Raw genomic sequence first — 60,255 nt, forward strand, 5'->3', positions numbered from 1 at the left:
AGGCGCTCTTCTGCTTCTGGCTCTTTGCTGGTTCCTGGGAGATCAGGGCCTCACGACCTTTCCTGCCCAGGCTGGCCTCGAACCCTGATCCTCAGGTCTAGGCCTCCTGGGTGGCTGGGACGCAGGCAGGGCCGCGGGTGCTGTCTGAGATGGCGGCCCTCGCCCTGCCCGCCCGCCCGGCCGGCTGGGTCGTGCTGAGGCGGTGACTTGTCTCCGCAGGACGCGGCCCGAGTCCCCCGGCCGAGGCGGCCTCCTCGCCGACTGCAACTCCAGATGCCAGTGCTCAGAGGCCCACTGGGAGCCCGTGTGTGGGGCCGACGGAGTCACCTACGCGTCCGCCTGCCTCGCCGGCTGCCAGGCCTCCCGCGCGGCCGGGAGAAGCCTCGTAAGCGAGACCCCGGCTGCCCCGGCCGCCAGGCCTTCCCAGCAGTTGTTGTGCAGTGTTCCAGTTGTGTCATTCTGTGGCTAAGTAATATTAGCCTGGAATCTGCAGGCTTTGGAATGAGGACAGACAGACAGACATGCAGACATGCAGACAGACAGACAGACAGGACAGACAGACAGACAGACATATACAGACAAGCACACAGACAGACAGACAGACAGGACGTACAGACAGACAGACAGACAGCAGACAGACAGGACAGACAGACCAGACAGGCAGACAGACAGATAGACAGGACAGACACACAGTCAGACAGGACAGACACACAGACAGAAAAGACATAGACAGACAGGCACACAGACAGACAGACAGACAGCAGTCAGATAGACAGACAGAAAGACAGATAGACAGGACAGACAGACAGACAGACAAAAAGACAGATAGACAGACAGGTACATAGTTAAGTAGGTAGGTAGACAGATACATATATAGATAGATACATACATACATACATATACGTACATACGTACATACATGCATACATAGACAGACAGACATATAAACATATACATACATACATACATATATAGATTTGCCAGTCCTGGGGCTTGAACTCAGGGCCTGGGCGCTGTCCCTGAGCTCTTTCACTCAAGGCAAATGCTCTACCACTTGATCCGCAGCACCACTTCCAGTTTTTCACTGGTTCATTGGAGATCAGAGTCCCATAGACTTTCCTGCCCTGGCTGGCTTTGAACCGTGATCCTCAGGTCTCAGCCTCCTGAGTCGCTGGGATGACAGGCCAGAGCCACCAACAATCATCTTCAGCTCCACAGATTTCACCGTAATATATCTAATACAGTAAAAACAATATCTCCTCCTTCCTTAGTTAATATATGTGCAATTACACTAGTAAGTCTTGTAAAAAATAAATAGTTGAACTAGGCACCAGTGGCTCCCGCCTGTCATCCCAGCTGCTCAGGAGGCTGAGATCTGAGGATCACAGTTCAAAGCCAGCCCAGGCAGGAAAGTCTGTGAGACTTTTATCTCCAATGAACCACCAGAAAACCAGAAGTGGCGCTGTGGCTCAAGTGGTAGAGCACCAGCCTTGAGTGAAAGAGCTCAGGCTCAGCACCCGGGCCCTGAGTTCAAGCCCCACCACTGACAAACATAAATGAATAAGTATTTGACTCTTGAATTCATGAAGCCATGCGCATCCCTCATCGGCCTTGTCTTTGCTGCGCTCCAGATCCTGTACAACTGTAGCTGCGTGGCTGCGTCCAGCTCTGGGCCAGGGAACTCCTCGGGCATGTTGGGAAGGTGCCAGAAAGATAACAGCTGCTCCCAGATGTTTCTCTATTTCCTGGTGATTTCCGTCGTCAGCTCGTACACTTTGTCTCTGGGCGGAATTCCTGGGTACATCATTCTCCTCAGGTGAGGGGCAGGGCTGTCTCTTCCCACTCGGATCTTAATCCACGAAGCCATATGGATTATTTTAGTGTAATTATCCCAATCCCTCGGCTTTCTGTTTCTTGTCGGTAGTAGGGCTTGAACTCAGGGCCTGGGCGCTGTCCCTGAGCTCTTCAGCTCAAGGCTGGTGCTCTACCACTTGAGCCACAGCACCACTTCTGGTTTTCTAGTGGTTTTATTGGAGATCAGAGTCTCACAGACTTTCCTGCCCGGGCTGGCTTTGAACCTCGATCCTCAGATCTCAGCCTCCTGAGCAGCTGGGATTATAGGCGTGAGCCACCGGCGTCTGGCTCTTTGCATCATGTTTAACCAGGTTATGTAGCTCAATGCCTGGTGTGTAAGTTCCACGAATTCCATTTCGAAATCATGACCAATGGTGTTTAATGCAGTGCCTTTGTTGGTTTTCTAGAAGCATCAAGCCTCAACTGAAATCTTTTGCCCTGGGTATCTACACCCTAGCAGTGAGGGTGCTGGGTAAGTGTATTCAGAAAGACACAAGTGTCTCGTGTGTTTGTGTGGGGTGGGAGGGGGGGTCTGTGTGCATTCTTGCTGACACAAGGAAAATGCTATCGACCATCCTGATTCTTTATTCCGGAAGACCTCAGCTTCAGTTTGGCCTCTGTACCGGTCATCTAGTTGCCCAGGAGGCTGAGATCTGAGGATCGTGGTTCAAAGCCAGCCTGAGCAGGAAAGTCCATGAGACTCTTATCTCCAAAGAACCACCAGAAAACTGGAAGTGGCGCTGTGGCTCATGTGCTAGAGCACCAGCCTTGAGTGCAAAATACTCAGAGACAGAGCCCAGGCCCTGTGTTCAAGCCCCAGTAATGGTGCATGGAAAGAAGGAAGGAAAGAAGGAGGGAGGGAGGGAAGAAAGGAAGGCAGGAAAGAAGGAAGGGAGAGAGGGAGGGAAGAAGGAAGGGAGGGGAAAGGAGGGAGGAAGGAAGGAAGGAGGGAAGGAAGGAAGGAAGGAAGGAGAGGAGGGAAAGAAGGAGAAGCAAGGAAGGAAGGAAGAAGGGAAGGAAGGAAGGAAGGAAGGAAGGAAGGAAGGAAGGAAGGAAGGAAGGAAGGAAGGAAGGAAGGAAGGAAGCAGAGAAGGAAGGAAAGAAGGAGAAGCAAGGAAGGAAGGAAGGAAGGAAGGAGAGAAGGAGGGAAAGAAGGAGAAGCAAGGAAGGAAGGAAGGAAGGAGGGAAGGAAGGAAGGAGGGAGAGAAGGAGGGAAAGAAGGAGAAGGAAGGAAGGAAGGGAGGAAGGAAGGAAGGAAGGAAGGAAGGAAGGAAGGAAGGAAGGAAGGGAGGAAGGAAGGAAGGAAGGGAGGAAGGAAGGAAGGAAGGAAGGAAGAAAGGAAGGAAGGAAGGAAGGAGGGAAGGAAGCAAGGAAGCAAGGAAGGAGAGAAGGAGGGAAAGAAGGAGAAGGAAGGAAGGAAGGGAGGGAGGAAGGAAGGAAGGAAGGAAGGAAGGAAGGAAGAAGGAGGGAAGGAGGGAAGGGAGGGGGTGGGGGTGTCACTTGCCCCAGGACAGTTGTGATTTAACCAACGACCCCCTCCACGGAGGGGCGGATGGGAGAAAGGAGGTGGGAAACATGGCCAGGCGGCTGTGGCATTATTAAAATAGGCAGTGGCAGTGCCAAGACACCACAGAGGGAAGGCAGAGGCCTGGACGGGGCTGCCAGGCAGGTCTGCGTGTTTCCCGATGAATGAGACACGTGGGAGCCAACAGAGAGAGGAGGTGGGCGAGGGGGGAGGAAGGGAGGGGGGAGGGAGGGGGAGGGAAGGGCGAGGGAGGGGGAGGGAGGGGGAGAGAGGGGGAGGGAGGGGGAGGGAGGGGGGCTCCAAAAGCTCAATGAATGGCACTGACCAGAGGAATCTGGATCCTGTGGGAAAAACTGCCAGAAAAAGACAGACAGACAGACAGGACACCTGATTTGTAAAGATAGATAGATAGATAGATACATAGATAGATGATAGATAGATAGATAGATAGATAAAACTCTCTATATATAATTTTATTGTTAAAGGTCATAGAGTTCCTAAACCATTGTAGATTAAGAAAATGAGGACTAGCACTGTGAAGACAAAAAGGTGTTGGTGACTTCACACATAAATAAATAGGGCTGGGCAGGTGGCTCAGTGGTCGAGCGCTTGCCTTGCACGCATGAGGCCCTGGGTTCGATTCCTCAGCACCACCTAAGCAGAAAAGGCCAGAAGTGGCGCTGTGGCTCAAGTGGGTAGAGCGTTAGCCTTGAGCTGAAGAGCTGAGGGACAGCGCCCAGGCCCAGTGTTCAAGTCCCAGGACTGACAAAAAAGAAAAAACAAAGAAAGAAAGAGAGGGAGGGAGGGAACATCATCCTGTAATTGATGGCTTTTCAGACAGTAATGATCAGGCCACAAGCAAAGTTGTTCCAGATCATTCTTTTTTTTTTTTTTTTTGGGGTCCGGTTGTGGGGCCTGAACTCTGGGCCTGGGCGCTGTCCCTCAGCTCTTCAGCTCAAGGCTGGTGCTCTACCACTTGAGCCACAGCGCCACTTCCAGCTTTTTTCTTTTTGCTTATGTGTTGCTGGGGAATCGAACCCAGGGCCTCATGCATGCAAGGCAAGCGCTCGACCACTGAGCCACCTTCCCAGCCCCTCCAGATCATTCTTGTGAACAAAACCCAAAACGAAGCACCTGCCTCTGTTCCAGAACTAATGGTGTGTTTGATTCTCACAGCTGGAATCCCGGCCCCGGTGTATTTTGGCGTTTTGATCGACAGCGCATGTCTGCAATGGGGAGTTAGAAGTTGCGGGAGCAGAGGATCCTGCAGGTTCTACGATTCTGGGCTCTTCAGGTACTAAGTCAAGCACCCCAAAGCTCGCTGCAGTACTGCTCCTATTTTTTTTTTTTTTTTTTGCTAGACCTGGGGCTTGAACTCAGGGCCTGGGCGCTGTCCCTCAGCTCTTCAGCTCAAGGCTGGCGCTCTACCACTGAGCCACCTTCCCAGCCCCATTTTGAGTAAACTTTAAATACATACGCATATATATTTAAATATTTAAAATATATATTAAAATATATATTAAAATATATATTAAAAATTAAAAATATATATACACACATGCATATATATGTATGAAAGAAGATTCTAGAAGGAAGTGGTAGCATGCTGCAAGCAGAGACATACAAGCGAGGAAGTAATTCTCCGAAACTCAGAAACATTTAAAATTAGGTCACATTTTGGGGTTTCATTCTATTTTCTCTCTGTCTCTGTCTGTCTCTGTCTCTCTGTTTCTGTCTCTCTGTCTCTGTCTCTGTCTCTCTGTCTCTGTCTCTGTCTGTCTCTCTCTGTCTGTCTGTCTCCTCTCTCTCTTTCAAGTGAGCTAAACTATCCCATTGACGTCAGTTGTAATTCCCCCCTGGACAGGAAGAGAAGCATTTGGCTGGAAATCTGTCTGCCTCTGATTGCCCAAAATGGTTCTTTTCATTCTTGCAGGACTTGGAACTCACACACACACACACACACACACACACACACACACACACAAAAGCATTTCCTCTCGTGTGAACACCAGGGCTTCTGGGCCACTGCGTTCAGTTCATTAAACATTTAAGGCCTCTTGTTACTTAAAGCAACTGCTTCAATCACTTAAAAGCATGAAAGGCGGAAGGACGAGAAAGCAGACACACTCCACACAAAGACGTACAAGCTGAGCTCGTTTCTGTCCAAGAAAGAAACATGGTTTGTTGGGTCATGGAAGTTGGACGTGAGCAGTGTGACTGGCAAGGCTTTGAGGGGCTGTGTGAAATTGATTTGGGGCCCAGGGCTCTCCTCTGAGAGTATAATTTGGGGTCCCCATTGCCAAGGCTTTGTCGAGTTGAGGGGGGTGGGAAATCAGTAGCCAATGGTGGCTCAACCCCAAGCATCTTCCGACCGTTGGAAGAATGATGGATTCCTCCCTGTGGTTTGTTCTCGAACCCTTCTTTCCTCCTGGCAGCTCCAGCTCGCGTTAGCAACTGCTTCCCAGAGATCTGGGTGGTTCCTTTTTTTCCTCCCCAAACAAAGGACTGATTGGGTGCTGGTGGCTCCCGCCTGTCATCCCAGCGACTCAGGAGGCTGAGATCTGAGGATCGCAGTTCAAGGCCAGCCTCAGAAGGAACGTTCTTGACACTCTTGCTGCCAATAAATTACTCAGAAAAAGCCAGAAGTGGAGCTGTGGGCTCAAGTGGTAGAGCACCAGCTTTGAGTACAAGAACTGAGGGACAGCGCCCAGGCCCTGAGTTTAAGCCCCACGACCAACACACACACACACACACACACACACACACACCTCTACCAGCATTTGTCCAAAAGACTTCATAGCTATCATTCTCCTCTGCATCTGCAGTCTTCAAGAAAATCATCTAAGTAGCATTGTGACCTTCCTTTCTTTGTTCTTTTTGGTCCCGGACCTAGGGCTTAAACTCAGGGCCTGAGCACTGTCCCTGAGTTTTTATCAATCAAGGCTGGCACTCTACCACTTGAGCCACAGCTCCACTTCTGGCTTTTTGGTGGTTCATCAGAGATCAGAGTCTCATAGACTTTCCTGCCCGGACTGGCTTTAAATCACGATCCTCAGATCTCAGCCTCCTGAGTAGCTTGGATTACAGGCGTGAGCAAGCACCCGGCTTCACATTATATTTTATTGCAAGTTGACTAGCCACAAGAATTATGACTGTAAGTTCCTTCTTCTTCTAGACACATCTATCTTGGGCTGACTGTAACTTTGGGGTCAGTGGCCATATTCCTGAGCACTGCGGTACTCTTCGTGTTAAAGAAGAATTATATCTCAAAACCCAGTCTCTTCACAGCCAAGAGCGAGCGAGCCACGGCGTCTACAAGATTCAGGAAAGAAAGATGCACTCCGAAGGACCACCTCTTCCAGTCTCAGTACTGGCCGGGCAAAGAGACAGAACTTTAGACCACGATGCCTAGCTGCCGTGTTTTCTAATGTCTAAAATCATGCCAAGAAATAAAGTTGTCATCTGAGGGGTCTTTGCTGTGGAATTCCTCCTTCTGAATATTTTCTACTTTGTTTTTGACCCTTGGTAGTAGATACTATCTACTTGCAATAAAGACCCATTAATTGCCAGGCACCCGTGGCTCACACCTATAATCCCAGCGACTCAGGAGGCTGAGATCTGAGGATCGCGGTTCAAAGCCAGCCCAGGCAGGAAAGTCCATGAGACTCTGATCTCCAATGAACCACCAGAAAACTGGAAGTGGCGCTGTGGCTCAAGTGGTAGAGCACCAGCCTCGAGCTGAAGAGCTCAGGGACAGCGCCCAGGCCCTGAGTTCAAGACTCACCCCCCTCCCACCCTCCCCCACTAACATGTCATAGCTCTCAGCAATGTAAACACGTAGGTGTCTTAGAAACAGCCAGAAGGAAGGAGTTTTTCAGAGAGGCGGGAGAGGAAGGTGAGGATTTCACTCAGCTGTGTGTTACCATGAGTGCACACCTCAGATCTGGGCGTGTGTGAGTGATGTTGTATTCACACAGACGTTCCTTAGATACTCAAATGGTCAGGAAAGATCTTTTGGCATCTTTGAGAGGCTTTGACACCCCAAAATGTTTCAGAGGCTTTCTAATGGAACCAGGGACCTGGGTCATTGCATCCAGTATGAGGCATGTGTGGTGTGTGTGTGTGTGTGTGTGTTTGTGCATGCACACCAGTACTGCAACTTGAACTCAGGGCCTGGTTATTCTTATCCTTTTATTCAAGGCTGGTGCTCTACCATGTGAGCCACAGCTCCACTTTCGGTTTTCTGGTGGTTCATTGGAGATCAGAGTCTCATGGACTTTCCTACCCTGGGCTGGCTTTGAACCTCAATCCTCAGATCTCAGCCTCCTGAGTAGCTGGGATGGCAGGCGGGAGCCACCAGCAGGACTTATTATTATTTTTTAACCATTTTTTTACCCACAGTCTCTTACTGTACCTAAGAGGTTCACTTTAGAAATTACTCATGAGACTAGAAAGCCCGTGGTGTTCCTAGGGCTAACTCAATGGAAATTAGACAAAATAAGCAGAACTACCCAATAAAGCGATGAGTCTCAATGCAAAGGAGACGTTTTATTGTCATCAGCCTCTTTAGTTGTACAATTAGCGAGTCTTTGGATTTTTTTTTGGTCAGTCCTGGGGCTTGAACTCAGGGCCTGGGCGCCGTCCCTGAGCTCTTTCACTCCAGGCTGGTGCTCCACCTCCTGAGTAGCTGGGATGGCAGGCGGGAGCCACCGGGGCCGGCTTACATTTATTTTTCCTAATAGCAGAGGTCACTCTTGCTATGCACAGATCTCTTCCTGCCAGTTGGTGTAATTCCTGCAAGCTCCACCAGAGGGAGTGGAGGGCCGTCTAGACCTGTGGTAAAGCACCTGGGATACAGTACAGCTCAATAATGGAATAAATAAAGCATCTCACCCTGGAGAGCCACAGACAACTGGATCAAAATTCAAAGCTGCACAGCGTCTTCTTCATTAGAAAAAACACGTCTATAGTATCTGTGATCATGTACGTATAAAATATGTGTTATATATGTGTATAGCATACATATATAATATCTACTATACACATATAACATATAATACATATTAGATATGTTATATATTATATTGTTATGATTATATACTATATAATATTTAATGTAACCTAATATATATTTTAAGAATACATAATATATAACCATATATATTATAACATACTGGATATAATCATATATAACATCCAACATTATATAATATATATGGCATATGCAATATAATTATATACAATATTTAATATTGTAGTATATAATATATTATACATTATTATTTGTTATATTATTTATGCTATATTATATTATATGTAATATTATATAATATATACCATATACAATTATATACAATATTTAATTTTATAGTATATAATATATAATATAGCATAGTATATAATATTACATGTTATATTATTATAGTATTTATTATAGTATTTATTATGTATACTATATAATATAATATTGTATATTATATATCATATAATATGTAATATATAATGTAGCATGTATAATTATATGATATATTATATATTGTTAATTATATATAATTGCATATAATAGATGATTAATTACATATAATTATATATAATAGTATATTATATAAAATAGTAATTATATAAAATAGTATATACATGATATATACCATTTTATAAACATAACATATAACACATATATATAATACATAGATTATATATAATACATAACACAATACATAGATTATGAATATATACTACATAGTATATGTTTTGTATATGGTCTACAAATGTCATATATATTGTACAAATGTTATATATAATATAGATCTAAAAATGCTTAAATAAATGCTACATTTGGAAATCCAATCTTTTCCTCCCCAAAATGCTCAACATGAGCACCTCTCCGTAGAAAGACCTTCTGAAGGCATTATTGAAAATTAATTCTATTTTCTACCGCGGTTACTCCCTGCACCTGAGATCCTTTAAGACCTTCATTGTTTTTAATTCTGTGATTCCCTTTATACAGGGATTTTTGGTTTGGGGAAGACGTTTGGCAGCGTGATATCTGAAGGATGGGGGCAGGGGGCGAGAGCGCATGCGTGTGTGCTCTCAGGGATGGGGTTTGAACTCACGACCTTACATTAATTGACTTGCTCGCTAGGGCAGGCCACAGCTGAGCCACACCTCTAGCCTTGCTTTTGGTAAGAAGAACCTTCATTTTCTAACATTCTGCCCGGCTTCATTGCAACTCACTCTTAGGCGGATAGAGAGTCTTAGACCAGGTCAGGCTTGGATTACATCCGTTTTGGTTTCCTATAAATCCCCGAGGCAAACATGATTAGAACCGACTCTTATTTCATAAGGAAAATGCAACATAGTCTGAGATCTCAAATTCCAGGGCAGACCCGGGTTCAGGGAGAATTGCAAATGTATTTGTTCTTACTCATCAATGCACATATTAAAAAGAAAGCCTGCCAGAATTCTGACCATTTTGAACAAAACAGACAGCTTACTGTCAGTTTTGCTTGTGATGAGTCTTTAGTGTTGAACGCTTTTATTTTATGTTTTTGTCGTGGTGGGGCTTGAACTCTGGGCCTGGGCGCTGTCCCTCAGCTCTTCAGCTCAAGGCTGGCGCTCTACCACGTGAGCCACAGCTCCACTTCTGGCTTTTTGCTACTGGTTCAATGGACGTTCCTGCCCCAAGTTGGCTTTGAACTACTATTTTCAGATCTCAGTTGTCTGAGTAGCTGGGATTACAGGCATGAGCCATGGGTGCCTTGCTGTCTTTAATGTTTTAATGCTAGGCTTGGATTGCTGGGGGGCAGAGCTGAGTGCTTTGTCTGTATTTGGAGACTCCCCATCTGCCACTTTAGCCTCTCTAGGAAACATCTTGTAAACCAGGACCTGGGTTTACTGAGGCTGTGCCTTGAGTGAGACACCCCTATGTCCCCAGGAATTTCCCAGATGCCCCTGGGGCTCCAGACCCCCTAATCCACCTTGATAATTTACTATGTCCTTCCATCTACCAGCTAATTTCTCTCCTCCCCTTGGGATCCCCCAAGCCAGGCTCTTCTCTGTACCGAGGAAATTTAAGTTCTGAGCCTGAAAGCAGATTCTCTAAATTTCAGCCTTTCTGTTTTGTAGCATTCCCATTAAGTTATTAGACATGAAAATAGACTCCCCCCAAAAAACACAAAACAAAACAAAAACAAGAGAGCTGAGTATCCATGGCTCACACCTGTCAACTTAGCTACTCAGGAAGCTGAGAGATGAGGATCATGGTTCGAAGCCAGCCTGAGAGAGAAATGTCTCTGAGACTCTTATCTCCAATGGACCAGCAAAAAGCTGCAAGTGGAGCTGTGGCTCAAGTGGTAGAGCACAAAAGCCCAAGAAGAGCACCCAGAATCTGAGTTCAAGCTGTCCCCACCCCCCAAAAATGGATCCAGGCTCCAGTTTTAATCTAGCCACCAAATAATTGGTGGTCCAGATATTCAACTATGTCGGGTGCTATAGTTCCTTTTCGTAGTTGTCTTAGTGACTATTTTTAAAAAGTTAAAAACAGTTCATCCATTCTTTGTTCTAAATGTCTTCATTGTTATAATGAAAGCAATGGACAGAAGGTGACATCAGTCAGGTCATGAGTGCATTTCTTTTTGGACTATGTCCTCCCTTCCTTCTCTCTCCCCCTCCCCCAGTTTTTCCTTCCCGTCCTCACCCACGAGTGGTAGAGTTCATTCTCCACATGGTGTCCAGTGAGGACCATGGCTGCCTTGGTTCCTCCTCTGTCCCCCCATTTCTGTGCCCCCCTCACTCTCCCAGAGACCGAGAAACCAACACACAGACAAAAAGAAAAGAAAACAAAGGGGAAAAAAACCCTTTAGTTTCCATTTCCTGGAGTTCATTTCAATAAATACGATTTTAAGCATTGAGCCGTTGTGATCCTCTCCTAAGAAGATCCTCCTTTGGTCTCACTGTGTGAATGTCTACAACCCTGTTTCATTGATCATGTCCTGGTGTATTTTTTTTTTCCTTTTAGCATTCAGGGTGTTTACCTGTAGATTTATAGGCCCATTGCTGGTCTCACAAATGAGGGAAAACCATGCAACCTTATGTTTCTTCAGATCTGGCTTACTCTGCTTAATATCACGTCTCCATTCTTCATGTGAAGCTCATTCTATAAACCCGAATACCAACAAGAAAGGGAGGAACATCTTTCTTGGGTTCTGTTACCAACCTTTGTCTAAAAAGAATCCAACAAAATCCATTTGCTTTTTCCTTAAAAAAAAACAATACAAAACAGAATGCTGTTACAAGCATTTGATCAGCTGAGTTGTCGCTGAGAGTTAAAGATATTTGAACTTGTAACTTAATGCACTGAATGCTCCTCTCTCTACTCAGAGGAAATCACAGCTTTTCTTTGGGTTGAGATCTTTCCTTTGCCAACAAAACAACAACAAAAAGTCAGGAGAGTAGAGGAAAAGCTATGTCCTCAGCTGGTTGAGAAGCTGAGGAAGAGCTTCATCAGTGTCGAGTCGAATTTGTGAGACTCTCAAATGTGCTATTCCTTGGGACTTTACTCTTGTGTCTTTGTTGTTGTTGGGTTTTTTTGGTCAGTCCTGGGACTTGAACTCAGGGCCTGGGCACTGTTCCTGAGCTCATTCACTCAAGGCTGGTGCTCTGCCACTTGAGCCACAGCGCCACTTCTGGTTTTCTTGCGGTTCATTGGAGATAAGAGTCTTATAGATTCCCTGCCTGGGCTGGCCTCGAACTGCAATCCTCAGATCTCAGCCTCCTGAATAGCTACCATGACAGGTGTGAACCACCAGCACCCGGCCAAAAACGTGTGTATTTCCACTCACAAAGCACTTGGCACCCACAAGCCTTCATCTGCCCCTAGGATCTGAGGACACAAGATTCACAACACACAAATATTACAAACAAAAGCTCTACTCTGATCGGCCATTTTCCCCCCCTGAATTAGCCATGTTTTGGGCATCTTATACTGGGTATGGAGGATTTTTGGTGATGGGATGTTTGTCTGGGTTATTTATTTTCCTGGGTTATTTATTTATTTATTAGCATGAATAAATTTAGCTTATTCATAAAATATTAACAATGTCCACACAAACTGAGCTAAAAACATGCAGAGGAATGGTTCGGGTAACTTTTAAAGTGGGAATGCAAAATAAACTTGCAGAAGATAATTTCCTTCCATTTGCCATGCGCTGAAAATTCCTGAACAATACAACAAAAAGTCAGTCAGTTATTTACAGGACACTTCCTGAAGAATTTGAAGTTCCCATAACAACCGCTCAGGTTGTCTACTTTCTACTATTATTCCATGGAGAATCTTTCTGGCAATGTTCTGGGGATCATGATGTCACTTTTTTTTAATGTATCCTGTCTTTGATACATTTATTGTCCCTGTTCTAGATAAACATGAACTCACTTTCGGGGGATTGCACGACTCCAATTTAGAGAGTTTGAAATGTTGAAACATCATAGTTATAAAGACAAAGCGCGACTGTCACTTTTCAGATAAGTGGGTCTTAGATCTGGAAGGATAGATTTCTAGTTACCTTCTTAATTTATGCCCCACACAATTATTTTCACCAACTTCTTAGAATCATTGCATGACACCTGCTATTTCTTTGATTTCCTTGAAGCTGGAAGATAATGTGGAGTCTGTGGGTACACATGAAGAAATAAAATTAATTTATCTAAGTCATCTAGCTTTTTATTTATTTAATTTGTTAATTTATAACATATCTGTAATTTATAATAAGTGACATTATAATTAAGTGTATTAATCAAGCCATTAAACATGATCAAATTATTAATATTAAATATTAAAATTATCGAACAGTATTAAATCCAATATATTAAGAGTATAAATGTATTTATAATTATTATACTTTACAATTAGATAATTTAATCTATTAAATGATACATTTTATAATAATTGTTAGCACGATTATAAATTTGATCGTTTAAGCCATCTTCATTTTCCTGATTCCATCAGGATGGAAAAGCAAGAGATTTTTTTTTTTTTTAAAACTCAGTGAGAAACCAAGGTGGTTATTTTCATGTCTAGTCCAAGCTGAGGACTCGTGATTTTCCTTCTCCAGTTCAGGAAAACTAACTCCTCCCTCCCTTTGGTAGATTGGACAATGTTGTTAGGGTCAGAAGTTTATAAACTCAATCAGCAACTTTTTCCCTTTCGCCCTCCCAGGTGAAGGCTGCCTGCGTGTACCTGGCCGCTTGGGTGACTTCGTAGTTAGGAGTTATAATTGATGCCTCCCTCCCAGAGCTGCAGGGCCAGTTCTGCCGTGAAGAGTTGATACTTTGCACTTGGGAGCAGCCATGCCGGGTGTGTCGAGAAGAGTCCACGCTTTGCGTTTAGGAGTTAGCAGTTGCAATCTGTGCTATGCAAGCAGTATGGGAAATATTCTTACCCTCCCGGCTGCTCTGGTTGTTGTTTGTTTCAAGACCTGGGAAGAAAGGTATGCGCTTGCAAGCTCTGGGATAAAGGAGGTAAATAGAACTGAGGCCCACCCAGGCCTGTGCAGCCACGACTCACGCGTAGGTTCTATCCAGATGTGAAAATCTCTGCATGAGCCGGTGGCTCCCGCCTGTCACCCCAGCCACCCAGGAGGCTGAGATCTGAGGATCAGGGTTCAAGGCCAGCCCGGGCAGGAAAGTCCGTGAGACTCTGATCTCCCAGGAACCACCAGAAAACCGGACGTGGCGCCGTGGCTCAGGTGGTGGAGCGCCAGCCTTGAGCTGAAGAGCTGAGGGACAGCGCCCAGGCCCCGAGTTCAAGGCCAGGACCCGCACAAAGCCAAGGCAGAAGCAAAACCAGCAGCAACGACGAGAGGCTGAGAGGCGGGACGGTCCTGGGAGCAGGAGGAGCGCGCACAGCGCGGGGAATGGCGCGGCCCCGCCCCGCGCGACGCCGGCTGAGCCCATCGGCCGCAGCTCGAGGCCGTGGTGACGTCACCCGCGGCCGAGCGCTGATTGGACGAGGGCTGGCGCGGGCGTGGCTCGAGCAACTTTCATTGGTTGAGCACGAACACAGGGCATTGTGGGAAGAAGCCCTTGAGCAGGAGCCCAGGGCATTATGGGAAGAAACACTTTGAGCGGGAACCCAGGGGATTATGGGAAGCAGCAGCACTTGAATGGGAGCCCGGGGCATTGTGGGAAGAAATAAGCACTTGAATGGGAGCCCGGGGCATTGTGGGAAGAAATAAGCACTTGAATGGGAGCCCGGGGCATTGTGGGAAGGCGCAGCGTCTGTCTGTCCGGCAGCCCCTCCCCTGCGTGCTTTCCACGCCTCACCTCTGCCTCCAGCGCCTCCGCGCGGCCTGCAGGGCCAGCTGCAGCATGGGAGGCGCGGCCCTGCCGGCGGGGACGCCCTCTGCACACCATGGCCGGCGGGGACGCCCTCTGCACACCATGGCCGGCGGGGACGCCCTCTGCACACCATGGCCGGCGGGGACTCCCTCTGCACAGCATGGCCGGCGGGGACTCCCTCTGCACAGCATGGCCGGCGGGGACTCCCTCTGCACAGCATGGCCGGCGGGGACTCCCTCTGCACAGCATGCCCGGCCTCTCCTGGACAGCATGGCCGGCCTCTCCTGGACACCATGGCCGGCCTCTCCTGGACACCATGGCCGGCCTCTCCTGGACACCATGGCCGGCGGGGACTCCCACTGGACACCATGGCCGGCCTCTCCTGGACACCATGGCCGGCCTCTCCTGGACACCATGGCCGGCCTCTCCTGGACACCATGGCCGGCCTCTCCTGGACACCATGGCCGGCGGGGACTCCCACTGGACACCATGGCCGGCCTCTCCTGGACACCATGGCCGGCCTCTCCTGGACACCATGGCCGGCCTCTCCTGGACACCATGGCCGGCGGGGACTCCCTCTGCACACCATGCCCGGCCTCTCCTGGACAGCATGGCCGGCCTCTCCTGGACACCATGGCCGGCCTCTCCTGGACACCATGGCCGGCCTCTCCTGGACACCATGGCCGGCGGGGACTCCCACTGGACACCATGGCCGGCCTCTCCTGGACACCATGGCCGGCCTCTCCTGGACACCATGGCCGGCCTCTCCTGGACACCATGGCCGGCCTCTCCTGGACACCATGGCCGGCGGGGACTCCCACTGGACACCATGGCCGGCCTCTCCTGGACACCATGGCCGGCCTCTCCTGGACACCATGGCCGGCCTCTCCTGGACACCATGGCCGGCGGGGACTCCCTCTGCACACCATGCCCGGCCTCTCCTGGACAGCATGGCCGGCCTCTCCTGGACACCATGGCCGGCCTCTCCTGGACACCATGGCCGGCCTCTCCTGGACACCATGGCCGGCGGGGACTCCCACTGGACACCATGGCCGGCCTCTCCTGGACACCATGGCCGGCCTCTCCTGGACACCATGGCCGGCCTCTCCTGGACACCATGGCCGGCCTCTCCTGGACACCATGGCCGGCGGGGACTCCCACTGGACACCATGGCCGGCCTCTCCTGGACACCATGGCCGGCCTCTCCTGGACACCATGGCCGGCCTCTCCTGGACACCATGGCCGGCGGGGACTCCCTCTGCACACCATGCCCGGCCTCTCCTGGACAGCATGGCCGGCCTCTCCTGGACACCATGGCCGGCCTCTCCTGGACACCATGGCCGGCCTCTCCTGGACACCATGGCCGGCGGGGACTCCCACTGGACACCATGGCCGGCCTCTCCTGGACACCATGGCCGGCCTCTCCTGGACACCATGGCCGGCCTCTCCTGGACACCATGGCCGGCCTCTCCTGGACACCATGGCCGGCCTCTCCTGGACACCATGGCCGGCGGGGACTCCCTCTGCACAGCATGCCCGGCCTCTCCTGGACAGCATGGCCGGCCTCTCCTGGACACCATGGCCGGCCTCTCCTGGACACCATGGCCGGCCTCTCCTGGACACCATGGCCGGCGGGGACTCCCACTGGACACCATGGCCGGCCTCTCCTGGACACCATGGCCGGCCTCTCCTGGACACCATGGCCGGCCTCTCCTGGACACCATGGCCGGCCTCTCCTGGACACCATGGCCGGCGGGGACTCCCACTGGACACCATGGCCGGCCTCTCCGCACACCGCGCTGCTGTGAGGCGGCGCAGCCCTGGGCCGGGCCAGGCGTGGGTTAAACAGCACAGGGCCGTAAGCTCTTTAAGTGGGGATTAGTAGCTGCACAAACATTGTCCTCCAGAGGAACTGAGTCCAGATTCTTCCAGAATGAGAAAGCTTTGGGCTTGTGCTTAGTGTTTGCCCCAGAACTCTACGTCTCAGCAGACGCACCCAGGTGGCTGGCTCCTGGCATTCGTCTCTGCTGGCTAGAGAATCTCGCCATCTTCAGAACCCTCCAGGTGATTTCTACTTGAACCTTCCTAGACCTGTTTCTGACACAGCTGTTCCAGAAGGAATTCTCCCACCTGACTTTCTAGAGTAGCCACTGTCTGTCATCTGGCCATTCAACTAGGCGGGATGCTGGGGTTTGTTTGCTTTCTGTTGGTTGTGTTTGTGTTTGGGCCAGTCCTGGGGTTTGAACTCAGGGCCTGGGTGCTGTCTTTGAGCTTTTCAATGCTCAAAGCTAGTGCTCTACCCCTTTGAGCCACAGCTCCACTTCAGGCTTTTTTTTTTGGTGGTCCGTTGGAGATCAGAGTGTCGGGAACTTTCCTGCCCAAAGCTGGCTGTGAACCTTGATTCTCAGATCTCAGCCTCCTTGATAGCTAGGATTACAGGTGTGAACCACCAGGTAGACATGAAGACATCCAAAGGCCTAGAGAAATCCATAGAACTTTCCCGAGAGAGGAGCTGAGTGGGGGAAAATGTAACATGACAAAGGATGCATGATCACTATCAGAGTTGAAAAAGAGAATTAATTAGTAGTGTGGAGGACATAACGATTCTTATTCTCCAAAGATAAGTGGAGAGATTATAGCTGGTCAGTTAGGAGTAAATGACTTGGGAGTTTTCTAGAACAGTGGGAAAGTATTTCTTTGGTGGTCAATAGTATGGAGAATATATTTGTAACTGGAAGGCTAAGTAGAATTTCTCCTTTTTTTTCTGGTCAGTTATAGGGCTTGAACTCAGGGTCTGGGAGCTGTCCTTGAACTCATTTGCTCAAGGCTAGTGCTCTACCACTTCTTGAGCCACAGCTCCACTTCTGGTTTTCTGGTGCTTCATTAGAGATAAGACTCCCATGGACTTTCCTGCCTGGACTGGCTTCAAACTGTGATCCTCAGATCTCAGCCTCCCGAGTAGCTGGGATGCAAGCATAAGCCACCTGCATCTGGTTTAGGATTTTATAACAGAAACCCAATGCTACATTGATGCTACTCAGGATGGTACATATTTTTCCCATTTGACTATGAAAATGTTACTACTCTAGATTGCAATGTAAAAGAACCGAAAACAGTAAAAGGGAAGAAAATCCACATTATATGAAATATCTTAGAGAATTCTATTAGAAGCTTCTATGACTTCACATGAACACAGTCTATAGTCATACAGAAGGAAAATTGGACACAAATCATGGTGTAATTGATTGACTGCATTTGAAGACACTAGTTTTTGTTTCTTTGTACTGATATGAGGGCTTGAACTCAGGGCCTGGACACTGTCCCTGAGCTCTTTCATTCAAAGTGAGTGCTCTACCACATGAGCCACAGCTCCACTTCTGGCTTTTCTTTTTCCTGGTTGATTAAAAAGTCTCACAGGTGGAAAAACAAAGGAGGAGGTTAACAATGCTTGATAGGAAATGTACTCATTACCTTACTCATGTAACTGTAACCCCTCTGTACAGTATTTTTACAATAAAAATATATTTTTTAAAAAGTTTCACAGGTTTGTCTGCCTGGGCTGGCTTTAAATCATGAGCCTCCGGTCTCAGCCTCCCGAGTCGCTAGGATTACAGATGTGAGCAACTGGAACCTAACAAGGTGAGATTTTTGTTGTGGTGGTGGTTGCTGGTTTTTGTTTTCGCATAAGTCATTTTGGTTCCATGCACGTGTGCTATGGAAATAATTGGAGAAATATCCAGCTAGTTCCATAGGAGGTGTTCACTATAGTATTAATGAGAATGTGAAAGAGCCTGTTATAATTACCTTACATTGGATGGTTTTAACGCTTCTGACCTTTGGCTTGGCCATTGACTTTGAGGATAACCAGCGGAGCTATCAACAAGAAGAGATCAAAGATGGAAATCGTGATACAACAGCGCTGTCATCCTTTTTTCTCTAACAGCCTTGTGCTTTATGATTTCAGGAGCTGGAATCAGTTTGAAAAGTAGGCACCTTTTGAATGACTGAAAATAGATCGGGTGCCCCTCAGGAAAAAGTTTCCACCGCCACCATAAAGAAGACTGAGTATACTGAAGTTTTGAGATCCAAAATGGCGGCCTTTAGCTCCATGTGGCTACTGATCTCTAAACTCACCCTGTGAGACAAAGGTAAAAGTTCACCTCCTCAGACACATATTAAGTGTTCACTGGTGCTGACAGACTGTTGCTGTATTTGAGAGAGGGGTTTCAGGATATATATATATATATTACGTGCATACATATGGCTATATATACACATGCATATATATACATATACACATATGTGTTTATATATGTGTATATATACATATATGTATATATGTATATAGTATATATGTATATACATACGTATATATGTGTGTGTATATATGTATATGCATAATTGTATATACATATATGCATATACATATATACATGTATACATATCATCATAGAGAGTCATATTGAATAGCAGTACCTCAAAATTTCAATACACAACGATTGGAAGCTCCGCATCTTCTTGAGAAATGGAAAGCATTTATTCTCCTGTATCCTCTAGCCACTTCCCAGTATTCATCAACTGTCTAGAACTGCTTCCAAATGATACATTTAGGGCTAGTCACCGGCTCACACCTATAATCCTTGCTACTATTCAGGAGGCTGGGATCTGAGGATCATGGTGTAAAGCCAACCCTGGGCAGGAAAGTCCATGGGACTCTTATTGCCAATGAACCACCAAAAAGCTAGAAATGGAGCTGTGGCTCCAGTGGTTAATTGTCAGCCTTCAGCTAAATAAATAAATAAATAAAACTAAAGGACAGCAGCCAGGCCCTGAGTTCAAGTCCCAATCCTGGCACAAAAAACATGAGTGCTATTACTACTACTACTACTAACAATAATAACTCTACTGGATATATTGTTTCTACTCATTTAATAGAATGAACTGGCTTTAAGTTAATAACTCATGAATCTAAACGTGAATCAAATTAGGTATTAAAGATGGAATGGGCGAGGCATTGGGTACGTTAGACAGGAGAGAAAACAAGGCTCTGTGCCCACACCAAAAAAAAAAGGCTTTGAGTTGATCGGGTTTCTTCTATTAGCAAATAGCAGAGGAATGGGCATCTCAGGTCCGCAGACTTCAAAGATCACACGCATTTCGTCAGAGCCACGCTGATAATCTCTGAAGCAAATCCTACTGGAGAGGCAAAAATGTTGCAACGCTATTGATCCAGGGCTGTAAGCAGAAAAATCGATCTTAAGCGTCCAGGGGCTGTGTCTCTAACCCTGAGCTACACATCCCACCCTTACCTCAGAGGGCTGGGAAGACGTAGCTGAAGGCATTCGCTCTGGTCTTGAAATGCATGCTGGGATGCAGCTGCTGACCACTTAAGAGATCAGAAAGCCTCTCTCCCTTCCTCCAGGTTGCTCTCTCTCTCTCTGCCTTCTTTGAATAGATATTGTCCAGCACACGCTGAGATGCCTTGATTTGGACACACGTGTGACGATCAGACCCTGAGCAAGAGACCGTGCAAATCACGTTGTTGGTAGAGGGGTTGTTCGTAGCACACCATGTTCTGTACAGTTGTTATGGTGGATCTTGAGACTTACTAGACTAGTGTTGTAATAGTTTATTATAGTATTAATGATATACCATATTACTATATAATAGATTGTTATATAGATGGAGCTTCTTTCTATGTTTATATTGATTTTTTTAGTGTCACCAGTCCTGGGATTTGAACTCAGGGCCTGGGCGATGTCCATGAGCTGCTTTTGCTCAAGGCTAGGGCTCTAGCACCACTTCTGGCTTTTTCTGTGTATGTGGTACTGAGGAATCGAACCCAGAGCTTCATGTATGTTGGGTAAGCACTCTACCACTGAGCCACCTTCCCAGCCCACCCCTCTTTGTCCAAGTTCCCTAGCTTGCCCAAGGCTAGTGCTCTACCACTTGACCCATGGTGTCACTTCCTGTTTTTCTCTGTGATCCATTGGAGATCAGAGTCTCATAGACTTTTCTGCCTGGGCTGGCTTTGAACTGTAATCCTCAGATCTCAGCCTACTAAGTAACTAGGATGACAGGCATGAGCCACTAGTGCCCAGCTTTATTATTATTATTATTTTAAAGTCTATCTTAATTCTACTAAAGTTTCCAGGGTATAGACTTGGATCATTATTTTGATTTTTTTTTTTTTTTAAATAAAGGACCCTGAAGGAGATTTGGGTTTAGGAGAAAGAGTATCAAGGGACAATTTTCCTGGCTTTTGGTCTACTTTGCCTACTTCTTCTTCTCCTCTATCCTGTCTGGCCTCCTCTTCAGATTCATTAATTACTAGTAAGAAGGGCTGGGAAGGTGGCTCAGTGGTAGAGCGCTCCCTAATCATGTGTGAAGCCCTGGGTTCGATTCCTCAGTACCACATACACAGAAAAATCCAAAAGTGGCACTGTGGCCCAAGTGGTAAACAGCTAGCCTTGAACAAAAGAAGCTTAGGGACAGTGCCCAGGCCCTGAGTTCAAGCCTCAGGACTGGCTTAAATAAATAAATCTAGTAAGAAATAGAAATGCCTTATTAAATAATGGTGAAATAGAGATTAAGCACCTAATGTTATGTCGGTGCCAGTAATTGTCAAGCAAGACTGGTCACAAGGAATAGTTCACACACACACACACACACACACACACACACAGAGCTACAGGACAAGGGTCTATATTTTATTTATATGCAGGCAGTGATGAACATTTGAGATACTGAAGACATTAATTAGACTTTATCCTTATTCCCCTTATTTCCTCCTGCCCATAGAAAGGTATGATGATTGGAGACCCACCTTTTTCTACCACCAATTGTACTTCTATTTGATGGGAATAATGAAGCCTTTCTTGCTTCCGGTTTGTTGTAAAGGAATCTATATTCATGGTCGTGTTTCATTTGCCTTGCTGTAATTGCGTCTTAGTGTAATTAATGGGTACTGAGCTATTTTGAGTTATCTATTCCCTACTATTTTTGTTTTCCTTTTTTTGTGCCAGTCCTGGCTCTTGAACTCAGGACCTACGCACTGTCCCTGAGCCTCTTTGTGTTTAAGGCTTGCGTTCTACCATGTGAGCCACAGCGCCACTTCTAGCTTATCAGAGTAGTTTATTGGAGATAAGAGTCTCATAGGCTTTTCTGGTCTGGACGGGCTTTGAACTGCAACCCTCAGATCTCACCCTCCTGAATAGCTGGGATTACAGGCGTGAATACTGGCACCTCATTTATTCCCTGTTCTTCTCACAGCACAATTCTACCCAGGTACTAAGCCCAGTGAAGGCGTTTTACATCTTTTCAATGTGAATGAAACCTATAGATGCATTTCTTTCTCTTTTTCTTTGTTGGTCATGGGTTTGAACTCTGGGCCTGGGTGCTGTCCCTCAGCTCTTCAGCTCAAGGCTAGCGCTCTACCACTTGAGCCACAGCACCACTTCCATCTTTTTGTCTGCTTATGTGGTGCTGAGGAATCGAACCCGGGGCCTCATGCATGCAAGGCAAGCGCTCTACCACTGAGCCACCTTCCCAGCCCCAGCATTAAAAAAATTTTTTTCCCCTGAGTTATTTTCTATCTAGAAGACTAAAATACCTTGGACGATATATTTGACTTCTATTTCTAAGGAAGAAAAAAAAAGGCTGTTTCAACCACTTCCAAGTGTAAGTCATTCCTAGAAATGAAGTTTATTCTTCTCACAAGGACACAAAACAGTATGTCAAGTTCTGAGAAATTGTGAATATAGTCTTGAAAATATGGGTCTAGGAAATCTCTGTAGACTAGCTAGACACTTTTGCTCTATTTAACTAGGACAATGACCTGAAAAGATAGTTAATCATCATTAGACTGATAGGAAAAAGAAAAAAACAAACAACACCACCAAGCTATTTAAAGAGGGATTTTGTTTAACAAACAAATGGTGAATGTGTTACAGTCATAGAAGGATTCTGAGACCAGGTAAGAACTCGTCCCGATTTTCTTCATTCTTCTGTGTAAGGTGTTTCAAAGAAATTACAATGAAAATGCATTTTGGGGGGTGCTGGGTGTATAGAACAAATTTTGTGCCTTCGGCCTCCAGCTTATATAGCCCTAAATGGGAAGAAAAAGTTGGGCTGGGAGGTAGGGGTTCAATTCCTAGGACCAAGAAAGAGAGAGAGGGAGAGAGAGAGAGAGAGAGAGAGAGAGGAAGGAAGGAAGGAAGGAAGGAGAACAGGAGGAGGAGGAGGAGGAGGAGGAGAAAAGAAGAAAGTCATGGAGTAGTCATTTAAGGATAAAATCTTAAATTCATTCCCTTTAACTTCTAGACAAGGAAGGCTTCAAAGTCAGGTAGAATGATTCTCTCATTCGTCAGCTGTGTCTAGTGCAATTATTTTTCACCAACTCTGTTTCTTTGAGTTGTATCCTAACTGGACCATGAAGAATGGGGCATTTGATGGCATGCACATGGAGAAATATAACGTATCTGAGTTACCTGAGCATCTCCATGTTTCCTGATTTATTTCACCTCCTGTGTGAGGAAAATGCAACAAAGAAATAAACTCAATCCCTTCCCGTGAGGGAAAAACCAAGAGATTTTCCCCCCCCTAGATCCTTTCTCCTCTCCAATTAATTAAGAAAAGAATGCCCAGATTGCTCAGCCCAGCGGAGGGCTCTGTTGTGAATTTTTTCTTCTCCAGTTCAAGGAAAATGACTTGTCTTTTATCAGATAGCTGAGGAGACTTATTCTTTTTGTTATCATCCAACTGAGATGTGGGTTGTAAGTAGGGGTTTAAGAAGTCAATCTTCTTTTCTTTTCTTCTCCTCATTTCTGAAAGTTGCACGTGTGTGACAGGTCATCTGGCTGACACTGCTTTCCTGACAGGTAAACTGAGGCTGGGAAGACTCTACTATGCCTTCTCCCCTCCCCATCCCAAACCAACAGGAAAGACCAGCCGCCATCTTGAAGAAAGAGTTGCTAGTCTGCATCTGAACCCCTTTGATTCTGTCTTACCCAATAGTGTCCCAAATATCCACCTCATTTCAAAACCACAGAGCATATATTCAGAGAAAAGATGACATTTATCCATCTCCAAATCCTGCTTTAGAAAAGACAGGGTAGAAAGGTCTAGGCCTATCCCCATAGAAGCATGGCGGCCTGCTTAGTGAGATGTTGTCATTTGTACTTTGGCATCAGTAGTTGCAGTTTAACACTTGATGGAAACGCTCCCACCTTTCCAGCTATTTTTATTGTTTGCAGAATATGTTCTCCCAGGATCTAGGAGAGAGGTGTTGTATCTTTGTCATCTCTGTCTTCAAAAAGGAGGGAAATACCGGGCCAAGTCCAGGCCTTAGCGAGATGTGGAAGCAGCTATGGAAGAAGAGCTGGTGGTGGGCGGAGGTGATTGGGAGCCATGCAGGAGATATGGTCACCAAGACAGGCGGGGATAGTTGGGATGGACTTGTGAGAGAAACTTCTAGAGCGTGGCCAGCTTCCTTCTTGAGAATGGCATTGTAGGTATTTGGTGGATGGATTGGGAGAGAAAACTAAAAACAAAACCAAACCAAAGCAAGCAGTGTGAAGAGGTCCCACTGGGAAGCGTGGATTTTGTTTTGCACGGGTGGAGTTGCTCTTTCCAGACCTCTCGGATGAGCTCAATGAACCCGCTGAAATCTGAACAAGGCCAGGATTCACCAGACAATTTCCTTTCATGCCTTCAGGAATATTTGCTTGGTCAAACCAACCAACCAAAAAAGCAAAACTCTGGAGGATGAGCCACTGGGTAAATCAGACACATCTGTAAATATTAAGATGAAGTTTCCTAACGCTTTCACCTGTAGCCATGGACAGATGTCATGGAATTTGTCAAAGGGTTGTTTGCAACCTAGAGCAAACCAAACTCTCAAATCTCCCAAGCTGGTTATTCACTCTACTCCTGAACACAGATTTCACCAATACTATTACAAATGAAACCCAGGTTCAATGGGATATATGTAGCTCATTTTTAGAAGTACCTATGTAAGGGATGTGTGTGTGTGTGTGTGTGTGTGTGTGTGTGTGTGCTGTTCTTAGGGCTTGAACCCAGGGCCTGGGCACTGTCCCTGAGCCTCTTTCTGCTCAAGGCTAGCGCTCTACCACTTGAGCCACAGCACCATTACCAGCTTTTTTCTGATAATTAATTGGAGAGAAAGAGTCTCAGGGGTTTTCCTGCCCAAGGCTGACTTTGAACTGTGATCCTCAGATCTCAGCCTCCTGAGTAGCGAATAGAAGGGGTTTGGGTGTCATACATACATTTACACACACACACACACACAAGAGTATAGCCTCTGATGTTTTCATTTATTTATGCACTATTCATTAACTAAGGTTAATGAGATAAACAATAATAATAAGAGAGGTAAAAATGAATAAGATTTCTCATCTCTCCACAGCCAGTCCAAAACACCTTTGTTGAATAATGGACCAATTAATACATACATGTTGATTCACTTATGGGAAATTTCCTGCTCATTAAGAATTACTTGTAACCCTCAAATCAAGAAGTCTAGTCATGCCTTGTCATTGGCGTGTTTACTAGAGTCACGAGAATAGGGGAAAAGGTCAGAGGTGCCGCAGGCTGGGCCGGGGTTGTACAAGGTCCCGATCGCTAATCAACCAATCACCTCGCAGGACACAGAGATCGCCCTGGGGGTTCTACTCATGGGATCTTCATTGCATTTCTTGAGTTTTTGCACTTACGCATTTTTCCCTCCTTGGCCTGGGGCTTGAACTCAGGGACTGGGCGCTGTCCTTGAGCTTCTTTTGCTCAAGGCTGGAACTCTACCATTTAAGCCACAGCACCACTTCTGGCTTTTTCTGTGTATGTGGTACTGAGGAATCGAACCCAGGGCCTCATGCATGCAAGGCGAGCGCTCTACCACTGAGCCACCTGCCCAGCCTCTCTTTCAGCTTTTTTTTTTTGGTGCTGTATGTTGCAGAGTTAGCAGCCAAATGCTGTCTGCCTCTCTAATGTGCATCAGTTGAATAACTTCTTCTTAATCCTATTATCAGGACAAAGAAACATGAGGAGACACTAAACAAAGTGTCTTTCCATAGAAATGTGCATACAAGAAGGGTAAGCATTTGTGACCAGATGTACACAAACCTCTGTCAATGTATTTGCCCCTAAAAATAGTATTCCAGCATTTGTTAATTTGGTGTTTCCAGTCATCTCACAGAAGAGAATAACCACAAATAGTGACCATTTTCCTACTCAGATCAAGTATCTGCTATACATAGGGCATTTTATGGCACTTTGTAAAATTATCAAAAAAGTAAATAAAGAAACCAAATATGTACACTTGCTTTCGTAACTGTTGTAATCTAGGCCTATACGAAGCATACATTCTTGACGTCTATAATTTATTATGATTACAGGTATAATTCTGTTTATTTAATTTACTTGTTTCCATTTATTGTGATCTATGGCTGTTCTTATTTCTAAATTGTGCAGTGTTCAAAGAATACTTTTTTTTTTCCCCTCCCTGGATAGGTGATCATTTAAACCAAGTAAGTGGTTGGAAGTAACTGAACACATTCACACACCCACAGTTCAACGATGGACCAAAATAAAAATAAAACAATGAAAATGAACTCTCCAGAGAAAAGAAAAACCATACGCATTGATCAATTCAAGGTAAAATGAATATTATTTTTAAAATAAATAAATGGGGACAGCTTATACATATACATAAAGAACTATATATATATATATTTATTTATTTAAGTAATTAAATTTATGTAAGGTAATATTTAATTAAAACATATTTATAAATAAATTTAAGTATATCTATTTAAATGAATGAATATATTTCAGGAAACACAGTTATTTATATTCACTTATTTAGGAAAAAAAAAATCAACCAGAACTAGATGCTGGTTGCTTACACCTGTCATCCCAGCTACTCAGGAGGTACTGAGATCTGAGGATCGAGGTTCAAGGCCAGCCCAGGCAGGAAAGTGCATGAGACTCTCATCTCCCATGAACCACCAGAAAACTGGAGGTGGAGCTGTGGCTCAAGTGGTAGAGCGCCAGCCTTGAGTTCAGAAAAAAAAAGGAAAAGTAAAGTAAAAAGCTCAGGGGCAGTATGTAGGCCTAAAACCCCCAAAACAGGAACTAAAAATAAAAAAAAATAACGAGGCCCAGACAAAGCCTTTAAACCCTAGAAAGCCTGGAAGGAATCAAGAAATCCATCACAGCAATTCTTCTTCATCAATATTTTAAGTGGTCCCCTCAGTTAACTTGTAGTTTGATCCAGCAGGATGAAAATCATAGAGCTTATTTTCCACTGGGGCAGAAAAAAAAAAATAAATAAAAGTTCTACAAAGAAACTTTGATCAAGGATCAAATGGAAATCTATTTGCATTCTGGTAAAATCTATTTGCATTCTGGTAAAATCGATTCTGATGAAATATTTGAATAGTGTTGTAAAGCATTGGTTCATGTGGCTGGTTGCGTTTCTTCTGTGTGCAGGTATTTATTGTGCGGTGTTGGTGGAGATTTCAGTGGCTGGTGTATTTCATTGAGATATTTACAGAAAAGCTAGAATGAGGTATAAGCAGTGAGCATGTGGATTCCACGTTACCTCCTACCTCCTCCAGGAAACAGAAGGACAAACAACCACAAGCAAGCAGCTAACATTTATTGAGCACGTACTGTAGGCTAGGTTCTTGGCCAGTCCTTGGTTGCTGTTCATGGTTTTAGTCCCTGCCAAAATTCTATCAGTCAGATAGGAGTATTTCCTTTGTTTGTTTGGATGTTGGGTCAGTTGTGGGGCTTGAAATCAGGGCCTGAGCATTTTTGCTTCAGGCTAGTGCTCTACCACTTTGAGCCACAGTGCCACTCCTGGTTTTCTGGTGGTTTGTTGGAGCTAAGAGTCTCATGCACTTTCCTGCCTGGGCTGGCTTTGAACCACGATCCTCAGATCTCAACCTCCTGAGTAGCTGGGATGACAGGCGTGAGCCACCAGACACTTTGTAACTGAAAGTCCAGCTGTGTTTTCCTAACTTCCTTTCTCCTGTTTCTAATCTCGTGTGTTATATTTAGACTGTCATATTGCATAGGTTGTAGTTTCCACTTGTTCGGTGATGTGTTTTCATTTGTCAATAATTTTCCTTAGCTAAATACACATAAGGAAGGAAACGTATTTATTTAAGGAAGTAAATGTCTTCATTTATTTAAGGTAAGATTTAACTTAAACATATTTATAAATAAATTTAAGTATCTATATTTAAAGGAATAAATATTTAAAGAAACACATTTATATTTACTTATTCGGGAAATGTAAGGAGACACACATAGATATATGTGTTTATTTAAGGAAACACATATACTTATTGAAGGAAATAAATTTAATTCAAGTATATTTATTTAAATAAATATACTTAAAGAAATAAGTCTGTTTATATTTATTTAAGGAAAAATAAGCATGTATGTATTGAACAAAATAAATTTAATTCAAATGCATTTATAAAGCAATTTAATTGAAATATATTTAAGTAAATACAATACAAAATATGTACTTATGTATAAAATATAAATTTATTTAAGCCAACAAATATATTTAAGGAAATGGATATATTTGTTTATATATCATTATCTATTTAAAGGACAGTAAAGGCAAGCGAGAATAAAAGCAAAAGCAAATAACAAAACAAGTGGAAAATACGGTCTATGCACAATGGTATATACGGTATATATGATATATATTATGTATGATCTAAATACACTGTAGATGGTCTATATGGATGATTTATAGATTATATATATTCCATTCAGACCACACTGAGTGAGGATCTATAAATATCCTACATGATCTATGCTATGAGCTATCATATCTATCATATATAATAGATGTAAAATACCACATGTGTGATATAGATCGTGTAGATTATGTATTATATATGTCATTTATACATATGATATAGGATTTCTTATACTTTGAACACCTGGTGACAACGCTGGCCCTGTCATTTTTTTTTTTTTGGTCCAGTCATGGGGCCTGAACTCTGGACCTGGGCGCTGTCCCTCAGCTCTTCAGCTCAAGGCTAGCTCTCTACCACTTGAGCCACAGCGCCACTTCCGGCTTTTTTCTTTTTGCTTATGTGGTGCTGAGGAATCGAACCCAGGGCCTCAGGCCTGCAAGGCGAGCGCTCTACCACTGAGCCACCTTCCCAGCCCGCCTGTCTCCTTTGTTGAGCTGTTCTAATTGGGCATCAGTTCAGGGCCTTGCTCTAATGGTTTTATTCCAGAAGGCCCTGGTAAATGGCATGCATTTTGCAGCTCAGCCTGGGCAGAGGCTACCGGCCCATGCACCTAGATTATAAGTGACCACAGACATCCTAGCCATGGCTTTCAGCGAAGAGCGCCGTTCACCTCCCAGGCCGAGGGAGCTGTGCCAGGCGGAGGTGGAAGTTTAGCCTGACCTGGGCTACCCTCAGCCTTTGCCTGCCCTCTGGAGGCCCCGGGGCCCCTAAATGATTGAAAAACATAGGGGTGCCCAGGCCCCTCCAGAAATGCTAGTAAGATGTGGGAATCTGGTGCTAGGGATGGGATCGGGGGCAGGGGTTCGGGCAGCCGGGCAGTTTCCCAGGGAGCTTGTGGCCATGAGAGCTCTGTGGTCATCCAAGGAGGAACTGAGATGAGCATCAAGCCACAGAATGGGGAAACCGAGGCAAAGCCGAGAGCTCAGTCAGGAAGGGGGATGCACAGGGCAACGGAAGAGAAGCTTCGCCTGGTCACCCTTAAACCTGCCTCCCGGAAAATCCCTCTTGAAAATCCCTCCCGTCCTGCTGACCTGTGTGGTCTCAGACTGGATGTCAGCAACTCAAAGTTAACCTTCCCTCCTCCTCCTTTCCTCCTCCTCCTCCTCCTCCCCCTCCCCCTCCCCCTCCCCCTCCCCCTCCCCCTCCTCTTCCTCCCCCTCTTCCTCCTGCTCCTTCTCCTCTTCCCTTCCTCCTCTTCCTCCTCCTTCTTGCCTTCTTCTTCCTCCTTCTCTTCCTCATCCTCCTTGATCTCCTCCTCCTCCTTCCTCTCCTTCTCCTTCTCCTCCTTCTCCTGCTCCTTTCTGCTTTTCCTTCTTTTTTCTATTTTTACATCTGAGATCAGGACTCAAACTCCGGATGCTTTCACTCACTGGCTAGTGCACTGCCCACTGAGTCATGCCTCCAACCCCTCATTTTCTTATAAACCACCCCTTCAACATCAGTTTTCAATCTACAGCTGTCCACCCTGCCCTAGAGACTTGTAAAGCAGACTCATTCTTGGTGTTCATCATGTCCACATCTTTTCTAGTATTGTTGTTAGTGGAGGTGGTGGGGCTTGAACTCAGGGCCTGGGCGCTGTCCAGGGCTCTTCTGCTCAAGGCTGGTGCTCTACCACTTGAGCCACAGCACTTCTGGTTTTCTGGTGGCTCATTGGAGATCAGAGTCTCAGGGACTTTCCTGCTCAGGCTGGCTTTGAACCGTGATCCTCAGATCTCAGCCTGCTGAGCAGCTAGGATAACAGACTTGAGCCACCAGCACCTGACCTCTGGCATATTTTTATCTTCATGCTCACCCCTGGAGCTCATTCTATATTTCACATAGTCTTGTTTGCTCAAGAACCTTTCACCCTAGTCTCTTTGATGTCCCTCAGGTACTTGTTTAGAGCTGGGCAGGTGGCTCAGTGGTAGAGCGCTCGCCTAGCACGCATGAAGCCCTGGGTTCAATTCCTCAGTACCACAGACACAGAGAAAGCCAGAAGTGGCGCTGTGGCTCAAGTCGTAGAGCGCTAGCCTTGAGCAAAAGAAGCTCAGGGACAGTGCCCAGGCCCAGAGTTCAAGTCCCACGACTGGCAAAAAAAAAAAAATTACTTTTTAAATTTATGATCTCCAAAAGACAGCTCAAATATTACTGCATCTATTTTAAAAAAACCCTCAAAGCTGTACTAACAAAACTATTTATATCACGTGTTAAAGTTATGGGTAATAGAGCATTCAGTGGCCTGCCATTGTTTGCCCATGATTCATTGCTCTGAGGAGAGCCTTTTGTTTCCGTGTCTTCCTTGGGTTTTGGTTTGGTTTTTTCCCTGTCTTTCGACCTCTCGGCTGGTCTTTGATTGGCTCTGTGGCTTTGTGATGCAGCTGCCCTATTTCAGTTGCACAATTCGTGCCGGTTGTACCCATCAAGTGAGATTCAAATACATTTACGGAATTACTCAAACCCTTCCGTGTGACCTGGAAGGGTCACCTGACCTTGATGTCCAAAACCCTGGTCACAATAAATAAATAACCTCGACACATTTAAAGGTGAAACGCGGCCTTTACTTCACGTTTGCATGCCAGTCACCAGCTTCTGCCAAAAGCATTTAAAAATCCATCACACGATTGGAAACGTGTGCACATTTTGAAATCACGTAATTAAAATATCTCCATGCTCACCCGGGCACCGGTGGCTCCCGCCTGTCATCCCAGCCACTCAGGAGGCTGAGATCTGAGGATCGAGGTTCAAAGCCAGCCCCTGGGCAGGAAAGTCCATGAGACTCTGATCTCCAATGAACCCACTACCAAAGGTCAGAGACTGTGAGCACCCAGGCCCTGAGTTCAAGCCCAGGACCGGCACAAAAACAAGTAAGCCAAAACAAACAAATAGATAAATTGTCTCTATTCTCATAATATCGACCTTCTAATATTTTTTATTGGACAGCGGCCTTTCTTTTTTCCTTCCTTCCTTTCTTTGTTTCTCTCTTCATATTTCTACCTTTTGTATGGGGTGTGTGTGTGTGTGTGTGTGTGTGTGTGTGTGTGTGTGTGTGTGTTGTGAGTCCTGGTACTTGAACTCAGGGCCTAGACACTATCCCTGAACTTTTGTGCTCAAGGCTAATGCTCTGTCAGTTGAACCAGGGCAACCAATTACAGCCTTTCCCCTCCCCAGCCTTTTTTGGTGGTTATTTGGTGTCTCGTGGACTTTCCTTCCTGGGCTGGCTTTGAACCTTCCATCTCTCAGCTCAGTCTCCAGAATGAGTGGCTGGGATTACAGTCAGGAGCCACCAGTGCCTGGCTCTATATTATTCTCTCCCTGGATTTAAGTTCTGGATTAGGGGCTCACGCTGGCGGCTTGTACCTCTAATTTTAGCTACTTAGGAGGCTGGATACTGAGAGTCACGGTTTGAAGCCAGGTGAGACCGAAAAAAGTCTGTGAGACTCTTGTTTCCGTTGGAAACAGCAAGATAGCAGAAGTGGAGGTGTGGCTCACGTGGTAGAGCACCAGCCTGGAGTGAAAGAGCTCAGGGATCAGCGCCCAGGCCCTGAGTTCAAGCCCCAGGACCGACAGAAAAAAAACAAAACCAAACCAGCCAAGGGGTGGGTAATAATCTTCCAAGAATTCCGAGAAGAGTTCTTTTGTCTTTGACTTAGAGCAGTCACGGGGTGAGCCGCTTTCTCTTTATCCTAGTGTTGGAGAGTCACAAAGTTTTATGTCCATGTCTCTCCTCAAATGTGGGGCTGCTATCGCTTCTGGTAAATTCTGGGCCCGGTCCTGTTTTTCCTTTCCTCTGCTCCTCAGATCATGTGCATTTGGGCTCTGACTCCTTTCCCTTCTTCACGCTTTTTTGGGGTATTTTTTTTCCTCCTTTTTCTCCAGTCTTGAGACTTGAACTCAGGGCCTGGGCGCTGTCCCTGAGCTTCTTTTGCTCAAGGCTGGCGCTCTACCACTTGAGCCACAGCACCACTTTCCGGCTTTTCCTGTAGATGTGGTGCTGAGGACTCGAACCCAGGGCTTCGTGCATGCCAGGCGAGCGCTCTACCACGGAGCCACCTGCCCAGCCTGGACCTGTGTGTTTTCTTCTGTCCTTTGAACCAGTTCCTGGGGATTCAAACCTGTTCCCTCCAACACTTCCCTGTTCTCTGTTGTGTTATTTCGGTTGTATGTTTTACATCATTTGGGGGTTGAAGCACTTGGCAGAATCAGCGGACTTTGCAATCAAATTTCCCACAGGAAGAACTTCCTCTGCTCAGTGTCCTTGGAGATTCTGGAGCCTTCTCTAGCCTTCTTTTTGTTTTACTCTGCGCATACACGTGTCTGTCTGTTGCCTGTTTTCTCTGCCTTGGAATCCGGGCCTGACGAGGGCCTGATACGCCCCCTGGTGTCATTCTTCAGTACTGCAGATGGGTGCCTACGTATTTATTTATTAGTATTTATGTGTATGCATTTAGAGGTTTGTTTGTTTCTCTGTTTGGGGGCAGGGCCTGGGGCTTCCATCCAGGGCCTGGGTGTGGTCCCCAAGCCTTATTTTTTTAATTTTTTTCATTGTTATGATAAAGGGGACATACAGAGATACAGAGACGGTTATTCCTGTTTCATAAGGCAGCATAAGAATCCATCTCTTTTTGGACCATTCCCCCCCACACCCCTTCCTTCACTCTCTCCTGGTCTCTCCCGCCCTTCCCCACCCACAAGTCGTAGATTTCATTCTCCACCTCGTGTCCAGTGAGGATCACGGCTGCATTTGGGTCCCTGAGCTTCTGTGCTCGGGGCTGGCGCTCTACCACCTGAGCCACAGCTCCACTTCCAGGCTTTTGGGTCATTCATTGGGGCTAAGAATATCACGCCATCATTCCTACCTGGGTCGGCTCTTAACCACGATCCCCACTCAGATCTCAGCCTCCTGAGAAGCTAGGATTACAGGCGTGAGCTACCAGGGCTAAACAAGGCCAAATTTCACATAACAGAGAGACAGAGACAGAAACACAGACACAGACACAGAGACAGACAGAGAGAGGGGCAAACTCATTCTTTTTTCTTATTATCAAGGCTCCTTTTGGGGGGTATGGTTTTTATAACCTCTTCCCAAATCCCCAGGGCAGGATGTAGGACCGTTGGGGTTCCCACATATGAATTGGGGGGGGGCGGGATATGAGAGTGTGAGTCTCACCATCGCGTCAGATTTTAATAACAGGGCGGGGAGACCTGCCGTCCGCGGGGAATGGAGAAGTGGCAAAGAATGACTTTATCCCAGTTCCGTGAAGATGAAGCCCGGTCACCTGTCCCCTGGGGCCCGGGCTCTGCGTCTGGCGGGCCACCCTGGGGTTCTCTTCCAGCTAGATTTCAAGGAAAGGCTTCTTTGAGGATGTCCAGTCCTTCCCTTCATCTGGCCTTTGTCATGGGGAGGCCACCATGACGGTCCGTCGAGATGCCTTTCCAGCGTGCTCTAAGTCAGTGGCTGATCTGCAGAGTAACACGGCCCACTGAATAATGGGGTTCCAAGATGATGCTTTCGGTCCCTCCCTCCTGTTCCCTTTAGACAGAAAGGGCCAGAGACAGACAGGAGGCCCGTTTCCTCTCCTACACACAAGCTAGATTTACCCTGCCAACTGGTAAATACAGACTCAGGGTGGCGTGCACGTGCGTGCAAATGTATTACGTGAAATTCGATCGTGTCCTTCCGTAGACAGAGTCAAAGGTCAGCAACATCAATCCCCAGGAAGTGGAGGCTGGACAGGGGTGAGGTGCCGTGGGGAGAGGGGTGGACGGATGGAGAGGAGAAGAAAGGGGGAGAAGGCAGCCAAGAATCCAGGGTGGGTCCCCCACCATGCAGAAGAGGAAGGGGTGGAGGAGAAGATGGAAAGGGAAGACACAGATCAAGAGGCGCTGTATTTATCAACTGCTTCGCCCGATGGCAGCTCCTCTGGACAACTACTTAAAGACAATAATAAACACACACACACACACACACACACACACACACACACACACAAGAGCGAGCAAAAGAAACAATCAATGCTTTCCCCCGTCAATCATGAGGCTGTTCAGAGAGTCACGAGAGTCCTTCCCTTACCCGGCTCTTTTTCTTTTTGTTCTCCTTAGGTTTTCTTGGCCGCCTTGACCTTCTCCTACGTTTGCAAGGCCCTGGGTGGGGTTCTTATGAAGACCACCCTCACGCAGATAGAGAAGCGATTTGAAATCTCCTCCTCCACCTCGGGGTTCATCGACGGAGGATTCGAATGGGGTAATTGTATTTCTGTTGTAGTTCTCTTGCTTCTTAGCCTGCCCCAGGGGGGGAATTTGTGGTCATGATGATCGCTTGGGGGTGTCATGGAGAGACCAAGGGGTTCTGATAAGGGCTCCATAATCCTCAAGTCAGCCCCCAACAGCAATGTTGAAAGATTCAGAACCCGGGGCTGGGCAGGGGGCTCCGTGGTAGAGTGCTGGCCTAGCATGCATGAAGCCCTGGGTTCCATTCCTCAGTACCACGTACACAGAAAAAGTCAGAAGTGGAGCTGTGGCTCAAGGGGTAGAGCGTTAGCCTTGAGCAAAAGAAGCTCAGGGACAATGCCCAGGCCCTGAGTTCGAGATTCAGGACTGACAACAAAAAGGAGATTCAGATCTTGACCCAAACCTTCAAACTGGTACCCGTGAGATTTTTCATCTTCCTTCCTTGATCAAGGAAACGCAAAGTGGCAAGAAATACTGAGAATAAAACAAAACAAAACAAAAATCAGGCATCTTGTGGTTCTGAAGAGCAAAGGACCAACTTTGGAGCAATCTAAGTGAGATTCCAGAGACTCTCTGGAGATTAAGTAATCCTTCCTTTTCTTCCTTCCTTTCTTCCTCCTTCCTCCTTCCCTCCCTCCTTCCTTCCATCCTTCCATTTTTCTTTCCTTCCTTCCTTCCTTCCTTCCCTTTGAACACAACCTTGAAGGTACTGATTTGTCATCTCTGTTTAAACTTTAGGATCTTCTATATTAATGAAGCTCAATATTCATTAAGATTAATTAGTTAAATTATTAAGATTGATTAAAATGAATGATTAGACTTTCTATTTTGTGAATTATAGCTCTTTTCTCCTTGTGTTTGCTTTTTCCAATTATTTAGAGGGACCCCCAAAATTATGTCTGCCATATAGATTATAAATATTTCCTACAAGTTTGCTTATTTTTTTGCCTGTCCTGAAACTCGAACTCAGGGCCTGGGAACTGTCCCTGAGCTCTTTCACTCAAGGCTGGCGCTCTACCACTTTGAGCCACAGCGCCACTTCTGGTTTTCTGGTGGTTCATTGGAGATCAGAGTCTTTCAGACTTTCCTGACCCAGCTGGCTTTGAACCGCCATTCTCAGATCTCAGCCTCCTGAGTAGCTGGGATGACAGGCAGGAGCCACGCTTGCTGTTCATTCTAAAGCTTTATTGAAAACAGGCTTACCTGTATATTTAAAAAGTAACTGTATAAAGGAAGATGTATCTTTTTTTTTTTATTCTGAATTTTGAAGGGTTCAAAGGATGCTACCTAATTCTTCACTCCTCTACCTCCAAGACTTCATAGCAATTTAATAGAAATGTAAAGTCAGAATGTTCTTAGCTTTACATTTAATTGATAATACATATATATATGCAGAGAGAGAGAGACAAAGAGAAATCAAAGAATGAATTCTCTAGAGTTTTGTCAAATTGAAGCTTTTTGACACTAGTTATTTGAACAGTACTGGCAAATATCTTTGCTTCCCTCTAAATTTCATGGCTTCTACTTTTGCCTTTGAGTTTTTGGAAATATAGCCTCAAAAAAAAAAAAACAAATTAAAAGTAAATATCAGATGTCCAAAATCATTATCCTCAGCTGTTGCTTGGTTATTTTTTATCCACACAACTGACTCAGGCCACGTGGAAACTCTCCCCCTTCAATTCTGGGAATCATGTACACTCAATATTCAACCGAATGCCCTCTCTCCCTTTCCTAATAGTATCTCTGACTTTCCTTTTAATTAAATTACTAGTATGTTTTTAAGGGCAGGTAAGACAGTTTCTTCTTTATTGTTCTGTTCTCTTATATTTCTGGCTCATCCGAGCCGATGTCTCTGAGACATTGGAAGAAACACAGAGATCACACATGCATGCATAAACACATTTCCTCCAGGTCAACAAGATTTTCCTTCTCTCCTTGTGTCTAAATCCCGTCCACCCCACCTTCTTCAGGAAAATGCGATTTCCCGAACATTACCAAATCAGTTCCAGTGTTCCCATTTTGCATGGGAAGGCCCCTGGGTGTAGGGTTAGGCCCAGGCCACCCAGCCCTTAGCTGCAGCTGTTTTACCTATGGTGGCTGGAGCGTCCCCTGTGGATCAGATTGCAGGCGTGGCAGGAAAAGCACCTGCCTCCTGCGCTCAGCCCTGGGGTCTTGGGTCAGGAGTCAGCTAGCATGTGCTGACCATGAGTCCTGTCCATGCCTGTGCTCTGTCTGTCTGTCTGCCTGTCTGTCTCTAGGAAACTTGCTTGTCATTGTCTTTGTAAGCTACTTTGGATCAAAGCTCCACCGGCCGAAGCTGATCGGAATCGGGTCCTTAGTGATGGGGGCGGGCAGCATTGTGATGGCCCTGCCCCACTTCCTCATGGGACGGTGAGTGCTGAATGCTGTGCCTGGGCGGGCCAATGGGAGGGGTGGGCGGGGCCAATGGGAGGGGTGGGCGGGGCCAATGGGAGGGGTGGGCGGGGCCAATGGGAGGGGTAGGCGGGGGCAATGGGAGGGGTGGGCGGGGGCAATAGAAGGGGTGGGCGGGGACAATAGAAGGGGTGGGAGGGGCCAACTGGAGGGGCGGGGCCTGGGGAAGGGTGTGGTCAATCGGAGGGGCGTGGCCAGGGAGCTACTGGGAGGATGTAATCAAGGGGCGTGGTCAGGAGGAAGGTGGGGCCAGTGGGAGGGGCGGGGCCAAGGGAAGGGATTGAGCTGGGTGATGGGCGGGGCTAGGGCGGGGCCAATGGAGAATGGGCCAATAGGAGGGGAGGGTGCACGGGAGGGGCGTGGTTAATAGGAGGGCGGGGCTTGGGTGGGCGGGGCCAAGGGAGGCGGCGCAGGTCATCAAGAATCCATGGCGAATCCTGCAGAAGGAGGAGCGCGGGCAGGGCTGAGGGGGAAACTGAGGCTGGTCCGCGGGGGGCGGGGCTTCCGGTCTCACCCCGGCCTCTTGCAGCTACAGGTACTCGGCCGACTCCACCAACAGCTCCCTAAGAGGACTGCTCCCGACCTGCTCGCCGAACCAGACGGGCCCGGGCCCCGAGCCGGCGGGCGCGGGTAAGACGGGGGCCGGGGGCGCGGGTAAGACCGGGCCGGGGCCGGGGGCGCGGGGGAGGCCGGGGGCGCGGGTAAGACCGGGCCGGGGGCGCGGGGGAGGCCGGGGGCGCGGGTAAGACCGGGCCGGGGGCGGGGGCGGCCGGGGGCGCGGGGGCGGCCGGGGGGGGGCGGCCGGGGGGGGGCGGCCGGGGCCGGGGGCGCGGGGGAGGCCGGGGGGGGCGGCCGGGGCCGGGGGCGGGGGGGAGGCCGGGGCCGGGGGCGCGGGGGAGGCCGGGGGGGGGCGGCCGGGGCCGGGGGCGCGGGGGCGGCCGGGGCCGGGGGCGCGGGGGAGGCCGGGGACGCGGGGGAGGCCGGGGGCGCGGGGGAGGCCGGGGGCGCGGGGGAGGCCGGGGGCGCGGGGGAGGCCGGGGGCGCGGGGGAGGCCGGGGCCGGGGGCGCGGGGGAGGCCGGGGCCGGGGGCGCGGGGGAGGCCGGGGGCGCGGGGGAGGCCGGGGCCGGGGGCGCGGGGGAGGCCGGGGGCGCGGGGGAGGCCGGGGGCGCGGGGGAGGCCGGGGCCGGGGGGCGCGGGGGAGGCCGGGGCCGGGGGGGGGGGCGGCCGGGGCCGGGGGCGCGGGGGAGGCCGGGGCCGGGGGCGCGGGGGAGGCCGGGGGGGGAGGCCGGGGCCGGGGGCGCGGGGGAGGCCGGGGGGGGAGGCCGGGGCCGGGGGCGCGGGGGAGGCCGGGCAGGCCGAGACCCTGCGACCTCGCAGGGCCAGGCCGGGGCTGAGGGTCGGGGCCTCCAGTGAGCGCTCGGGGAAGGCGCGGCGCCGCGAGTTCGAGCCCGGGGCGGCACCAATAAGTGAACGGATGCATGCAGCGCGGGGCCGCGCCAACCAGCAAGTGTGTGCATGTGTGCGTGTGCGTGCGTGTGTCCATGTGTGCGCGCGCCTATATGCGTGTGTGCGTGTGCGCGTGAGTATGTGCGTGTGTGCGTGTGTGCGCGCCTGTGTGCGTGTGTACGTGTGCGCGCGCCTGTGTGCGTGTGAACGTGTGCGCGCGCCTGTGCGTGAGTGCACCTGTGTGCGTGTGTGCGCGCCTGTACGTGTGCGCGCGCCTGTGTGCGTGTGTACGTGTGCGCGCGCCTGTGTGCATGTGCACGCGCCTGTGTGCGTGTGTACGTGTGCGCGCGCATGTGTGCGTGTGAGTAGCGCCTGTGTGCGTGTGCGTGCCTGTGCGTGTGAGCACCTGTGTGCATGAGTGTGAGTGCGCACCTGTGTGCATGCTGGAGTGTGAGTGCGCTCGCGTGTGGGTGTGCGTGTGAGTGCACGTGTGTGCGTGCGTGCGGACCTGTGTGCACGTGGGTGTGCACGTGAGTGCGTGTATGAGTATGCGTGCGTCAGTGTGTGTGAATGCAAGGGTGTGTATGTGTGCATGTGTGCTTTGCATGTGTTGTGTGTGTGCATATGTGCACGTGTGTGTACATGTGTGTTATTGTTACTATTAAGGTGTTATACAGAGGAGTATACCTTCCTTCCTCCTTCCCTCTCTTCCTTCCTCCCTTCCTTCCTTCCTCTTTTTTGCTTTCTTGCTTTCTTTTCTTTCTTTCTCTGTCTTTCTGTCTCTGTCTCTGAGTCTGTCTGTCTGTCTGTCTCTCTCTCTCTCTCCTCCCTCCTTTCCTTCCTTCCTTCTTTCACTTTGGGCCGTGGCTCCATTTCTCGTCGTACACGCTTATGTGTTTCTCTGTTTTCCGGCTCTCTGGTGTAGAAGCCAATTCTTGGTCGTGCGGTAGATGCTGATCCTTGGTCATGCGGTAGACGCTGATCCTTGGTCATGCGGTAGACGCTGATCCTTGGTCATGCAGTAGAGCCGCAGATGCCCGCTCGTTTCTGATAGAAATCCCAGGGGCTGATCTTGTTTTTAATTTAATGTTTTAAAGCATCACAAAACGCAGAGCTATGTCTTCCGTTGTTGTTCATACTATTATCGACAAAGCCTTCCTATGTACATGTGTTCTAGACTTTTCTACCTCCAGAGAATACCCTAAGGGTCTACATTCCCATGCTTCAAAACAGGGAAGTCTGCAAAGCAAGAGCTTGGCTGTGTCCGCTGCTTCCTAGACGTTAGAACAGTAGACATGCCTTGCAGCGGTGGTTTTCTTGGTTCAGTTGTGACTCTGGACAGGATCCAAGGAGCAGGTTTACGGTCTCGTCTCTGGCTTTTATGGGGATTTCATTGACCTGTCTGCGTTAGCCTCTTAGGACACGCGTGAACCTTAACAGGACACAGGAAAGGCCGGCCTGATCTTATTTAAACAACAACAACAACAACAATAACAATAACAACAACTCTGCTCTTTTCCTCCCAGGCTGTGACCAGGGCTCCGAGAGTTACTATTGGCTCTACGTCTTCTTGGGCAACATGCTGCGAGGCGTGGGAGAGACCCCCATCGTGCCCCTGGGGATTTCCTACATCGAGGACTTCTCGGAGGAGGGGAACTCTTCTATTTACTTAGGTGAGACTCCGACAACCTGACCTAGACCCACGTCCTCTCCCCGCGTCCCTCCTGCAAGAACAGCACCACCCATGGAAGGCTTTCACCCGGGAGAAATCACGTAGGGAAAGCGCCCTGGAGGCTTTTCCTCGTTTAAACTATATATGCATATATATAGTTATGCCAAGCGTATGGGCGCCTGCCTGTAGTCCCAGCTCCATGGGGAGAGATGCAGAGGAAGATTGTAGTCCAAGACCGCTCCCAGACGAGAAATCCCACATCATCATCTTCAGGGCTGGAACTGGTGGTGGCTCCTGCCTGTCATCCCAGCTACTCAGGAGGCTGAGATCTGAGGATCAGGGTTCAAAGCCAGCCTGGGGCAGGAAAGTCTGTGAGACTCTCATCTCCAGTGAACCAACAGAAAAACACCAGTAGGGGCGCTGTGGCTCCAGAGGTCTCGTGCCAGCCTTGAGTTGAAGAGCTCAGGGACAGCGCCCAGGCCCTGAGTTCAAGCCCCAGGACCAGCAAAAAAGTTATCAATAAATAAAGCAAAAAAAAAAGGGCTGGGGGTGTGGCTCAAGTGAGACACCACCCCTGTTTCAAGCACCAGGCTCTGAGTTCAAATCCCAGTGCTACAGAGCGAGGTCAGAGAGCTCTGTATTCTTGGCATTTGACTCATCGGGTCTTATCATGTTCCCAGGTATCCTGCATGCCGTAGCAATGGTCGGCCCCATCTTGGGGTTCATAATGGGGTCTGTGTTTTCCCAAATATACGTGGATGTCGGATTCGTGGACCTGAGTAAGTGACAACCCAGACAAGGAAATTTCTGGAAGGAAAAGCCGGGCAGTGGAGCCTGTGGTTCCAGTGGTAGAGCATTAGCCTTGAGTACAACAGCTCAGGGACAGTGCCTAGGCCCTGAGTTCAAGCCCCAGGATTTGCACCAAATAACAACAACAATAATAATAATAAAATTCAGCTATGCCATGCTTTGGCTAGCAATATGACACACACTTCAGATTGTTCCCCGGCTAGGAGATCAGCAAGGCCAGCGAGTTTGCTTTTCAGTGGGTGGTAAATTGGACAGGAAACTACACCAGCTGCCATTTGCTGTGTTGAATCTGCTGACCCCTCCCTCCAACCCGGGAAGAGGGTGGAAGGGGCGACGGGGACCGGGCACCCCGTTCTCATCCTCTGCCTCATCGAATTGAAGCCCCACTGGACCCCTGAAGAGCTTTTCTGAAAAACTAGATGGTAAAGCAAAGATTACCCCCCCCCAAATCGATCTCAAAGTCGATCAACTGTATTGTTCACGGCGCGGGCGTCACCCGGAGAGTGAAGTGATCGTTATCAATCTTGTTCCCAAAGGAGGTGTAAAGATCCATGCTGATAATGATCACTACAATGATAACGCTAATGCCAGTTATCATTATCAATGACACAGTCATTATTGATTCCAAACTTAGCAGTGTTGATCCCAAACTTACCATCCATGTGGTTATTATTATCACTACGGTTCCCGAACCTGCCTCGGTCAGTATCGTGAATTATTTATCAATATCATTATCATCTATGCTCAAAATTGTTCGCAAACTTACCAATATTGATCCCACACTTACCCCTCAATACTGTCATCATTATCACTATTGTTATCATTAGTAATATGGTGCCCAGCTTAGCATGGTCTATATTGATACTGATCGTAATCGATAACACAATCTTGGCCAATGCTGTTCCAAGACTTAGCATGATCAATACTGTTATGGTTTCCACTATTGTTCATGATATTGATCACAATAATGATCAATACTGAGCATGCTCCGTTTGAGGACAGTATTGATAACAATAGTGGAAACTTACCATTCAAATTAGTGCTGTTGTTATCATGATCAGTACGACCCCCACGTGCTCAGTGCTGTTCCCGAAGTTAGCGTGATTGATGTGGCTCAGTGTGCCCTGGTCGGTGGTGGTCAGGGCTGCTCCCCAAGTCCTCCCCCTCCGCCTTGCGGTAGCCTCATGGACGTGGCCCACGATCGATCTGTGATGGGTGGTGGGTGGTGGGTGATCGGTGGGTGATTTATTGGTGGTGGGTGGTGGGTGATGGGTGATTGATCGGTGCTGGGTGGTGGATGGTAGGTGATGGGTGATCGATCGGTGATGGGTGATGATGGTGGGTGATGCTGGTGGGGGGTGGGTGATCAGTGGGTGATTGATGGGTGGTGGGTGGTAGGTGATGGGTGATGGGTGATTGATTGGTGCTGGGTGATCGGTGGGTGATTGATAAGTGGTGGGAGGTGGGTGATCGGTGGGTGATTGATCAGAGCCGGGTGGTTGCTGAGTGATTGATCGGTGCCGGGTGGTCAGTGGGTGATTGATCGGTGCTGAGTGGTTGGTGGGTGATTGATCGGTGCTGGGTGGTGGGTGATGGGTGATTGATCGGTGCTGGGTGGTGGGTGATGGGTGATTGATGGGTGCTGGGTGATGGGTGCTGGGTGGTGGGTGATGGGTGATTGATCGGTGCTGGGTGGTGGGTGATGGGTGATGGGGGATTGATCGGTGCTGGGTGGTAGGTGATGGGTGATTGATCGGTGCTGGGTGGTGGGTGGTTGGTGGGTGATTGATCGGTGCTGGGTGATCAGTGGGTAATTGATCAGTGTCAGGTGGTCGGTGGGTGATTGATCGGTGATGGGTGATGGGTGATTGATCGGTGCTGGGTGGTGGGTGATGGGTGATTGATCGGTTCTGGGTGGTCGGTGGGTGATTGATGGGTGCTGGGTGGTCGGTGGTCATGCCGTGGGGCCGGGCTGACCGCCGCCCGCCGCCCGCAGGCTCCGTGCGCCTGAGCCCGCAGGATGCGCGCTGGGTGGGCGCCTGGTGGCTGTGCTTCCTGGTGTCCGGGCTGCTGTCCGCGCTGTCCGCGCTGCCCTACTTCTTCCTGCCCAAGGACCCGCGCGCCGCCTGCAGCGGCTCCGCCTGCGCGCAGGGCCTCAAGGCCGCCCAGGAGCCCGCGCTGCCCGCCCGACGCCCCAGCCAGACGCCGCCCGCGCTGCGAGGTGAGGACGGGGAGGACAGCTGGGAGGACAGACGGGGGGACAGCCGGGGGGACAGCCGGGGATGGGCAGCCGGGGATGGGCAGCCGGGGGTGGACAGAGGGGTGATCAGTGAGGGGCGGTCAGCGAGGGGGTGACCATATAGATACAACATAGTCATATGAAATCAGTCTTAATATATATGTATAAATATAATGTAATACATTAATATTGATAAGGTATACCATATATACATACATAGTATATGCAAATAGATGCTGTAATATAATATTCAATATATTACCTAGGATATGTAATTCTATCCTATATAATATATTTATATTTGTATGTATTACATAATGAATATTATGTATAAATAAATATAAATATATAATGTATGATATATATTATGCACAACATACAATAAATTAATTTTATATATTACATAGCATATTACATATTATATTATGTATCATATAATATATAATACTATAGAATAATATATAATAATATTGTGTATATTTTATATATTATAAATATATAATATATAAACAATATAATATATAATTAATATAGATTGTGTATAAATATAAATATGTTATACACATATATATGCATAATATATAATGTTATACAATGTGTCATGCAGTGTTATACAATGTATAATATATATTTATATTTGTACACATGTAGTGTGTAATATATTTATAGACAGGGTTATACCCATGTGTATGATATGTTCTCATACACGCATGATGGGTTCTACACATGTGTCATCTATGGCACGATGAAGGCGTGTTCGCGATCGCCCTGGCCTGGTCCTGGCGTCCCCCACCCCGCGCGTGGCTGATGGGCGATGGGGTTGGAGGTGGCTGATGGGCGATGGGGTTGGAGGTGGCTGATGGGCGATGGGGTTGGAGGTGGCTGATGGGCGATGGGGTTGGAGGTGGCTGATGGGCGGTGGGGTTGGAGGTGGCTGATGGGCGATGGGGTTGGAGGTGGCTGATGGGCGATGGGGTTGGAGGTGGCGGGCGGGCGATGGGGTTGGAGGTGGCTGATGGGCGATGGGGTTGGAGGTGGCGGGCGGTGGGGTTGGAGGTGGCTGATGGGCGATGGGGTTGGAGGTGGCTGATGGGCGGTGGGGTTGGAGGTGGCTGATGGGCGGTGGGGTTGGAGGTGGCTGATGGGCGATGGGGTTGGAGGTGGCTGATGGGCGATGGGGTTGGAGGTGGCTGATGGGCGATGGGGTTGGAGGTGGCTGATGGGCGGTGGGGTTGGAGGTGGCTGATGGGCGGTGGGGTTGGAGGTGGCTGATGGGCGATGGGGCTGGAGGTGGCGGGCGGGCGATGGGGTTGGAGGTGGCGGGCGGGCGATGGGGTTGGAGGTGGCGGGCGGGCGATGGGGTTGGAGGTGGCTGATGGGCGATGGGGTTGGAGGTGGCTGATGGGCGATGGGGTTGGAGGTGGCTGATGGGCGATGGGGTTGGAGGTGGCTGATGGGCGATGGGGTTGGAGGTGGCTGATGGGCGATGGGGTTGGAGGTGGCTGATGGGCGATGGGGTTGGAGGTGGCTGATGGGCGGTGCGGTTGGAGGTGGCGGGTGGTGGGGTTGGAGGTGGCTGATGGGCGATGGGGTTGGAGGTGGCTGATGGACGATGGGGTTGGGAGGTGGCTGATGGGCGATGGGGTTGGAGGTGGCTGATGGGCGATGGGGTTGGAGGTGGCGGGCGGTGGGATTGGAGGTGGCTGATGGGCGGTGGGGTTGGAGGTGGCTGATGGGCGGTGGGGTTGGAGGTGGCTGATGGGCGATGGGGTTGGATGGTGGCGGGCGGGGCCGGCGCGGGGCCCAGGCTGAGCTGCGTCTGTCCGTGCGTCCCGCAGGCTTCCTGCTGTCCATGAAGCGCCTGCTGTGCAACCGGCTGTACATGCTGTTCCTGGTCACCACGGTGTTAAAGGTGAGCGCCTTGATCGGTGCCTTCACCTACCTCTTCAAGTACATGGAGCAGCAGTACGGCCAGCCCCCCACGCATGCCAACTTCCTGCTGGGTAAGCCCGCCCCGCCCCCAGCCTTCTCCCCGGGGTGCAGCCTGGGGGTACATTGCCTAGGCCGCAGGCCTTGCTTGCCAGTGCTCCCTGATCTACAGCCAGCTCCTCAGGAGGCTGAGGTCTTGAGGATCCAGGTCCGAGGCCAGCCGCGGGCAGGAAAAGTCTGTAAGACTCTTATCTCAGCAAAAAGCCAGAAGCGGAGCTGTGGTTCAAGTGGTCGAGCGCCAGCCTTGAGCAAAAGCTCAGGGACAGCGCCCAGGCCCTGAGTTCAAATCCCACAACCAACTAAACAAAACCCTAGAACACTGAGTTTTCCTAAAGAAATGAGCCAGGCAACCATGGCTCAGGCCTGTCATCCCAGCTCCTCAGGAGGCTGAGATCTGAGGATCTTGAAGCCAGACCTATCCTTGAGCAAAAAAGCTGAGAGACAGTGCCCAGGCCCTGAGTTCAAGCCCCAGGACCAGTACGAGAGAGAGAGAGAGGAGACTCAATGTAAACACACCCTACTGCATTCCTAACTCACCACAAATATTGTTATTTTAGACAATGACAATCTCTTTTGCTGTCATGCCAGAGAGCTGTATGACTTCTATTATCATTGTCCCTAAAAGTCCCGTCGTGTGACAGCATTGCAAACACCCCCTAGATGCGAGTTTGAATGAAAAACTCAAGCGCTATGGAATAACAGTATAAGTAAAACAATCACGTGAAGAATAATTGGCCAACGAACTTCCTAATGCATCGGAGCAGAATTCTGTGTGAACTTGTGGTTGAAAACAGTGGAGAATGTCCAAGTCAAGATTTTGCTCCCAATAACCAAACCGGGGTGGGTTTTGTCTGTCTGTCTGTCCGTCTGAGAAATATTCTTCTTCATTAGCTCTTACTGAACAATGAAATGGAAAAGGGATCGATCATTTTAGTACGGTCTAAAGACTCGTTCATTCTCCTGTTTGGATGAAGAAAGGGAAAAGATATTGGTTCTCGTATGTGATTTCCCACTTGGATGAATAAAAGGATATTAATTCTAGTATTCAGTTTTCCTGAGGGATCTTGTTTGTTTGTTTGTTTTGTTGGTCCTAGGGCTTGAACTCAGGGCCTGGGCGCTGTCCCTGAGCTTTTGCTCAAGGCTAGCGCTCTACCACTTGGGCCACAGCGCCACTTCTGGCTTTTTCTGTGTATGTGGTGCTGAGGAATCGAATCCAGGGCTTCATGCATGCTAGGTGAGTGCTCTACCACTGAGCCACCTGCCCAGCCAAGAGAGAGAGACAGAGAGACAGACAGAGAGACAGAGAGAGGGGGAGGGAGGGGAGAGAGAGATCTTTAACTCTAGCATTTGATTTCAAAGCACTGCACACATTTGGAGTGAATTTTGGAGAACTAGAAGTCTTTTTATTTTGTTCTGGTCAGTCCTGGGGCTCAATTGAACTCAGGGCCTGGGCGCGTGTCCCTGAGCTTCTTTTTGCTCAAGGCTGGCACTCAACCACTTGAGCCACAGCGCCACTCCCCGTTTTCTGAGTGGTTCCTGGGAGATCAGAATCTCACGGACTTTCCTTCCCTGGGCTGGTTTCGAAACATGATCCTCAGATCTCAGCCTCCGGAGTAGCTGGGATGACAGGCCCAATTGTTGTCAATTTACAGAAGAAAGAACAAAACAAGCCCACATAGCAGATATATTTTATATATATATATAATATATATGTAATATATATAAATATAATACAAATAGGCATATGTATTTCTGATAGATAAATATTTCAGATAGATATAAATATCTCTGTCATCCTTTTACTACTGAACAAATCAACTCCTTATTTTATAAGTCTGTCTGTCTCTGTCTCTCTGTGTCTCTGTCTCTGTCTCTCTGTGTTTCTGTCTGTCTCTGTGTCTCTGTCTCTCTGTCTCTGTCTCTCTCTCACACACACATCCACACACATCCACACGTGTACACACACACACACACACACACACACAAGGCATACTGGCTTGGCTTGCCAGCGGCTGCATTTCCAGTCTGAGGTTGTCTGCACCCGCCCTTCTGGTGGTGGGGGGCTGATCTTTTCTGTGCCGACCCTCCTCTGCTGTGTTTGATTCTCAGGGGTCATCGCCCTGCCCACCATGGCTTCTGGGATGTTTCTCGGAGGTTACATCATTAGAAGGTTCAAGCTGAGCGTGCTGGGCATCGGGAAGCTGCTGTTTGGCACGACCCTCGTCTCCGTCCTCCTCCACATGGTTGTACTACGTCCTGCTCTGTGACAGCCCCGCGGTGGCCGGCCTCACGGTGCCCTACCACGGGTCTGTGTCACCCTGGGTCCCCAAAAAGATCTGTCTAGATTTACCTGACAGAGAGATTCTCAGCCGGGCGCCGGGAGGGGTGGCTCCCGCCTGCCGTCCCAGCTGCTCAGGAGGCTGAGATCTGAGGATGGTGGTTCAAAGCCAGCCTGGGGCAGGAAAAGTCTGTGAGACTCTCATCTCCAATAAAGCACTCCCAAAGTCCCGAGGGCCGCTGTGGCTCAGGCGGTAGAAGCGCCTGCTGTGAGCTGAAGAGCTCAGGATCAGCGCCCGGGCCTGAGTTCAGGTTCCAATGGCAGGACTGGCAGCAAAGATACTCTCCATGGCGACTGTGCTGCTCACGCAGGCTGCGAGCGGCGGCCAGGAGGGGCTCAGGGCAGAAACACTGTCCACCCAGGGAGGCTGGCTCAGGGCAGAAACACCTTCCACCCAGGGATGCTGCCCGCCCTCCCTCCCCTTCCCCGCCCCTCCCTCCCTCCCTCCCCTGCTTCCCTTCCTCCCTCCCTCCCTCCCCTCCCCTGCTTCCCTTCCTCCCCCTCCTCCTCTTCCTCCAACCTGCTCCTTCCTCTCGCCCTTGCTTTCCCCCTCTCCCCTCCCCTCCCCCATTCCCTCCCCTCCTCCTCCTCCTCTTCCTCCTCCCCTCCCCCTCCTCCTCCTCCCCTCCCCCCCCTCCTCCTCCTCCCCTCCCCCCCTCCTCCTCCTCCTCCTCTTCCTCCTCCTCCTCCCCTCCCCCCCCTCCTCCTCCCTCCCCTCCCCCCCTCCCCTCCCCATCCCTCTTCCCCCCCTCCCCTCCCCCTCACCCCCTCCCCCTCCCCTCCTCACCCCTCTTCCCCCGTCCCCCCTCCCCCCTCCCCCTCCCCCCTCTCACCCCACCTGTGTCCGCAGGGTCCTCTCGGCGCCCCCCGCCCCCCCCGGGGCTCCCCCGGTGCCGCGCGCACTGCAGCTGCTCGGAGCAGCTTTGGGAGCCGGTGTGCGGGGCGGATGGGGTCACCTACCTGACCCCCTGCCTGGCGGGCTGCCCGGCGCCTGCGGCCAACGGCTCAGGGAGCACCGGGAGCAACTGGAGCACGGGGAGCACTGTGAGCATCAGGAGCACCATGAGCACCAGGAGCATCAACAGCACCGGGAGCATCGACAGCACCGGGAGCACCGACAGCACCGGGAGCACCGACAGCACCGGGAGCACCGACAGCACCGGGAACATCGACAGCACTGTGAGCCCCATGAGCACCGGGAGCACCGACAGCACTGGGAGCATCGACAGCACTGGGAGCCCCATGAGCACCGGGAGCACTGTGAGCACCGAGAGTACCAGGAGCACTGGCCTGTGCACCCCCAGAACCCCGGGGTCCCCTGTGCACCCCCAGAACCCCGGGGTCCCCTGTGCACCCCCAGAACCCCGGGGTCCCCTGTGCACCCCCAGAACCCCGGGGTCCCCTGTGCACCCCACGCCCAGCCCTCCCCAGGCCCAGGGGCCCCCTGTCCTGGTCATCTCAGTTCTCATCTGAGGTGGCCGCAGGGAGGAGGAGGAGGGGGAGGAGGAGGAAAAGGAGCGGGAAAAGGAGCAGGAGGAGGAGGAAAGAGGAGAAGGAGAAGAGAGCTGCAGAGGAAGGAGGAGAAGGTGGAGGGGAGAAAGGAGGAGGGGGAGGAGGGAGGGGGAGGAAGGGGGGAGGAGGGGGGGAGGAGGGGGGAGGAGGGGGGCAGGGGGGAGGGGGGGCAGGGGGGAGGAGGGGGAGCAGGGGGGGGAGCAGGGGAGGAGGAGGGGGGAGGAGGGGGAGCAGGGGGGGAGCAGGGGAGGAGGAGGGGGAGGAGGGGGGCAGGGGGGGCAGGGGGGAGGAGGGGGAGCAGGGAGGGGGAGCAGGGGGGGAGCAGGGGGAGGAGGAGGGGGAGCAGGGGGAGCAGGGGGGGCAGGGGGGAGGAGGGGGGGCAGGGGGGGGAGGAGGGGGGCAGGGGGGAGGAGGGGGCAGGGGGGAGGAGGGGGCAGGGGGGAGGAGGGGGCAGGGGGGAGGAGGGGGCAGGGGGGAGGAGGGGGGCAGGGGGGGAGGGGGGGAGGAGGGGGCAGGGGGGAGGGCAGGGGGGAGGGGGGGCAGGGGGAGGAGGGGGCAGGGGGGCAGGGGGGAGGGGGGCAGGGGGGAGGGGGGTCGCTGGATCAGAGGGAGGGAAAGCGAGCAGAAGAGGAGCAAGTTCTGACGAGTAGGATTTTAGCGAGTGTGAAAATGGCCGGCGGGGGTTCGCTCTCTGACCTCAGGCCGGTGGGCTAGCGCGCTGTATTGAGCGCCCGCACACGCAGACAGCCGGGCCCCCCGCAGGCGGTGCGCGCGGCGCAAGGGCGGCGCGGTGTGCGGGTGTGCGGGGTGCGCGCGGGCCTCGGCTCACAGGGCGCGGTGTGCGGGTGTGTGCGGGCCTCGGCTCACAGGGCGCGGTGTGCGGTGCGCGGGCCTCGGCTCACGCGGCGCGGGGTGCGGGTGCGCGGGCCTCGGCTCACGCGGCGCGGGGGTGCGGGTGTGTGCGGGCCTCGGCTCACGCGGCGCGGGGTGCGGGTGTGCGCGGGCCTCGGCTCACGCGGCGCGGTGTGCGGTGCGCAGCCTCGGCTCACAGGGCGCGGTGTGCGGGTGCGCAGCCTCGGCTCACAGGGCGCGGTGTGCGGGTGTGTGCGGGCCTCGGCTCACAGGGCGCGGGGTGCGGGTGTGTGCGGGCCTCGGCTCACAGGGCGCGGTGTGCGGTGCGCGGCCTCGGCTCACAGGGCGCGGTGTGCGGGTGTGCGCGGGCCTCGGCTCACAGGGCGCGGTGTGCGGTGCGCGGGCCTCGGCTCACAGGGCGCGGTGTGCGGGTGTGTGCGGGCCTCGGCGCGGTGTGCGGTGCGCGGCCTCGGCTCGCGCGGCGCGGTGTGCGGTGCGCGGGCCTCGGCTCACAGGGCGCGGGGTGCGGGGTGTGTGCGGGCCTCGGCTCACAGGGCGCGGGGTGCGGGTGTGTGCGGGCCTCGGCTCACAGGGCGCGGGGGTGCGGGTGTGTGCGGGCCTCGGCTCACAGGGCGCGGTGTGCGGGTGTGTGCGGGCCTCGGCTCACAGGGCGCGGTGTGCGGGTGTGTGCGCGGCCTCGGCTCACAGGGCGCGGTGTGCGGGTGTGTGCGGGGCCTCGGCTCACAGGGCGCGGTGTGCGGGTGCGCAGCCTCGGCTCACAGGGCGCGGTGTGCGGGTGTGTGCGCGGCCTCGGCTCACAGGGCGCGGTGTGCGGTGCGCGGCCTCGGCTCACAGGGCGCGGTGTGCGGGTGTGTGCGGGCCTCGGCTCACGCGGCGCGGTGTGCGGGTGTGTGCGGGCCTCGGCTCACAGGGCGCGGTGTGCGGGTGTGCGCGGGCCTCGGCTCACAGGGCGCGGTGTGCGGGTGTGTGCGCGGCCTCGGCTCACAGGGCGCGGTGTGCGGGTGTGTGCGGGCCTCGGCTCACAGGGCGCGGTGTGCGGGTGTGTGCGCGGCCTCGGCTCACAGGGCGCGGTGTGCGGTGCGCGGCCTCGGCTCACAGGGCGCGGTGTGCGGGTGTGTGCGGGCCTCGGCTCACGCGGCGCGGTGTGCGGGTGTGTGCGGGCCTCGGCTCACAGGGCGCGGTGTGCGGGTGTGCGCGGGCCTCGGCTCACAGGGCGCGGTGTGCGGTGCGCGGCCTCGGCTCACAGGGCGCGGTGTGCGGGTGTGCGCGGGCCTCGGCTCACAGGGCGCGGTGTGCGGTGCGCGGCCTCGGCTCACAGGGCGCGGTGTGCGGGTGTGTGCGGGCCTCGGCTCACAGGGCGCGGTGTGCGGGGTGCGCGGCCTCGGCTCACAGGGCGCGGTGTGCGGGTGTGTGCGGGCCTCGGCTCACAGGGCGCGGTGTGCGGGTGCGCGGCCTCGGCTCACAGGGCGCGGTGTGTGGTGCGCGGCCTCGGCTCACGCGGCGCGGTGTGCGGGTGTGTGCGGGCCTCGGCTCACGCGGCGTCCCCGCAGGTGTTCCATAACTGCAGCTGCGTCGGGGCCCCGGCCTCCCCGGCCCGCCGGCGCTCGGCCCAGCTGGGCGAGTGCCCCCGGAGCGGCGCGTGCAAGGAGAGGTTTCGCGCCTACCTCGTTGTGCAGGCCCTGCAGTCCTTCTCCACGGCGCTGGGCACGCCCGCCCTCATGCTGCTGCTCATGAGGTGAGTGCGGGCGCGCGCGGACGCTTCCAGATGCCCTGCGCGCGGCCGGCGCGGACCCAAGGCTCACCCCGTCGCTGCGTTCAATGCGCGTCGTCTGGGGATCGTAGGATTCGGAGGAGCGCTAGAGTAACCAAGAATGGCTGTGCCTTTGATTCCTCCCGTGGTGAAAGCTAGATTGATCCTTCCTTCCTTCCTTCCTTCCTTCCTTCCTTCCTTCCTTCCTTCCTTCCTTCCTTCCTTCCCTCCTTCCTTCCTTCCTTTCTTTCTTCCTTCCTTCCTTCGTCCTTCCTTCCTTCCTTTCTTTCTTTCTCTCTTTCTTCCTGGCCACTGTCCCTGACCTTCTTTTTGCTCAAGGCTGGTGCTCTACCACTTGAGTCACAACTCCACTTCTGGCTTTTTTTTTTTAGTGGTTCATTGGAGATGAGAGTCTGGCTTCAAACCCCAGTCCTCAGATCTCAGCCTCCTGAGTAGCTGGGGTGACAGGGGTGAGCCCCCGGCTCCCGGCTGGTGTCTAGCTTTTGCCATAGACCCTTAAAACCCAGGTTAACTGGCAACTGCCTTGATTGTAAAAGTGTCTCTCTCTAGTTCTCCGTGGAGTCTCTGTGCTGAGTTGCTCTCCCTCCTGACCAGCATGATACAGCACCTGTTGGGTTCATGGAAAAGAAACATTTGAACACCCCAAATATAAATGTATGAACTTCAGTCAATAATGACATCCCCGAGCTTTGAATCCACACACAAAATAGGTCTTGACCTAGTTTCCCATAACATCCTTCCAGACAAAAGAAAAGCGTATGAAGAGAACTTAACTCCTTCATTTCTTAAGACAGATGTTTAGACCACTTACTGAGTTTGTTGAAGAATATTCCATGATCAATAACACAGATAAGATACCTTCTACAAGCATCTTACAATAATAGAGACCGACATAAGGAAAATCAACTTAAACACATTTAAAGTGTTCTCAGCACTATAAGGGAAAAGACCGTATTCAACGTAATAACAGGGAGCAAGAGAAAGATCCTAATTTAGGATTGAAATGAGAGGCAGGGAGGAGGAGGATTCATTTGGTAACTACTTCTCAAAAGAAGGGACGTTGAGAGGCCAGGAGTGTGGTGGCTTATACCTGTAATCCCAACCACATGGGAGGCAGAGAGGGGAATGTTGGTTATACTCCATCTCAACAAAAAGAGCTGCGAATGCTGAGGGGCTGGTGGCTCCCGCCTGTCATCCCAGCTTCTCAGGAGGCTGAGATCTGAGGCTCATCGTTCAAAGCCAGCCTGGACAGGAAAGTCCGTGAGACTCCTATCTCCAGTGAACCACCAGAAAACCAGAAGTGGAGCTGTGGCTCAAATGGTAGAGCGCCAGCCTGGAGCTGAAGAGCTGAGGGACAGTGCCCAAGACCTGAGTTCAAACCCCACCACTGACAAAAAAAAAACAGATCTGGGAGGGTCGTGCATGCCTGTTGCATCTTGTTTCATAAGAAGCATAGATAACAGGATCACGAATCCCAGGCTGGCCATGAAGGCTGATTTCATCCAACTGGAAGTGATGGGTGTACTCCACCGGAAGTGATTGATGGATCAAACCGGAAGCCACTGGCCCATCCAACTGAAAAACCAAGATGGCCGCCCCTCTGAAGTCTCATTTGAGGGAGACAAGAATGGGAATCAGGGGCAAAGAGGATGATCTCTTGGGCCAGATCTCCACAAGAGGAAACTTTAATGGAAAGTCTGGTGTGGAAAGTGGAAAGGGATTAGGCTCTCAATTTTTGTTGGCGTTGGTGGGGTTTGGGGTTGTGTTTTGTTGGTGTTGTTTTAGGGCAAAGCCAATGGAAGTTGCTGAGGGCTTGAATGAGGCATGGAAGACAGAATTCCAGGACGATGGCAGGTCTCTGCTTTGAATGCTGAGAGGTTTCTTGGAGCAAAATGGGCAAACATTGGAGCAGAGGAGTTGGAAGGGGGCAGAAGCTAGGACCATTTTAAAAAAAGAAAAAAGAACCCAACTCTATGAATCTCACGAGTCTCCTGTCTCCGGTCTGACATTTGGGAAAGGGGTTTTGGAATCAACAAATTGGTGATTGTCTTAAAAACAAAGTCAGGGCTGAGAGCTCAGATTTCAGTAAAAGTGGATGGTGGTGGTGGTGGTTGGTGGCTTGCTTTTTGTTTGTGTTTTTTTGCTTTTTCTGAGTGGCTATCGATTCTCTGGCTCACCTACATTTTCTTCTCCCACTGACTGATTTTGTTCCACTCACTACCTGCATTCGATGACCCTAGGAGTGGAGGATGCGAAAGAGAATTGTAGAATTGCAAAAGTGAGTGGATTTCTAATTGAGAAGAACAATGCAGTTCTCTACCTATAAGGTCACTTCTAAATACACATCCAAGGCCTGGGCAGGTGGCTCAGTGGTAGAGCGCTTGCCTTGCATGCCTGAGGCCCTGGGTTCGATTCCTCAGCACCACATAAGCAAAAAGAAAAAAGCCGGAAGTGGCGCTGTGGCTCAAGTGGTAGAGTGCTCGCCTTGAGCTGAAGAGCTGAGGGACAGCGCCCAGGCCCAGAGTTCAGGCCCCACAACTGGACCCAAAAAACAAAAAACTAAATAAATACACATCCAAGATGCTACAATAATGAGCTTTTCTTTTTTTTTATTCTTCATGGTTGTAGTATATAACACATAACATATCCTATCTTGGTGAATGAGAAATCAGGTCATTCCAGACCACACGAACCCGGTTATAATAAAAAAAAAAATCTCAACAACCATGTGTAAAGATGTCAAAACACAACGACAAAATAAGGGAACAATGCTTATTGTGGTTACTTGGTTGTTGATCTTTAAAAGAAAAAAAAAAACTAAAAAATGGTAACTGAAGGGTTTTTATTCATCCATCAAGAAGAATTGCATGGACAGATGTTTTAAGATTGAACTCAGACTTTCTAAAGATGCTAACGTTTCTTTGGTCTTCCTCTTATTTCAGACTTGTGGAACCTGACCTCAAATCATTGGCTATGGGTTTCCATGCACTGAGTATACGAACGCTAGGTATGAACAACTATAATCAATTCTGCGTGTACATATTCTTACCCAGGCTCAAACACCTGAATGTTGTGACTTTCCAATTATAAGACATTTACAAAGCGGTGTAAGTAAGAATCGTTTCTAGCTTGCTGTAAATGAAAAGAAGAAAAGTTAGAGAAAAAAGATGAAAGCCCAGTTGAAGATCAAAGGATTCTAGATATTTGTTTTACATGGTACAACCTAAAGACAAGAAATGTTCAGAGATTTTTTAAAATTTATTTTATTTTACTTAATTTATTTTATTATCATTAGTAGTTGTACAGAAGGGTTTCAATTGAACAAGTCAGTTTATGAGCCCAATGCATATTGATCATGTTACCTCTTCCATCGCTCACCCCTATTTCTCCCAGAGATTTTCTCCTTTACTTAGAAATATTATTAGCAGGCACAATGCTGAACTCAGGCTTTTCTTTCTTTCTTTTTTTTTTTTGTCAGTTGTGGGGCCTGAACTCTGGGTCTGGGCGCTGTCCCTCAGCTCTTTGGCTCAAGGCTAGCGCTCTACCACTTGAGCCACAGCGTCACTTCCGGCTTTTTTCTGCTTATGTGTTGCTGAGGAATCGAACCCAGGGCCTCATGCGTGCAAGGCAAGCGCTCTACCACTGAGCCACCTTCCCAGCCCCTAAACTCAGGCTTTTATAGGTCATGTCTAAAACAGTTGGAGAGTTCTGAGAATCTGGTCAAAATAAAATTGCTTCAAGACAGTTGCTGGTGGCTCCCACCTGTCATCCCGGCTGCTCAGGAGGCTGAGCTCTAAGGAGAGAGTTCAAAGCCAGCCTGGGGTAGGAAAGCCTGTGAGACACTTATCTCCAGTTAAATCACAGAAAAATCCAGAAGTGGTGCTGTGGCTCACGTGGTAGAGCGCATGCCTTGAACAGGAAGGAGGAGAGGAACTGCACCCAGGCCTGAGTTCAGGTCTGAAGACTGGAAAAACATTGTTCCAGACAACAGGAGGTAACACTTACTGTGTAGCTTCTGTCTGACCAGTGTTCTATGAACACACACTCACCTTCCAAAACGTAGAGATCCAAGAGGAGGACAGCGCTGGCAGAAAAGCAAATGAGGGGTTGACGTTGTCCAATAGAAATACACTCATCACCTGACTTCTGAAATGCAACCCCTCTGCACAACATCAGAATAACTACAATTATATAGAATATATACTATAGATCATAGATAACATAGTAATTACATAATTATATAACATAGCATGTAATGTGCAATATAATTTTCTATTATATGTGTTATGTATTATATATGATATATAATAGTTATATAATATAAGATAATATGTAATGTTATATAATTCATCTATGTTATCTATTATATATTATAATAATTATACAGCATATAATAGGTAATACATTACATAATATATAATATGTAATATATAATAAATTGCATAATTATATAATTATATATTATGTAATTATATATTAATATAATACACAATTATATATTATTAATATGTTATATATTGTACTATATATAACATAATGTATATCATATAATATATGATATTGTATTATATAATATATAACACATATTATATACTAATATATTATTGCTATATAATTATATATAATTAACATATATATTAATATATAATTATAATTATGTATTTATATATAATATAATACTATAATATAAACATGGTTATATATAATATATTTTTATAATTATAATCTATATTATGTAATTACATTATATAATATAATTATATACTAGATAATACATAATATAATGAATTCACTAAATAGTAATATATATATATACATATATTAACGATACAAAAGGGACCGGGCACACTGGTGGCTCATGCCTGTAATCCCAGCCACTGAAGAGGCTGAGCTCTGGAGGATGGCAGATGGAGGCCAGCCCAGGCAGAATGGTTTTACGTATTCCAAAATGGGCCAGTTCCACGGGCAGCCGTGCGTGTGCGTCTGGTCCTGACAGCTGTCTTCTTCTGCTTCAGGAGGCATCCTGGCCCCCATCTACTTTGGAAGCCTGATTGACAGGACCTGTGTGAAATGGTCCATCACTCCATGCGGGAAGAGAGGCGTTTGCAGGATGTACAACTCCACGTTATTCGGGTAAGTGGTCACCCGTGGGTCCCGCTAGGTGTCATCCGTTATTGAATTCCCCCCCCCCTTAGTTTTTAAAGATATTGTCTTCAATGCCATAAATGCACCAACAACAATGCCACCAATGCATGAACATGTCCTTTTCTGCCTGGGAATTCATGTGCTGCTATCATCAAAATAATTGAGCTGAGCGTCGGTGCTCCTGCCTGTCATCCCAGCTACTCACGAGGCTGAGATCTGAGGATCGTGGTTCAAAGCCAGCCGAGGCAGCAAAGTCTGGGAGACTCTCATCTCCAACGAACCACCAAAAACTGGAAGTGGAGCTGTGGCTCACATGGTAGAGCACCTGCCTTGAGCTGAAGAGTTCAGGGACAGCTCCCAGGCCCAGAGTTCAAGCCCCACAACCGACAAAACACACACACACACACACACACACACCAAATTACTAGTATTTTGATTGGGATTACCTTGAACCTCCAGGTGAATTTGGAAAGAATGGATATCATCTTCACACTGACTCTTCTTGTTAATGAATATGTAATACTCTATTTGTTCGATTGTTTTCATCTACTTGTGATAGTTTTTCTCTCTCGCCTGATATGTAATTCATTAGATTTACAGTGAGGTGTGTCGTGGAGCTTCTAGTATAAAGCGTAATACTGTTAAATTACAAACTCCACTGATTCCTTACTGACACATGGGCAATACTTGACGTTGGTGCGTTAACTGTGCACACCTGCTGCAATCTCGCTATCTTTCGCCGTCGTTTTAGGAGGTATTTGTCTGTTCTTGAGACTTTCACCATAATGATTGCGACAGCTGTAATCAAAGACATGTTTCTGGTTCTTTCTCAAACTATACGTGGTTTATATATTACTTTATTTTTATTTTTTGCTGATCATGGGGCTTGAACTCACGGCCTGGGCGCCGTCCCTGAGCTCTTCCACTTAAGGCTTTCTACTTGATAAGATTCATTAGTGAACTGATCGAGGCCTGGTGCTCTTTCTACGGTGTTCAATTAGTGTTGTTTGAATTGTGTTAAGTTTATTGGGGTCGTCTGGTGTTTCCTGGGTAAATCGCACACCTGTCTTGGAAGAAACTGCCTTCATCCAGGTTATTAATTCTGTGATTATGAAAATTGTGGGAATCGTGTTGCTCATACAATTCCTTTATTATCTTTACGCTTTCTCCTCTTGCTTACGTGGGAAAGAATATTCTTTTTTTTTTTTTTTTTTCTGGGTCCGGTCGTGGGGCCTGAACTCTGGGCCTGGGCGCTGTCCCTCAGCTCTTCAGCTCAAGGCTAGCACTCTACCACTTGAGCCACAGCGCCACTTCCGGCTTTTTTCTTTTTGCTTATGTGGTGCTGAGGAATCGAACCCAGGGCCTCGAGCATGCAAGGCAAGCGCTCTACCACTGAGCCACCTTCCCAGCCCCGGAAAGAATTTTCTAAGGGACACAGAAGGCGGTGTTTCACTGCTTTCAGAAAGAAAACTAGACTCCCAAATGGATGCTCACATGAGGATTTCATTCTTTTATAACCATTTCAATTGGGTTTTTGTTTCTTTTCGTCCCACTCAGTTTAAATAATCTTCTATGTTCTTTCTCCTTCCCCTTCTTTTTCTAGAATTACCTACTTAGGCTTAGAGTCTACCTTGAAAATCCTAGCAGTTGTTTTTTATGTTGTGTTGATTTGGGCCATGAAGAATAAATACAAAGACAAAGCTTCAAAGGACACGGGAAATGGAGAAAAAGCCACGGATGAAGCGAACGGAGAGTCTGCAAACAATAACGGACACTTAGTGAGTGAAACGTGTATATAAAGGAAGGAGAAAATGTGTTCACTGCTGTGTGTTTCCAAAAAAAAAAGAATAAAGAAAGCCCAGTGTATTGTTAGAGAAAGCTGTTGATACCTTCACGAAGAATTCCGCACGCTCCGTATAGGATGGAGGAATAGATAAGGGCCATGAATTTATGATGAGGTCACTCATCATAAGGAGCGGAGGTTCTCATTGTAACGCACAGAAAGTAACATAGAACATAATAATAATATAGTATTGAGAGTGAAATAAAAATAATATGCAACATCGAGAGCAAAATAGAAAATAATAGTAATTATTATTAAGATAGAATATTGAGAGTGAAATAAAAGTATAAGTATCGAAAGTAAAATAGAAAATAATAATAACAATAATAATAATAAGCACCTGTGGCTCCCGCCTGTCATCCCAGCGACTCGGGAGGCTGAGATCTGAGGATCGCGGTTCAAAGCCAGCCTGGGCAGGAAAGTCTGTGAGACTCTCATCTCCCATGAACCACCAGAAAACCAGACGTGGAGCTGTGGCTCAAGTGGTAGAGCAGCAGCCTTGAGTGAAAGAGCTCAGGGACGGCGCCCAGGCCCTGAGTTCAAGACCCAGAACTGGTAGAAAAAATAATAATATAGAATATTGAAAGCGAAATCAAAAATAATAATTAAATAGAATATTGAAATTGAAAGAGAAAATAATGGTTGCTCCAACCATTGTAACTCAATAAAATGTGTCTAGAACAAAGGATAGGGAAGAGGAAGGAGGAGGAGGAGGAGAAAAAGAAGAAAGGAGGACAAGGAGAAGAGGAGGAGTAGGGGAGGAGGAGAAAGAGGAGGAGGAGGAGGAAGAAGAGGAGAAGGAGAGGAGGAGAAGAAGGAAGAGAAGGAGGAGGAGGAGAGGAGGAGGGGGAGGAGGAGGAGAGGAGGAGGAGGAGGAGCAGGAGGAAGAAGGAGGAGGAGGAGGATGTGGTGGTGGCTGCAGCAGCTAAAATAAGCAGAACAATCCGAGTCTCTTTAAGGAAAAGCGAAGGAAAGCCGTTGGGCGGCGCGTGTGTCTGCTGCCCGTAATTGGCTGTAACGGCCACCTGTTATTGATGAACTCCCGCACATCACGTGACCTCGTCCATTTCAGGGTGGAAAATACGTTTGACTCCCAACCCCTCTTCTTCCAATGTCACCGAAGAATTAGAGAGATTCCAAAAACATGCGTCCATATTGGGTGCGGGCGATGGTCAGAGGAAAATGCGTGGCCCACGATGCGGCTGATCACAGCTGGAAGCTGGTGAAGAAAACCTGACTTCCATGATCCCCAAAGCCCATGGACTAGCTGGGCCTTCACTCTGCCCGCCGGGCCTCCCCGCTACTCAGGAGGCTGAGATCTGAGGATCGCGGCTCGAGGCCAGCCCAGGGCAGGAAAGTCCATGAGACTCTGATCTCCAAAGAACCACCAGAAAACCAGAAGTGGTGTTGTGGCTCAGGTGGTAGAGCACCAGCCTTGAGCTGAAAGAGCTCAGGCCCTGAGTT

The 60,255-nt window shown here is 49.3% G+C and overlaps 2 protein-coding genes and 1 non-coding gene across 4 annotated transcripts in view; 2 read left to right on the top strand and 1 right to left on the bottom strand.

The window, feature by feature from the left end:
• Positions 1 to 6,777, top strand: part of LOC122102018 (solute carrier organic anion transporter family member 1C1-like) — a 19,391-nt gene extending 12,614 nt beyond the window's left edge. For both annotated transcript variants that reach the window (XM_042672537.1, XM_042672538.1), the window contains 5 exons: positions 220 to 385; positions 1,632 to 1,816; positions 2,262 to 2,326; positions 4,556 to 4,673; positions 6,555 to 6,777. In XM_042672537.1, coding sequence (XP_042528471.1) covers positions 220 to 385; positions 1,632 to 1,816; positions 2,262 to 2,326; positions 4,556 to 4,673; positions 6,555 to 6,777 — 757 coding nt within the window. The remainder of the gene's footprint in view (positions 1 to 219; positions 386 to 1,631; positions 1,817 to 2,261; positions 2,327 to 4,555; positions 4,674 to 6,554) is intronic.
• A 19,528-nt stretch (positions 6,778 to 26,305) lies between these two features.
• Slco1b3 (solute carrier organic anion transporter family member 1B3) lies at positions 26,306 to 58,726 on the top strand (the record flags this gene model as incomplete). Its single annotated transcript, XM_042672535.1, is given in 15 exon segments — positions 26,306 to 26,383; positions 34,591 to 34,732; positions 36,978 to 37,110; positions 37,682 to 37,806; positions 40,126 to 40,272; positions 40,952 to 41,050; positions 43,078 to 43,302; positions 45,159 to 45,323; positions 47,419 to 47,552; positions 47,554 to 47,660; positions 48,529 to 49,099; positions 51,583 to 51,767; positions 54,746 to 54,810; positions 56,819 to 56,936; positions 58,552 to 58,726. Coding segments are annotated over 15 exon segments (2,469 nt in total), but the record flags the coding sequence as incomplete, so codon positions are not given.
• Positions 39,924 to 40,043, bottom strand: LOC122102019. Its single transcript, XR_006146444.1, has one exon. It is a non-coding gene; the product is annotated as a small nucleolar RNA SNORA26 (small nucleolar RNA).
• Positions 58,727 to 60,255: the final 1,529 nt, after the last annotated feature.

The sequence above is a fragment of the Dipodomys spectabilis genome, unplaced genomic scaffold (genome assembly GCF_019054845.1).
Source record: "Dipodomys spectabilis isolate Male_0828 unplaced genomic scaffold, ASM1905484v1 ptg000721l, whole genome shotgun sequence".
Taxonomy (NCBI): domain Eukaryota; kingdom Metazoa; phylum Chordata; class Mammalia; order Rodentia; family Heteromyidae; genus Dipodomys; species Dipodomys spectabilis.